The 72,089-nt window shown below is 38.6% G+C and overlaps 2 protein-coding genes across 4 annotated transcripts; both read left to right on the top strand.

Annotated features, from left to right (window-relative positions):
* The first annotated feature begins 7,437 nt into the window (after nucleotides 1-7,437).
* On the top strand, nucleotides 7,438-11,363 carry LOC142175472 (methylesterase 10-like). 2 transcript variants are annotated; one of them, XM_075242298.1, is made up of 3 exons: nucleotides 7,438-7,989; nucleotides 9,417-9,554; nucleotides 10,776-11,363. In XM_075242298.1, the coding sequence occupies exons 1-3, from the start codon at nucleotides 7,621-7,623 to the stop codon at nucleotides 11,055-11,057; spliced, it is 789 nt and encodes a 262-aa protein (XP_075098399.1). In that variant the 5' UTR covers nucleotides 7,438-7,620; the 3' UTR covers nucleotides 11,058-11,363. The 2 variants fall into 2 exon arrangements, with proteins under 2 accessions (XP_075098399.1, XP_075098400.1); XM_075242299.1 differs by lacking the exon at nucleotides 9,417-9,554 and having other exon boundaries at nucleotides 7,456-7,989.
* A 38,562-nt stretch (nucleotides 11,364-49,925) lies between these two features.
* On the top strand, nucleotides 49,926-53,798 carry LOC107830664 (methylesterase 10-like). 2 transcript variants are annotated; one of them, XM_075242285.1, is made up of 3 exons: nucleotides 49,926-50,476; nucleotides 51,904-52,041; nucleotides 53,263-53,798. In XM_075242285.1, the coding sequence occupies exons 1-3, from the start codon at nucleotides 50,108-50,110 to the stop codon at nucleotides 53,542-53,544; spliced, it is 789 nt and encodes a 262-aa protein (XP_075098386.1). In that variant the 5' UTR covers nucleotides 49,926-50,107; the 3' UTR covers nucleotides 53,545-53,798. The 2 variants fall into 2 exon arrangements, with proteins under 2 accessions (XP_075098386.1, XP_075098387.1); XM_075242286.1 differs by lacking the exon at nucleotides 51,904-52,041 and having other exon boundaries at nucleotides 49,944-50,476.
* Nucleotides 53,799-72,089: the final 18,291 nt, after the last annotated feature.

The following is a 72,089-nucleotide window of genomic DNA, read 5'->3' as shown; positions in this document are numbered from 1 at the left end:
CAGTGTGTCCTGCAGAGTTCTTAGGCTATGGTTACAGCTCCACTTGCTACCCCACCTGCTCAGCCAGCTAGAGGTGGAGGTCGGGGAGGTAGAGGTCGCCCAGGCCAGATACTATGCCCTTCCTGCCCATACCGAGGCTGTTGCCTCTGATTCTGTCATTATAGGTATTATACTGGTTTGTCACAGAGGTGCATCGGTTCTATTCAATCCAGGCTCCACTTACTCTTACGTGTCTTCTTATTTTGCTCCACATTTGGGTGTACCTCGGGATTCTTTGAGTTCCCCTATTTATATTTCTATTCTTGTGGGAGATTCTCATGTTGTGGACCACGTTCATCGGTCATGTTTGGTTGCTCTTAGTGGTTTTGAGACCAGAGCCGATTTATTGTTGCTCAACATAGTAGATTTTGATATTATCTTGGGCATGGACTAGTTGTCTCCCCATTATGCTATTCTTGATTGTCACGCCAAAACCATGACGCTGGCTATGCCAGGTGTACCGCGTGTTGAGTAGAGGGGTACTTTAGATCACACCCCCAGTAGAGTTATTTCTTTCCTTAAGGCTCAGCGAATGGTTGAGAAGGGGTATGACACATATCTAGCTTATGTGGGAGATATCAGTATTGATGCCCCTTCAGTTGATTCAGTCCCAGTAGTATGAGATTTTCCTGATGTGTTTCCAGCTGATCTTTCGGGCATGCCGCCCGATAGAGATATTGATTTTGGCATTGATCTGTTGCCGGTCACTCAACCCATTTCTATTCTTCTATATCGTATGGCCCTTCCTAAGTTGAAGAAGTTGAAGGATCAGTTACAAGAATTGCTTGATAAGGGTTTTATTTGGCCCAGTGTATCACTTTGGGGTGCTCCTGTCTTGTTTGTGAAGAAAAATAATGGTTATATGCGTATGCGTATTGATTATTGCCAGTTGAACAAAGTTACAGTAAAGAACCATTATCCTTTGCCTCGTATTGATAATCTGTTTGACCAGCTTCAGGGCGCACGAGTATTTTCTAAGATGACTTGCACTCAGGTTACCATCAATTGAAGATTCGGGAGCCAAATATCCCGAAGACTGCTTTTAGGACTCGATATGGTCATTACAAGTTCCTTGTTATGTCATTTGAGCTGACCAATGCCTCAACAGCCTTTATGCATTTGATGCACAATGTGTTCCGGCTATACCTTGACTCATTCATCATTGTCTTTATTAACGATATTCTGGTGTATTTCCAGAGTCGGGAAGATCATGAGCAGCACCTGAGGACAGTGCTTCAGATCTTGAGAGAAAAGAAGTAATATGCTAAGTTCTCGAAATGTGAGTTTTGGTTGGATTCCGTGGCATTCTTAGGCCATGTGGTTTCGAGTGAGGGTATTTGGGTGGATCGAAGAAAGTAGAGGTATTGCAGAGTTGGCCCAGATCATCCTCAGCTATAGAGATCCGTAGTTTTCTTGGTTTAGCGGGTTATTACCATCGTTTTATTGAGGGGTTTTCATCGATTGCAGCCCCTATGACCAGGTTGACCCAGAAGGGTGCTCCACTCTAGTGGATGGAGGAGTGTGAGGCGAGCTTTCAGAAGCTCAAGATAGCTTTGACTACAACCCCAGTTTTGATATTGCCTACAGGTTCGGGGTCTTATACTGTCAATTGTAAGCCTCAAGGATTGGCCTTGGAGTGGTGTTGATGCAGGATGGTAGGGTGATTGCCTATGCATCCAAATAGTTGAAGGTACACGAGAAGAATTATCCTGTCAATGACCTTGAGTTAGCTGCCATTGTTCACGCCTTGAAATCTGGCGTCATTATTTGTATGGTGTGCCTTGTGAGATTTATAGTGATCATCGGAGCTTGCAGCACCTGTTCAAGCAAAAGGATCTAAATTTGTGCCAGATGAGGTGGTTAGAGTTGCTGAAGGACTGTGATATCACTATTTTGTATCACTCTGGCAAGGCCAATGTGATGGCCGATGCCTTGAGTCGTCGGGCAGAGAGTTTGGGGAGTTTGGCTTATTTACCAGCAGCGGAGAGGCCCATGACGATGGATGTTCAGGCCTTAGCCAACTAGTTTGTGAGATTGGATCTTTCGGAGCCCAGTCGGGCTCTAGCTTGCGTGGTTTCTCGGTCTTGCTTATTTGATTGTATGAGGGAGCGCCAGTTTGATGACCCTCATTTTCTTGTCCTCAAGGACAAGGTTCAGCATGGTGATGCCAGAGATGTGACTATTGATGATGATGGGGTATTGAGGATGCAGGGTCAGATTTGTGTGCACAATGTTGATAGGCTTCGGGAATTGATTCTAAAGAAGGCCCATAGTTCGAGGTATTTCATTCATCTGGGCACTGCGAAGATGTATGAAGATTTGAGACAGCACTATTGGTGGAGGCGGATGAAGAAATATATAGTTGGATTTGTAGCTCGGTGCCTCAACTGTCAATAGGTGAAGTATGAGCACCAGAGACCGGATGAGTTGCTTCAGCAGATAGAGATTCTGGAGTGGAAGTGGGAGAGGATCACCATGGACTTTGTAGTTGGGCTCCCACGTACCTTGAGAAAGTTCGATGCTATTTGGGTGATTGTGGATCGGCTAACCAAGTCCGCGCATTTCATTCATGTGTGTACTAGTTATTCTTCGGAGCGGTTGGCGGAGATTTATATCCGGGAGATTGTTCGTCTGCATGGTATTCTAGTTTCCATCATATCAGATAGAGGTACTCAGTTCACATCACGGTTCTAGAGGGTCGTTCAGCATGAGTTGGGTAATCGGGTGGAATTGAGCACATCATTTCACCCTCAGACGAACAGACAGTCGGAGCATACTATTCGAATTCTTGAGGATATGCTCCGTGCGTGTGTGATTGAGTTTGGAGGGTCTTGGGATCAGTGCTTGCCATTGGCGGAATTTGCCTACAACAACAGCTATCAGTCCAGCATTCAGATGGCACCGTATAAGGCTTTATATGGTAGGCGGTGTAGATCTCCGGTGGGTTGGTTTGAGTCGAGTGAGGCTAATTATTGGACAGAGACTTGGTTCAGGATGCGTTGGAGAAGGTTAAGGTGATTCAGGATAGACTTCGTACAACCCAGTCCAGACAGAAGAGTTACTTGAAGTATTATTTACATTATGCAATTGAATTGAATATATTTGGGCTATTTGGAGTCGAGTACTCATGGCAAGAACATGGTTTCGGGTTGACTTTGAGCCGGTTTGAGGTAAGTGGCTTGCATAACCTTGTGTGGGGGATATTCCCTTTAGGTTTTCGTATTATTGATAATTGAAATGCCTTGTACGTGAGGTGACGAATGCGTACTTGTGCTAATTATTGAAAATCTAGTTTTCATTATGTAATTACTAGTATTCTTCATTTCCTGTTTATACCACTTGCAATTTAAGCATGTTGTTAGCTTAGGAAAGCATGTTTAATTGACTTAATTGCCTTACTTGCTCAAACTACCTTATTTAGATTACGTGCAGCATGCTAGGTTAGAAATACCTGTTTTACCTTGGTATGGAACTTAAATTGAATTATGTACTCTTCTGTTGTTGCTGTGTGTTTACTTTGGGACTATGAGACGGTATCCCGAGAGATCCCGCTATATGTTTACTTTGGGACTACGGAACAGTATTCCAGAAGATCCCCCTGCATATTTACATTGGAACTACGGGACTGTACCCGGTAGATTCCCCTTGTACTGAGTATTTTCATTTGAGACTACGGATTGGTATTTCGGGAGATTCCCTCGCATTATGAGTTGGACTACGGGATGGTATCCCGGGAGATCCACTGGATATTTATATTTGGAACTACAGGACGGTATCCTGGGAGATCCCCGGTTGTTATCTTTGTGCTGAGCTGTATTTCTTTCTATGTTTACTTGGCCTCTGTAGTAGTTGTTGTTGTCCTTTATATCATGTGCTACTTTTACTGTTGTAATTACTCATACTGCTCGTTCTACACTGTTGAACCTTATATTTTATTTAACCTCAGTAGGGCACTGACCTTTCTCGTTACTACCCGACCGAGGTTGGGCTTGGTGCTTACTGAGTACCGATATGATGTACTCATGCCCTTTCTGTGCATGTTTTTCATGTGCAGATCCAGGTACTTCCACTCAGACTTATCACGCTTGAGACGAGGCGCTTGTATAGACTCCGAGGTATATCTCCTGCGTTCGTAGACCAAAGAGTCTCTTTCTACTCTCCCCTTTTTGTATTAGCCCTTCTATACTTACGTTTCTTTGTTAGATATTCTGGATTTAGATGCTTGTAGACATTCAAAGGATTGTGATCATGAGATTCCGGGTTTTGAAAAATGTTATTAATTAGTTTTGATAGTTGTAATTGTGTATGTCGAGCGGCATTTTAAACAGTGTTTTATTTCACTATTTCGGTTTTTAAATTATTTCTTCTGCAATTGTTGTTTATATTCCGCATTGTTAGGCTTACCTAGTCTTAGAGATTAGGTGCCGTCACGATGGTTCACGGAGGGCGAACCCGGGTCGTGACACTCACTTTATACATATCAAGAGAAGATAATTTTTTTTCTTGTTATACCAACAATATTTATTACTCATTTCAATTTATTTTCTGAAATCCAATAAAATATGCATCAATTAATATGGGTATCATGGTAAATTATGCATTTCATTTATTATTTTTTAGGGGGCGTGAAAAGTCAAAATGTGCCAAGTAAAAGTGAATGAAGGGAGTATATTATTATGCATAAAAACTGTACTTAAATGCGAATCACTTTTGGGTGTGAACAATGGCAGAGCCAACACTTCGGCTATGGGTTCTGCCAAAGGAGTTCAAACTCTATATTTAACTTAAGCAATTCACTTAATATGTATAAATTCGTAATTTAAAATTCAATAACTTAAAAGAAATAGAATCCTAAATCTATAGATTTCAAATCCTAATTTTGCCTCGGAAGGTCAATGTGAATAAAAAGGTTTTACCGGCACTACATCAAATCATATTGAAGTTAATATATTATTATTGAGTGACAAAAAGTAAGAATGCCTGATAATAATTTATGCGAAGAAACATACTTCATCCGTTTTAATTTATGTGAACCCATTTCCTTTTTGGTCCGTGCAAAAAAAATGACCTCTTTCCTTATTTGGAAACAATTTACTTTTATACAATTATTTATAGCCACACAAAATATATGTGCCTCATTTTACACTACACGTTAAAAAGTCTTCTCTCTTTTCTTAAACTCCGTGCTCAGTCAAATGGGTTCACATAAATTGAAACAGAGGAAGTAGATTTTTTTTTTTTTTTTTTTTTTTTTTTTTTTTTTTTTGCGAAATGTGAAAGTAGCAATGATTGAGCAATGAGTGTGAATGACGCATGACCATACATTATAAATGACCCACAACTAACACATTGTATAATTATCACTTTTGACTAACATTTTTATCAACATTACTTGGTCGGGCCCTGCTTTGAATTGCTATGGAGTGGCTAGCAATAGGTCTGAGATTAAGAGATAGTGGGAAGAATTAAGGTGTTTATTTTAGACATATGGTGCTCTTAAACTGTGCCATTCAAATGATGGAGAAAAGTGGTGCCAAAATTAAAGAAAGTACATTGTGCATGTGATCGAAAGGAGTAAGATTGTTGTTTCAGATTGTTTGTCCAACGACGAGCGAGGGCGGAGTTAGAGGAGCAGAAGAGGATTCATTATTAAAAAATCACATGCCATATATGATTTTTTTTATGTATATATAGTACTTCCTCCGTTCTAATTTATGTGAACTTGTTTGATTGGGTATGGAGTTTAAGAAAAAAAATGAAGATTTTTGGAATTTTTGGTCCTAAACAAGTTCAAATGGGGCCCAGAGTATTTGTGTGGTTATAAAAACTTCTCATTAAGGATAGAGTTGTAAGTTTAAGTTAAATTATTACCAAATTTAGAAAGGGTTCATTCTTTTTGGAACGAACCAAAAAGGAAATACGTTTACATAAACTGTATGTTCTTAGTAAAATTCTTTCTCCACCACTTGACCACAAGAATATATTCCTTATTCCTGCATATGCTAGTAGTAATACTTATAATGATCGAAAACATGGTACCGGTAGCAAGAGTTATAAATAATTCAAAAGAAATACTCCTGTTGTTCCAATTTATATGGTGCAGTTACTATTTGGTAAGTCAAACGAGCTTTTTATTGTGATTTTTTATATGCCTTTAAATATCTTAAATTGTTAAGTTTCATAACTTATAATATATTTATGTAGTTTTTAAATATATAGATTTTATTTAAATTTTTTTAATATTCTAATCCGAATTCACACGAAAAATTAGATAGTTTAACTTCAAATCGTTGAGTGATCTTTAAAAAGGAAGTCGGCTTTCACTATCTTCCAATCTTCAAAGGACAGTGGAATCCCATTCAGCAGGTATTGGGTCAAAGAACTAGGAAATTCTTTTCATTCTTCTTTTGCTTTTTTGATCGTCTCACCTAAAATGGAAGGGAGGGAGTATAATAAAGAATGGAAAGCTCAAAGAAAATAAGAAGGACGAAATAAAGATTTATCAGTTATCTAAAAATCGTCATTACGGAGCCTAGTATCCATAATTATTTAAATACAACATTAAAAATAATATGAAAATTAAGCCTAAATTATACTAGGTTTGTTGTTGTATAGAATTTAAGCCTAACGTAAGGTTAGAATAATTAGAAAGCAAGGAGATTGCTTGGGAAGATTAGGTATCTTGATAGTTGATCTAAGAATTCGAGGTATATTTGGAAGTCTACTAGATTCTCAACCTTATCTCTCGTTTGGCTGGTATGAATTCATTACCGAGTACGTGTGTATAGGACCATTATTACTTTTATTGGCTTGGACGGTTGGACCACAAAGGAGAAGGGACGTTTGTTTTCATAGGACCATTAGTACTTTTATTGGCTTGGACGGATGGACCACAAAGGAGAAGGGACGTTTGTTTTCTAGTGAGCCTTGAGATGACTCGCCAACAACAATAACGGCTTCAACTATTTTTTTTTTTTAATTCTCCTCCCCTTTTATTCTTTTTTAATTCTCTTTGTTGGAGTTATTGCTCCTTTGGTGACTCAAACTCACAATTATCGGTTGTAGGTATGGGGTGCTGACCATCTGAACAATATAATCCCCTCTTGTCGCTTCTTCTACTTTACATGTCAAAGTTTGAATATGAATGAAGTTTTAAAAAAAGACTTGAAACTTGTGGCATAGGACAAGTCATAGATATTTTTTTGACTATAAATTATCTTATTACGAATAAAAATAAAAATTTAAAGTTGAACTGTTACCAATTATTAGCAAGCTTCCATTATTATTGGAGTGGACTAAAATAAATATTGCCACATAAAATGAAAGAGAGTATATTTCAGTCCAATAAGTTTGGGTGATTTGCTATATATATTCTCGCTTCTCCATTTAAGCTCAATTATAATTGTAATATTATAATAATATTAAAAGTTCTCTAACAACAATAAAATATTTCTACCTAATATAAATATTATCTTTATGCATTATGTCCTATCTTAAGTTAAGTCTATATTGTCTTGCTTTTAAGTAGCTTTTTCTGCTTCCCCTTACACTGCTAAACATTCCACAATAAGAAGTTGCAATATGGAGAAAATTGTGAAGAAGCATTTCGTTCTAGTTCATGGATTTTGCCTTGGCGCTTGGTGCTGGTACAAACTTGTCAACCTTTTGCAAAAAATTGATCACAAAGTTACTGCTTTAGACCTTGGTGCTTCTGGGATTAATATGAAACAACTCAAAGAAATTGTTTCAATAACTGATTACGTTCAGCCATTGATGGATTTTATGGTTTCTTTGCCTCATGATGAAAAGGTTATTTTGGTGGGACATAGTTATGGTGGCCTTTGCATTTCTCTTGCTATGGAAGCTTTCCCTCAGAAAATCTCAGCAGCAGTTTTCATCACTGCTTATATGCCCAATCATAAAGATCCACCTGCACTTCTTATTCAAGAGGTAATTTCCATTCATTTAGAGTTTAAATCCCGTGGTATTAAAACGTAAATACTAGTTTAGGAGGTTTAGGGTTTTATCCTTAGCGGAAGCAGATTTGCAGCAACCATGACTTGTGTTATCGGTCTCTGGAAATCCTCACGAAGCAAATCAATCCAATCATAGTTATGGTGGCCTTTGCATTTCTCTTGCGTTTTACGTGCTTTAATGTTAAATTAAACTTTATTTGAGCGTAATGGAGTCTATTTTATGTGTAGGTGCATCGAAAATGAAAATAGAACTAAAGGGATGCTTAAATATCGAAAGTGCGCTCGAGAACGGTGAAAAGGAGAAGCCGGGCAAAAGTTAGCTCGACCAGGCTTTAGCCTGGCGAGGCTAGCTTAAAACCAGGCCCAACCAGGCGTTAGCCTGGCGATGCCAACTTAAAGCCAGGCCTAGCCAGGCGTTAGCTAGCCTGACGACGCCAGCTTAAAGCCAGGCTGAGGCTGGCGTTATCCAGGTGACACCAGGCCTAAGGCTAGGCCAGTTCGAGTTTTAAGCTGGCGTCGCTAGGCTAATGCCTGGTTGGGCCAGGCTTTAAGCAGGCGTCGCCAGGCTAACGCCTGGTTGGACCTGGCTTTAAGCTGGCCTCGCCAGGCTAACGCATGGTCGATTTGGCTTTTGCGCGGCTTCTCCTTTTCATCGTTCTCGAGCGCACTTTCGACGTTTAAGCATCCCTTTAGCTCTATTTTCATTTCTAATGCGCCTACACATAAAATAGACTCCATTAAGCTCAAACAAAGTGTAATTTATCATTAAAACATGTAAAAAGCAAGGCACATAATGTGCTAAACCATGAATTATAGCCACACATCATGCATAAAACTCCTCTCAATTCTAGATGTTCTATTATGATGGAAACCTCTCCGTAAACACCATAATGGCATCTACATAGGTTAGCTCTAGGGTTTTACGTGAAGGAATAATTAATAGGTTTGCGGGCCATCTAGTACCTCTTACAGGCGGATCCGACCTAATAATAGTTTTTAATAAATTTTATACAATATAAAGGTTTTATACCATTAGATCACCTACAAATAATTTCAAATAACCTACAACAAGTGGAAGTAATATGAAAAATGAGACAGTAACTTATCACAACATATGTTAAAATACACTTCTTATTCAAGAGGTATTTTACATGTCTATCGTTTTGCAATCTATCATGTCAAAAGAAGGTTGTTATAGATAACCATATATGAGACTAATAATCAGAAAAAGTGAAACGAGTAATTTGTTACAACATTTAAAATACACTTCTTATTCAAGAGTTACTTTGCGTGTCTATCTTTTCTAGGGAAATTTCATGCAGATTCTTTTCTTGCTTTATAATTGATGAATGAAATATTGTTGCTTTTTGTTTTCGCCAAATTTTTGGGGTTACATTGCAGTTCTTTAGGAGGACTTCAATGGAGTCACTCATAGATTGTCATTTCACATTCGACCAAGGAGTGAAAAATCCACCAACATCAGCTATTTTTGGCTCACAATACATGCAAGCTAATCTTTACAATCATTGCCAAACAGAGGTTATTTTCTTAATTGTTTACTATATATGTACATGCATTTGCTTTTAAGGATTGAATGCATGTCCTCTTAACTAGATTTAACTTTTAAACTAAAATAGTGAAAAAAAATAATTACGCTATCAATAAATTTTTCTATAAAAGTTCCATTTATCATCCCGGCCCCAATCGAATTGGAAGTCAGCTTTATAAATCGTCACTATTTTCTTTTGAATTAACTCATATCATCATGTTATTTTAATTGATTTCGTAAAATTATTTTCCAGTATTAATGCACATATATTAAATCTATACGAGAATAACCTATCGATGACTATGATACATTGCAACAAAACACGTCGCTGTTATTACTCCTAGTAAGTACTGATAGAGGTGGAAATCTAACGACCGATACAAACCGCGTACGAAAAAGTTTTGAGAAATTGACATTCACTAATCACTTCACTATTCATACACAGGCAAAGAGAGACACCCCTCAAATGCTAAGAATTTATTAAAGCTGAATTTACTAATATGGACATACTCATGGCGTGGGCATATTGTAATTGCATGTATGCATCACACCGAGGCGAAGCTAGAGTGTCAGTTACGAGTTCGACCGAACCCAAATAGTCTTTTGGTTTAAATTCTATATTTATTTTGAAGTTTTTTTATATAAAAATTATTAATTAAAAATTCAGTAATTACTTAAAATGATTTAAATCTCGAACAATAAGCTGTAAATTCTGGTTCCACTTATGATCATATATATACTTTAATCAACCTATTAAATGATGATGTCTTAAACTAATAATAATGGTTAGGAAAATTAAACTGTTCTTTCTTTCCATAAAAAACCTATTACTCCTCCCATTTTATGTGACACAATTACTATTTAAAAAGTTAAAGAAGTTTTTCTTTGATTGTAATTTTTCATATACCTTTTAAATATTTTGAAGTATTAATTATTGTGTTATAATACTTTATATGTAGTGTCTAAATATACAAATTTTATTTCAAAAAATTTGAAGATTCTAAGTTCGAAATCACATAAAAAATTAGATATATTTGACCCTCGAATCATGTCAGTATCACATAAAGTGAGACCGAGAAAATAGCTGTTATAACTGTATTAAGAATATATGAAGGAGATATATATCAGTGTGATTTTTAAAATTTTAAGGGTTTCATGTAGCTAAAAAATTAAAATTTTCATGAGAGACGTGCTATATTTTGTCAACTCAGGACTTGGAATTGGCAAAAATGCTGATAAGACCAGGTAAGTTTTTCACAGAAGATATGTCAAAGGAAGGGCTGCTGACACAAGAGAAATATGGGTCGGTGAGAAGAGTTTACGTGTTGTGCCATGATGATCCAGTCATGGAAGAAGAATTCCAAATGTATAATATTCAGAAGAGCCCTCCTCATGAAGTCAAATATATTGCCAAAGCTGGCCATATGGTCATGATATCCCAACCTCTGAAGCTTTCTCTCTGTCTGCAGGAAATTGCTGACAATTATCATTGAATTTACTTTTTTTTTAAAATTACCCTTATAGTGAGTATAAAGTTTTAAATTTTTTTTTTTCAAAAAGTAAGTTCCAAAATTTAAATATATGTTGATCATATTTAATTAGCTCAATGGAAAAAAAATATCTGTCCTTCCTCATATAGGTCTTCAATGCCTTTATTGTAATTAATGTATATTGATTATATACAGTATTAATTTTCCTTATTGATAAAAAAAAGAAAATGAAAAAATAATAATTGTATTTTCTTGCTGATGATGCAGTATATTTTGAGAAAATTCTAATTGACTTTTTATCACTTTCCCTCAGAATATAATTGTATTTTCTTATCAAGAATTTTCATTTTTACTTGGACTTGTTTAATTTTATGTTAGATTTGCTATCTTTCACTTTATTAGGTAGAGTTAAGTTTTGTTCTACAAATTATTCCTTATGGGTATTAGACATAAAGAAGAAGAAAATTCAAACGGAAATAACACAAAGAAGAAGAAAGTGTGGCACTAATTTTAAATGATGGAATTAAATTGGTAATTCTGTCGCTATTTTCCGTATTTCTTTTCTCTTTCCCCTTTTTATCCTTTCTTCCTTTCTTTCTTGAATTCCAAAATAGAGTTGGCCCCTAATCCAACTAAAGCACTCATTTTCAAGGTATTATATCAAACTCTTGTTCCCCACTTTGTGTAACAACCCGATCGGTCGTTTTGTGTCACTCCATTGTCGCACCTCCTTTTTTCTGCGCCCGCAGGGCGCGTGGGTGAGTTTTCTCTAATTAAAGGACAGTCGAAACGGGATTTATTTAATTATTTCAGAGTCGCCACCTGAGAATTTTAAGGCGTCCCAAGTCACCAATTTTAATCCCTGAATCGAGGAGAATATGACTCTGTTTATTATTTTGCGAACCAGAAATCCTGAGTAAGGAATTCTATTAATCCGGAAGAAGGTGTTAGGCATTTCCGAATTCCGTGGTTCTAGCACGGTCGCTTAACTGTTTTTATTATTGGCTTAATTATCTTGATTTTACTAAATACGTTTTTATTGCATGATTTTACTACCGCTTTTTTACTTATTGTTTACAATTATATGGACGAATTACGCGTACGTATATTCGTATTATATACTTTTTATAATTACCGGGGATCATGCCACGCGTACGTGTACACAATAAAATTGTCCATGTTATAGTTTTTTATTCGAAATTTAAAATAAAATCAGGAACATCATCACCCTTTTTATTTAAATAATGAACTGCACACCTCGGGTTATATGAAATTATTTTAACATCCTTGGAAAAATCCTTTTCTTAAATATTCGCTCGAAATTGCGCGTACGCATAATCCGAATTTGGTTTTTAAAAAATAATCAGGGTACGCGAACGCATCCCTAATTGCGTAAAATTTTTGTAATAATATTATGGATTTTCCACAAAATTGTTTATTATATCTACACATTTTTTATATGAAATTCCTGTAAAATTCATATTTTAGGGGATGCCTTTAAATTCTTAAAAGAATTCACAATTTATTAAATATTTCCCGTTGACTATAATCTCCGAGTATTAATTATGTTCATCCCAAGACTATTCAAATTCAAAGTAAAATAAGAACATGATTAATACTATTCTTCACAAATACAACATATACATATACCAAAGGATGAATGCCATATGAAACTCACAAAAATAATTTATGAAGGGAAGAGGTATTTTTGAACAATTTTTATTTATTTTAATTAGTGCAAATTCTACTTTTATTTACCATTGATATAAAGTGTTGCGATTTGTTCTTATACATATCACCTCATTCTCACATGCTTGTTTTTGATCCAGAATTATAATTGCTCAGTTTATTTATAACGATAAATAATCAAATTGATGAGAAAAGAGTTATTATTCAAATTGATTCAATTCGAATTGTATTACATACAACATAGTTGTACGCCTAAACATTCATAATATTCTTAACATCATGACGAGCTATACCAACTCACTTTACTCATATGATTATACCTGTCATCATACCATATAATAACTTATACCAATCTAAACAAAATCATATTTGTTGCAAGATATACTACTAATGTAACTTCTTAATATTTCCATTCTACTTTACATTTAGCTAATGGTATTATGGGATGTAATCAATGGCCCATTTTTATGCCTTACTCCCTGTTTTGACAATTCACATATACCTATACCAATGAGATTTCGGAATGGCTAACATTATTACAAAGCTTTATATGAATTTCAAAATAAGACAATTAACTCATAGCTATCAAATTGAATTCACTACTAGTTAACTAACATGAAACAAAAAAATGAAATTTAAACTAATGAACTTAGACAATTGGAAACAGAATTGCAATTCAGGCTTCATGGATTTGTCATGTTGAATCTCTTTTCAACATAAAATTCAAAAGATAAGTACCTGGAAATGAAGGTAGAAGAAGTAAATTTCAGCAGTAGCAGCAGTAACAAAAATACTGGCAGAATATCAGTATTTCCACAGATTTGAGCAATAACAAGACCCGAGAAACCCAGATTCACAAGAGTAAAGCTTCTTAAAGAACTTCAGATTTTAAGACCAAATAGTATCAGTACACATACCCGGACAGATTCCAAAAAGAACAACAAAGTTTTGGATTTTTTCTTTTCTTTTCTATTTTTTCTGTTTCAGCTTCACTGTGTGTGTGTGTGTGTGCGAATACTTTCTTTTCTATTTCTTTTTCTAAAAGAGCTCCTAAATCAGATTTCTTCTCCTTTCAAAATCAGATTTTTCTTCTTAAAATCTTTCTGTTTTAAAATCTGCCTCTATCAGATTTTTCTCTTTCAAAATGTGCCCTCAAATCTGAATTTTTTTTTTCTTTCAAAAAAAAAATCTCTCTTATCAGATTTTTCTCTTTCAAAAATCTGCCTGAAAGCTCTCTTTTTTCCTTGTTTTTCGTTCTTCCCAGAGCTCTCCTAAAATCAGTCCTAATCCCCCTCTATTTATACAAGGTTGTCCTATACCCTTCTAGTGTTGCCAGGGCCCTTTTCTCCTTTAAAAAAAATCAGAAAAGTTCCATTAAACCTACTTTTGAATACTTTAAATCCTATTGAGTGCTATTATCCTGTTTTTCAGCAGCCCATTATCCCTTGTTCCCCATTAGTATCTTAAATTATAGCCATTAACATCCCACTTTCAGTCCACTATTCTATCACATTACCCTTACTGTTCTGTCCCAAAAACGTCCCAGAATTCCTACTGTAATTACTGTTATTACTGCCTTAAATTCAGAATCTAACAATACAGATTTTAAAATCTGTTTAAGCAATTATAACCAATCCTATGATTTGAGACAGTACATCACATTTATGCACAAGAGTTGAATTTAAATAGATGATTCTCAATTGAATACTGAACCTGAATAACACACACTAACATTACATAGAACATGCAGGATTATTTCAACTGAGATTCAAAACTGAACCAAAAAGCAAACAAATACAGGAGCATTGTCAATATACTGACAATGCCCTGAAACTCAATGCTCAGAAATCAACACATACACAGCATTCATTTGAATTTACTGGTTTATTAAACAAGAACCAACTGATTAACAATAACTAATTAACTGGTTATAGTAAAATAATCTACTCAAAACAGGTTGTCTCAGTCAACATTTTCAGAAGCAAGATTCACAATACAACTAATCGACGAACTTAATTGAGTCGATTACACACATTGTACATAATCACAATCAACAGAAACAATTCACATTTAGAATCAAGTAGACGGGTAGGGGACAGTATAACAAAATTTGACTAGAAAATTATGAAAAATTAAACAAAATAATGAAACGAACATAGAATACACGTAGAATGCACATAAGAAACAGAAATTACCTCTGAACCTTCAAATTCAACCGGACTCAACTCAATTTGGATTTGGACTTTGTTTGAAATCAAACAGACCTTAGTCGAAGTATTTTCTATTGAAAACACTTTGACTAAGGTCGATTAAACCTCAATCTTTCGTCTGAAGTGAACAAAATCCAAAAGTCTGGTATTTCTAGGGTTCTTGAAGTATCGATTTGGGACTTAACCATTTCTGGTCAGATTCGAGGGGGACCAAATACGACACAAGGGTGAGGGTAGCCTAGGGGTCATTTGGTGTCATTTTAGAACGGATCTGAGTTTGTTCTTGTTTTGGTCCGAATCTTCAAAAGAAGATTCAAGAAGCTCGGAACTGATTCGAGCCAAACAAACATCAGATCCATAACAAGGCATGCTAGGGGGTACTATGGTGTCAACTAGGGGTTGTTTGGTTTAGATCTACACTCGGCTCGAATCTTCAAATGAAGATTCGAGAACCTTCAAGAAGATTCGAGCCAAGTGGCTAGCATATCTGGATAGAGGATGTTCAGGGGGTTCTAGGGTGTTATTTTGGTGACCGGCGGCGTTGTTGCCGCCGGGTTTCAGGTGGTGGGATCCTAGGGCGGCTAGGGTTATGGGTGAGTTTCGGTAGGGACGATGAATAGGGAAGGAGGGGGGGGGGTTTGGCTAGGGGGCCGGGGTAAGGTTTTGGTCCTTATATAGGGGTGGGGTGGATTAATCTTGACCGTTGGATCAATGAGAATAGATGGCCAGGATTAGTTCACTTAGCCAAGCGGTGTCGTTTGGTTTACTGCTGGGGTCGGGCTGAATCGGGGCACTGGGTCGGGTAATGGATATGGGTTAAGGTTCGTGGGATCTCAGCCGTTGGTTGGCTTTGCTCCAATGATCCCTGATAAACTACAATCAAACGATGTCGTTTTGCCTCGTTTGATTTGGACCGGTGCCTGGGTTGCCTGAATTGGGCTGAAGGGGGAGTAATTTGGTTTTGGGCCTGGATTTTAATCCAGGTCCAATTTTTATTTTACAACTTATTTTATTTTATTCCATTTTATTATTAATTAATAAAATCCTAATCAAAAATTATAAAAACAAAATTATCATTACAATAATACTAATTATCTTTAAATAACCATTAACACGTAGATAAATCATTAATCACATAACGACACATTTAAAAATAGAACGAATGCATATTTTTTGTGATTTTATTTAAATTATCTTTCAAATGCATAATTAAATCCTATATGCATGCAACATGTATTTTATCTTAATTTTCATTTTTATTATGACAAAGTAAACATTTACGGACATAACACAAATATTTAACACCACGCAAATTCAAGAATTACACAGTAAAAGAAATTTATTTTATTTTTTGATTTATTTTGGAGTAGTTTTCGTAAGGCAAAAATTACGTGCTCACAGCTGCCCCTCTTTGTGCGGAAACTCGAAGAGTTTTGCCCGTTCAAATACTCCGTGGGAAGCATTTTTGAAAGATTTGACCGAACCTCTGCTTCAAAGGTTTCCTACATATCCTTGGCTATAAAGGAATCAGGTCAATGTAGTTCGGGAAGTTTTGGGTAGCTGGGACTACCGTGGGACTGTGATGTTACTGTTGCTTCGTGCTGTTTTTACTGCTTGCTGACCTCCTTATTACACCTTACTTCAAAGGTAATACAAAAACTAAACTAGATTATGGTACAGGAATTATAAAAAATCTTATCTAGATCATGCCCTTGCGTTTCTTGTTGTCTTGATATCTTGGTGACTCTTGGGCATTTGGCTTATTCCGTATTCTTTTTCATTATGTCCCGTATTTTCTTTTGGGACTCTTGTTGTTTCTTGCTGGGGATTTTGTTGGACTCCTCTGCTTTATTGATTCTAAATGTGCTCCTTTATCATATGAGCGGGCTTTTGATTTCAACACTTCAATTGTTTTCCCTCGTTCTCCAGGTGGGTGCCTTGACTGCTTCTTTTCTTTCTTCATCCTCGTTCTCCAGGTGGACGCCTGACTTCTTTTTAACTTCTTCATCCTCATTCTCCAGGTGGACGCCTGACTTCTTTTTAACTTCTTCATCCTCATCCTCCAGGTGGACGCCTGATTTCTTCAATTCTTCATTCTCATTCTCCAGGTGGACGCCTGACTTCTTTAATTCTTATCCTCGTTCTCCAGGTAGACGCCTGACTTCTTTAATTCTTATCCTCGTTCTCCAGGTGGACGCCTGTCTTTTCAATTCTTCATCCTCATTCTCCAGGTGGACGCCTGACTTCTTCAATTCTCATCCTCATTCTCCAGGTGGACGCCTGACTTCTTCAATTCTCATCCTCATTCTCCAGGTGGACGTCTGACTTCTTTAATTCTTCATCCTCATTCTCCAGGTGGACGCCTGACTTCTTTAATTATCATCGTTATTCTCCAGGTGGACGCCTGACTTCTTTAATTCTCATCCTCATTCTCCAGGTGGACGCCTGACTTCTTCAATTCTCATCCTCATTCTCCAGGTGGACGCCTAATTTCTTCAATTCTTCATCCTCATTCTCCAGGTGGACGCCTAACTTCTTTAATTCTTCATCCTCATTCTCTAGGTAGACGCCTGACTTCTTCAATTCTCATCCTCATTCTCCAGGTGGACGCCTGATTTCTTCAATTCTTCATCCTCGTTCTCCAGGTGGATGCCTGACTTCTTTAATTCTTATCCTCGTTCTCCAGGTGGACGCCTGACTTCTTTAATTCTTATCCTCGTTCTCCAGGTGGACGCCTGACTTCTTTAATTCTTATCCTCGTTCTCCAGGTGGACGCCTGACTTCTTTAATTCTTATCCTCGTTCTCCAGGTGGACGCCTGACTTCTTCAATTCTCATCCTCATTCTCTAGGTGGATGCCTGACTTCTTTAATTCTCATCCTCATTCTCCAAGTGGACGCCTGACTTCTTCAATTCTCATCCTCATTCTCCAGGTGGACGCCTGATTTCTTCAATTCTTCATCCTCATTCTCCAGGTGGACGCCTGACTTCTTCTTTTCTCATCCTCATTCTCCAGGTGGACGCCTGACTTCTTTAATTCTTCATCCTCATTCTCCAGGTGGACGCCTGACTTCTTCAATTCTCATCCTCATTCTCCAGGTGGACGCCTGACTTCTTTAATTCTCATCCTCATTCTCCAGGTGGACGCCTGACTTTCTTCAATTCTCATCCTCATTCTCCAGGTGGACGCCTGATTTCTTCAATTCTTCATCCTTATTCTCCAGGTGGACGCCTGACTTCTTTAATTCTTATCCTCGTTCTCCAGGTGGACGCCTGACTTCTTTAATTCTTATCCTCGTTCTCCAGGTGGACGCCTGACTTCTTTAATTCTTATCCTCGTTCTCCAGGTGGACGCCTGACTTTTCAATTCTTCATCCTCATTCTCCAGGTGGACGCCTGACTTCTTCAATTCTCATCCTCATTCTCCAGGTGGACGCCTGACTTCTTCAATTCTCATCCTCATTCTCCAGGTGGACGCCTGACTTCTTTAATTCTTCATCCTCATTCTCCAGGTGGACGCCTGACTTCTTTAATTCTCATCCTCATTCTCCAGGTGGACGCCTGACTTCTTCAATTCTCATCCTCATTCTCCAGGTGGACGCCTGATTTCTTCAATTCTTCATCCTCATTCTCCAGGTGGACGCCTGACTTCTTTAATTCTTATCCTCGTTCTCCAGGTGGACGCCTGACTTCTTTAATTCTTCATCCTCATTCTCCAGGTGGACGCCTGACTTCTTCAATTCTCATACTCATTCTCCAGGTGGACGCCTGACTTCTTTAATTCTCATCCTCATTCTCCAGGTGGACGCCTGATTTCTTCAATTCTTCATCCTCATTCTCCAGGTGATAGCCTGACTTCTTTAATTCTTATCCTCGTTCTCCAGGTGGACGCCTGACTTCTTTAATTCTTATCCTCGTTCTCCAGGTGGACGCCTGACTTCTTCTTTTCTACCACGTATTTCCTGACACAAATATTGTCTTTGCCCCTGTTTTAAATCAAAGAAAACTTTGTTAGTTTAAAGCAGGGTGGTTAACTGGGGTATTCTTGCCGATGGTGAGGCTTCTCTTCGTCTCTTTTTTATTGCCTTGGAATGGTTGAAAAAGACCGTTTTGTCCTTGTAATTGATCCTTGACTATAGGATTTCCCTCTGTATGTTTTCCTTCAAATCCTTTTAACTGTAATCATATGTCCCTTCTGACTTTGTTGATCCACTTTTTATTTCACTTTTCTTACACCCATATCTTTTTATCTCCCGCCTTTCATGGCCGTATTTTGCATCATGTAACCTTGAATCTTGGTAGTATACCTTGACATTCCTTCTTATTTGTTTGGAATAAAACTTATCTCAAAGCTTTAGAAAAGTAAGATTATTAGTGACGAAACACGCTGATTTCGACAATTATAGAATGAAAAGAAAAATCCAAGTTTGGATGACTGTTGGAGAAAGAATAAAAACTTATCTGATTGGAGTTACTTGGCACCAATGATCAGGGTATGCATTTCGGATTAATCAACCCAGTCTTTTAATCAATCTCCTTTCAATTGTCTCATTTTTGTTTTCCCCCAAAATTTCCGTAATCCAACTTCATTTTTCATTTCACAGACCTGTTGGACTTGCAATATCTCAAAGAGTTTTCACCGATAAACCTTCCTCATTTGTTCATTTCTCACTTCCTTTTCGCCCTATGGTGCCTACGAAGGTTTTCACCAATAAGACTCTCTCATTTTACTTTCTCTCAACTTCTGTCGCCTTATGGTGCCCGTGTGGGTTTTCACCTATAAGACTCTCTCATTTTTTCTTTCCTTTCTTGTTTGTACCAGAGTGTTATGAACCATCTTCATTTGCTTGACTCAGCATTTTTCTAAAATTGGTCGAAAGGTCTTTTTGGTATGTGGTGGGAAATGGAAAAAAAGTATTAAAAGCTAAATAGCTTTGATATGGGTTTAAAATTACAACTCTTGGAATCTCTTTTTTTTTTCTTATTTCCAATACAATTTTTTGCCCCAGTTTCTTGATTTGGGGTCTCTTGATGTTTCTTTTTGTGCACATTATATATATTGTGCACCCTATGACCGAGCCGTGAGGCGCCTACGTATCCTTCTTTGAGGAATCAGGTCAAACGTAGTTCACTAAATAATAGTGATTTTCTCTTTTATTATTATTATTATTATTATTATTATTATTATTGTTACTTCAATTTGATTTTCATCGATTCCAAGAGAGGGTAGGAACGAAACAAATATGGCTCAAAAGGGGAAGCAAAGGGTATAGTGTTTGGATAGCAGAATAAATTGCCTTTGTCATTCCAATCTTCGAAATAATGTTAAATACAAACATTCAAAAGTTATGCGTAATATCTCTTTACCGCGTCAGAATTGATCGCCATGTCCATGCATTTGCCTTCAATATCTGTTAAGCATAGTTCACCATTCAACAATACTCTGGTCACAATGAATGGTCCTTGCCAATTCGGGGCAAATTTGCCTTTCGCCTCAATCTGATGTGGAAGAACACGTTTCAGCACATGCTGACCCACTTCAAACTTCCGTGGAAGCACCTTTTTGTTGTATGCTCTTTCTATTCTTCTTTGATATAATTGACCATGACATACTGCGGCTAATCGTTTTTCATCAATCAAGTTTAACTGTTCCAGACGGGTTTTGACCCATTCATCATCATCAATCTTTGCTTCGGCGATGATTCGAAGGGAAGGAATCTCAACTTCTGCAGGAATTACTGCTTCAGTGCCATATACCAACAAATAAGGAGTTGCTCCTACTGAAGTGCGAACAGTAGTGCGATATCCCAATAATGCAAATGGTAATTTTTCATGCCATTGTTTTGAACCTTCTACCATTTTCCGAAGTATCTTCTTTATGTTTTTGTTGGCTGCCTCTACTGCTCTATTCGCCTTGGGCCGATATGGGGTAGAGTTGCGATGTGTAATCTTAAACTGTTGACATACTTCCTTCATTAAGTTGTTGTTAAGATTAGCACCGTTATCTGTGATGATCACCTTCGGGATTCCGAATCGACATATGATATTTGAGTGGACAAAATCGACCACAGCTTTCTTGGTCACTGATTTAAATGTTTTGGCCTCAACCCATTTGGTAAAATAATCAATGGCTACCAGAATGAACCTGTGCCCATTGGATGCTGCCGGCTCAATTGGTCCAATCACATCCATGCCCCAAGCAACGAAGGGCCATGGTGCCGACATTGTGTGCAATTCGGATGGTGGAGAATGAATCAAATCTCCGTGTATTTGGCATTGATGACACTTGCGCACAAAACTGATACAATCTCGCTCCATGGTAAGCCAATAGTAACCAGCACGGATGATCTTCTTTGCTAATACATATCCACTCATGTGGGGTCCGCAAACTCCCGAATGTATTTCAGACATGACACCTGTAGCTTGTCTGGCATCTATGCATCTTAATAATCCAAGATCTGGTGTTCTTTTATACAAAACTCCTCCGCTTAAGAAGAATCCATTTGCCAATCATCTAATGGTCCTCTTTTGATCTCCTGTGGCTTGTGCGGGATATATCCCCATCTTGATATACTACTTGATGTCGTGGAACCATGGTTCACCATCAAATTCTTCTTCGACCATATTGCAATAAGCGTGCTGATCGTGAACTTGAATATGTATCGGATCTACATAAACTTTGTCCGGATGATGCAACATTGATGCCAGGGTAGCCAATGCATCGGCAACCTCATTATGGATTCTTGGAATATGTTGGAACTCCACTGATTGAAACCGCTGACAAAGATCATGTAGACATTGTCGGTATGGTATGAGCTTCAAGTCTCGAGTTTCCCATTCTCCTTGAATTTGATGGACCAAAAGATCCGAATCTCCCATGACTAAGATTTCTTGGATACCCATATCTGCGGCTAGCCTTAACCCCAAAATGCAAGCTTCATATTCAGCCATATTATTGGTGCAATAAAATCGCAATTGAGCCGTAACAGGATAGTGATGCCCTGTTTCAGAAATGATTACGACTCCTATCCCGACTCCTTTCATGTTAGCGGCTCCATCAAAGAAAAGTTTCCAGCCAGGTTTTTCAATTCGCTCCACCTCGTCGATATGCATTGTTTCTTCATCAGGAAAATAGGTTTTCAACGGCTCGTATTCCTCATCGACCGGGTTTTCAGCTAAATGATCGGCTAGTGCTTGAGCCTTCATTGCAGTTCGAGTCACATAGATGATGTCAAATTCTGTGAGCAATATCTGCCACTTTGCAAGTCTTCCCGTTGGCATAGGCTTTTGAAAAATGTATTTCAATGGATCCAACCGAGAAATGAGGTAAGTAGTGTAGGATGACAAATAGTGTTTCAATTTTTGAGCTACCCATGTTAGGGCGCAACATGTCTTTTCTAGATGAGTATACTTAACCTCATAAGCTGTGAACTTCTTGCTGAGGTAGTAGATGGCCTGTTCCTTTTTGCCAGTGAGGTCATGTTGCCCCAATACACAACCAAATGAATTTTCCAAAACTGTTAAGTAAAGAATCAAAGGTCTTCCTGGCTCTGGCGGGACCAACACTGGTGGGTTCGACAAGTACCCTTTTATTTTATCGAACGCTTCTTGACACTCATCGGTCCATTTGACCGCAACATCCTTTTTCAACAATTTGAAAATTGGCTCACAAGTTGTTGTGAGCTGAGCAATAAACCTGCTGATATAATTTAACCTTCCCAACAAACTCATTACTTCAGTTTTGTTCCTGGGAGGTGGCAATTCTTGGATGGCTTTGATTTTTGATGGGTCTAGCTCGATGCCTCGTCGACTGACTATGAATCCTAGCAACTTTCCAGATGGAACTCCAAATGCGCATTTGGAAGGGTTAAGCTTGAGGTTGTACCTGCGAAGTCTTAAAAAGAACTTCCTCAAATCCCCAACGTGGTCGGCCTGATGTTTTGATTTTATGATCACATCGTCCACGTATACTTCAATCTCCTTGTGTATCATATCATGAAACACTGTGGTCATTGCTCTCATATAGGTTGCTCCGGCGTTCTTTAAACCGAATGGCATTACCCGGTAGCAATAAGTTCCCCATGGTGTGATGAATGCCGTCTTTTCTGCGTCTTCTTCATCCATTAGAATTTGATGATACCCGGCATAACAATCCACGAAAGATCCTATATCATGCTTGGCACAATTGTCGATCAAAATATGGATATTGGGTAATGGGAAATTATCCTTTGGACTTGCTTTGTTGAGATTGCAGTAGTCGACGCATACTCTAATTTTGTCGTCTTTCTTTGGTACAGGAACGATATTAGCCAACCAAACAGGATATCAAGTGACTCGAATGACTTTTGCTTCCAATTGTTTGGTGATTTCTTCCTTAATTCTCACACTCATGTCAGACTTGAATTGTCTCAGCCTTTGCTTGACAGGAGGCACCGTTGGATCGGTGGGCAATTTGTGAACCACTAAATCAGTGCTCAGGCCCGGCATGTCGTCATACGACCATGCAAAAACATCTTTGAACTCTACGAGTGCTTTAATTAACTCCTCTCAGATTTTTGTTTCGAGATGGACACTTATTTTAGTTTCCCGGACATTACTCGTGTCCCCTATATTGATGTCTTCGGTATCACTCAAGTTAGGTTTGATTTTTTCCTCAAAGTGAATTAACTCTTTACTAATCTCTTCAAAAACCTCATCTTCATCATATTCTGATTCATAATCATAATATATTTCTTGAATTATTACTTCGGAACCAGATTGATTTTTAAGACTGGGCTGAGGATTCCTCATGCATGCCATATCACTAGAGCCAGCGTAAAAAGAACTGTACAGAAAAAAAAAACTATCAGGAATGATAATAAAAAGGAAACTGCTTTTTATTGGATGATGAAAGATAACAAGGTTTGCACACTTCAAACAAACTGTAAGATAAGCTTTGGGATTACAACCCTGAAGTAACCCAAACAAACTTGAAAGAAAATCAAAATAAACTACCAAGACTCCTTTCGAATGGGGAGAGGAGTGGCTTTCCAATTATTAAGCTTTGTTTCTGGCCCAACGAATTGAACTTCTGTGTCGTTACACCCTTCTCCGCTTTCCAACATATTCACATCATCAAACAACTTCTCGAATCTTTCAATCAACTTCTCCTCAAGATTGACTCGGGATTTAGGAATTGTTGTTATCGGGCGATTTCTAGCACCGGTCTTGACAAAAGATTTTGACAGATGTGGGATTGGTTTTGGAAGATCCCATGCCTTATGTTTCAACTTTCTGGCCTTTATCACGTCATTTACGGTGGGTATGAACCCCAAACCGAATGTTCCCCAGTTCTCGGGGAGAGATACTGGTTGTATAATTCCTTGCAAAGATAAGCCCAGGCCTTTGCCGGGTATAAAACCATTCTTTAACATTTCATAAGCTATCATGACTGATGTAGAGGATATCTTTGGATTCGGAAGGTATTTCCCCTCTGGAATTTTCTCTACCGACACTGTGTCGGATACTTGGTATACCCATGGTCCCTGGTCATTTTCTGTTCCCTCGACCGGTACAATGGTACTGCTGCGAGCATTTAAACTTTCTTCCCCATGCACAACTATTTCTTGATGATCCCATTCAAACTTGACAACCTGATGTAGTGTTGACGGGACTGCTTTAGCAGCATGGATCCATGGTCGGCCCAACAACAAGTTGTAAGAGACAGTTATGTCCAACACTTGAAATTCCATTGTGAATTCAACTGGCCCTATTGTTAGTTCCAACACTATGTCGCCAAATGAATCTCTGCTTCCACCGTCAAACCCCCGTACGCAGATACTATTCTTCTGGATCCTCTCCTCTTTAATTTTTAATTTGCTTAAAGTGGAGAGAGGGCAGATATTTGCACTTGACCCATTGTCAACCAATACCCGGGTTACTACAGAGTTTTCACATTTCACGGTGAGGTAAAGAGCTCTGTTGTACTCAGTACCTTCCACAGGTAATTTATCATCAGCAAATGTAATTCTGTTTGTCTCAAAGATTCTGTTGGCTATTCTTCCTAAATGATTTACGGAGATCTTTTCAGGAACATGAGCCTCATTCAGGATTTTCATCAAAGCCAGACGGTGCTCCTTTGAATGAATCAGTAATGACAACAATGAAATTTGAGCGGGCGTCTTCTTTAATTGATCCACAACAGAATAATCATAGAGTTTCATTTTTCTTAAAAACTCTTCCGCCTCTTCTTCCGTCACAGCTCTCTTTATTGGTGTTGGATTGTTTTTAGTTTTTCTTAACTCTTCGGGCGTAAAACATCTTCCCGAACGAGTCAAGCCTTGCACCTCACACACTTCTTCCTTGACTTCTTTTCCTTTGTACATTACAGTCACCCGTTCGTAGTTCCATGGGATGGCTTTGTTGTTGATGACCGGCAGCTGGATTACAGGTGCGATAATAACCCGATCTGTACGGGCTCCTTCCACAAATACAATGGGTTTGTTAGCAACCCCTGGTACTATCACTTTCGGCCTTTCTTGTTTTGCGGCAACTTTGCTCGATGATCCCTCCTCGATTATCATAGATGGTCCATCACCATTTCTATTCTGCTTAGGTACCGGCTTCTCCTCTGTTAACTGCTTATCTGATTTGGCTTCATGAGACTTGATCATCATGACAGTTTGTGACGGCTTCTTTGTCTCCCCATCAGCTTGTATGATTTCTATCATATTAGCCTCTTGATGGGCTGGCATTAGATTTCTATTGATATTTGGGGCTTCGGGGGTTTGAACCTCGATTTTATTAGTATCAATCAGCTCTTGTATTGCATTTTTTAAATGCCAGCATTTCTCCGTATCATGGCCTGGTGCACCGGAGCAATATTCACAGCTAATGGTGTAATCCAGATTCTTTGGAGGAGGATTGGGTAGCTTGGATTGTATTGGTCTCAGCATGTCTAGCTGTCTCAGCCTGTGGAATAGACTAGTGTAAGACTCTCCCAATGGAGTGTAAGTTTTCTTTTTCTGTTCTCTTTCCCCCCTGAACGTTGTCCTTGGCCTGAAACCTGGTCCGGGATAGGCTCGTGGGTAAGTACTTGGTGTGGCAGGAGCACGCCAATTGGTGTGAACAGGTGGCTGATTGTATGCTTGAGCATGGTTAATGGAGAAATGAGGCTCCGAAGGGTGATAGTAGTGTTGGGATGAATCATGGTGGTAAGCTGATTGGCGAGGTCGTTGTTGATTATAGTAAAGCGGTGAACCTCTGGGTCCCGACCAAATTCCTGAATCAACTACCGCTGCTTCCTCCCTCTTCTTTCTTCCGATTCCTCCTACCCCGCCTTGAATAGCTTGAGTAGTTTCCTTAATTGCTAAATAGCTCATAATTTTATTTGTTTTGAGACCTTCTTCCACCATACCTCCCATCTTCACCACTTCGTTGAATGATTTTCCAACCGCTGAAACCAGATGGGCATAGTAAGTTGGCTCCAAGGCTTGGAGGAAGTAGTCTACCATTTCGCTCTCCTTCATAGGAGGATCCACTCTTGCTGCCTATTCTCTCCACCGAAAACCATACTCTCTGAAACTTTCATTGTGTTTCTTCTCAAATTTGTCAAAGATAATCGATCTGGTATGATTTCCAGATTGTATTGGAAATGGTATGCGAATGCCTGTGCCAGGTCATCCCAGGTGTACCATCTCCCATGGTCCTGGCGTGTATACCACTCCAAAGCTGATCCGCTTAAACTTTGACTGAAGTAAGCCATCAATAATTCATCCTTTCCCCCAGCTCCTCGCATCTTGCTACAGAAACCCCTTAAGTGGGCTACTGGGTCGCCGTGCCCGTTGTATAGGTCAAATTTGGGCATCTTGAAGCCAACTGGTAATTGTACATTGGGGAATAAGCACAAATATTTGTATGCTACACTGACTTGCCCACCTAATCCTCGCATGTCTCTGAACGATTGTTCTAAACTCTTGACCTTCCTGAACATCTCTTCTTGTTCAGCATTTTTGGCTGGCTTGTCAATTTCGGTTGGGAGATCAAAACGAGGAGCAGTTGAATTAATTTCGGAGGCTTTGAGGGTGGGTTCCGGGGGGTAATATTGGTTGTCCTGGGCCTGGAATGTAGGCTCACTAGGAGATTTGTGAAATGTAGCAGGGGGAGGTTCTACGAAAACAGGAGTCATAGGTGGAGGAAAGTATGGAACTGGTTTCGGAGGTGGAGACTGTGGTGTCTGAGAGGTAGTGCCTCGGTAGTGCTGGTAAATGGGGAAGTTTGGGGATAATTCAGTGGTAATATTATCCTGAGTTTGGGTCATTGATGGAGCAGGGTTATTTGGGTAAGATGGGGGTAACTGTCCTGTAGACCAGGCTTGGTACATCTCAGCCATTTGCTGCTTGAGTTTAAACATCTCTTCTTTCATTTTCCCGACATCCATCTCCTCTAGCTCCATACCTGTGTCAACATCTGGGACAGACATACTTTCGGGTATTGGTCCTTTTGATCTTGTGTGATAGTGATAATATGCCAGTATACTCTTTAGAGAAACTAACTGCTTGAATTCTGGAAATGAACAAACTTGTTAGTTTTGAGAGTTTAACACATATATAATCACACGTTGAGATGCAATGTTCCTAGACAAACAATCCCTTTCTATTATGCATTTGCTCGGCTGCTTGTGTTGTCCCAGCTTTCTTATTGTTATTCACTTTTATTTATTATATATGTCTTTTATCGTGGTGGTAGAATCTTATAGAGATTGCCTACGTATCATGCCATTACATGAATCAGACCTTGCGTAGTTCGGACTAAAGGCAATCACTTTTATTCATTATACAAAGATGGAATTACATTTGAAAACTTTTAAGAAAATGGTTTGAAACACACACACTTAAATCAAAATAAAAGATACAATTCTTAACATCTCACAACATGCCCCACTTTCCACTTTTGTTGTCAAATATTGGATTATCTGCTCAATGTGGGGCTTGACCTGGATGGCCTCCCAGCGTACGATACATCCTTTCCAACTCCATTGCTAGATGACGAGCAAAAGTGGGCGCATGCTCTGTAAACCTTTCATAATCCATTCCTTAGCAGTTTACATAAATTTGAGATGTGAAGACTGCCATGTCGTGGATTTGTGCCCTGAAACCTTGGAGACGTTGGTCTTGGTCTTGCAATTGCTGCTGACGAGTGGTGGCTATATCTCTGACACGGTTTTCACAATCTAGAGCTGATTCTAACAGAGCTCGGAGTCTGGCCTGCTCTAATCTTGCTTGCGCTCTTTCTCTGTCGAGGTCTGCTTCTTGATGTTCTCTGTTGCATCTTCTTGCCTCTTCTAGTTGTGCACGAAGCTGGTTTTCTGATCGTATCCAATGGACTTTTTCCTTCTTGAATTGTGCCCTGTCTTTTTGGATTGCCTATCTTGGCGTTCCTTATTAGACATGGCTTCTTCGTTTAATCGTTGGATCCTTTCTTTTGCTTTGCTCAACGTCCTTTCGTTTTCTGCAAGAATAGAATCATAATCTTGCATTCTTTCAAAAAGATTGGCGATGGTTTTTTGATCCTTCCAGCTCCTCTTTGGTGTTTCAGAAACTCTTTTTCTTTTTTTGGAATCGAGCATGAAGATTTTCATTCTCACAAGCTAGACTCTTCTTCTCGCCTTCGGCTTCTTGTGCTTGCAAATCTTTCTCCAAACTGAGGCTTCTCAGATTTTCTTTTAGGGCATGGATAGTTGCTTTGTACCCTTTTTCCTTTTCTCCCCAGATCAACCGCTCTTGGATTTTATCATTGAAGTTTTGAACATGGGGTCTTTTTGTTGGCCTTCTTAGCTCAGGCTCTGGTACATCATCCACGCGAGACCGTTTTTCAAACCACCTTGCATATCCAGGATTTATCTCACCCTTTGTAGTGTCTGGGACTTGAGTATCACTTTTTAAGTATCGACATCCATTCCACATCTGCTGAAGTAGAGCCTCGGGAATAGTGGCTTCTGGGTGTAATTCGATTACTTGCATACTCAAATCTTCATCATCAGGAACTACTTGATATCTCCCTAGTTGCCTTAAGACTCTTAGTGGCGCATACGGCTGAATGCTTCTCAATCCCAATAGTAGTAGATAACTATTTGAGGTTGACATGTGTATTACTTCCCTCATCGGGAGCCATCCCAAAGTCCATTCAATCTGATTTGCCGTTAAAGCCTTTAGATGAGATACCCATGCTTCTATTCCTTCTGGAGCCTGATAATTTTTTGTTCTTTCCTCATAGCTCTCGATGCAATTATCATTGTTTGACCCATACTGTATGATCTTGGGCTGTTGTTGGAGATGTTCCATCACCCACATTTGCAACAAAATTTTGCATCCTTCGAAGACCTTTGCTCCTGATTTACATAAAGTCAAAGCCCGATAAATGTCTGATAGAATGATGGGGACAAGGGTGTGATTTTCTTTGGTGGTGAGGATTTGCACAATTTTTGCGGTGCGAATATCAATTGTTCGCTCTTTGTTTGGGAAGATCACGATTCCTAGAAAAGCCACCATGAAGGCAAAGCGACGGTGAATCTGCCAGATGTCTTTGTTTTGTTTGTTAGTAAGGCCTTTCTCATGAATTTCGAACCCATCTGACTTTCCGAACCTTGAATACAAAAAGTTGAAGGAACAACATCCATTGATGACATTGCTTTTCCTGATTTGACTGCTGATGTTCAGAAGGCCGAAGAATCGAAGTACCGAAGGAGCCTTTGTGAATATCAGGCTTTGATTTCTTAGACTTCCGTCAAAACCAGCATATCCAGCTATTTCCTCTAATGTAGGAGTAAGCTCGAAGCCAGAGAAACAAAAGACATTGTGAGCAGGGTCCCAAAAAGTTACTAATGCCGCAATCAGATCATCACGGGGTTTAACCTTCATAATATCCGTGAGGTTTCCCAAATGTTTGACGACCCATTTTTGTCCGTCTTCGCCTAAATCATACCACCATATTTGAAGCTGCACGAGAAATTCTTCTGTACTCGTGGATGAGGGGCTTTGTGTGGTGCTCATTTTGTATCTGAAGTTTAATTTAATAAAGTTAAGACTCATTTTGAAAATAAAAAAAAACTATTTTCAAAATTTTATATTTTTGAAAATTTACACTAAAAAAATCATTTTATTTATTAAATATCTTAATTTCAAGATTTAAAAAAAACAACCCATTTTATTCCTCTCTTCTCACCATGATTTCGTTTAAGCTGGTCAACAAGCATGTTCGAGGCAAATGAATGCACAAGTAGCAAGTAGGATGCATCAGGATGGTCTTTTTGTTTCGGGTTCACCTGTCCTAGACAGACCCAACCCCTGTGTTGAGTCTCCAAGGCCAAATGTATATGATGCAAATATTCGTTCCTACTAGGGATCCGGTACATGGCTGAGTTATTCTAAGTGTAAAACCTGAGGTTGATTGTTCTAAACCTGGCTTACCCAAACGGACAGTTTGAGCCGAAGCGGGGGCAACGTACCGGGAGCACGAAAGTCTGCCCGGCCTAGTTACTTGTCCCAACTCCGTCTTATTTGGTATGACTTTAACAGAAAGGTGGGTCACGCGCACGTGTACACCATAAATTCAGAAGACTCAGAAAGAAGGGGGTTTCGTAGCAGTTGTATATATTCACAATTCAAATAATATTAAAGCGGTAAAAAGCAACATTTAGCATATTAACATATAAACAGTTGAAAATCATATAGTAAATAAAGCCAATTAACACAGATATTTTAAGCTCGAATTCTTTAAACCCTGAACCAATGGTTCTGGGTTACAGTTTACACTTTTATCCCCAGCAGAGTCGCCAGAGCTGTCGCACCTCCTTTTTACCGCGCCCGCGGGGCGCGTGGGGGAGTTTTCTCCAATTGAAGGACAGTCGAAACGGGATTTATTTAATTATTTCAGAGTCGCCACCTGGGAATTTTAAGGCGTCCCAAGTCACCAATTTTAATCCCTGAATCGAGGAGAATATGACTCTGTTTATTATTTTGCGAACCAGAAATCCTGAGTAAGGAATTCTATTAATCCGGAAGAAGGTGTTAGGCATTTCCGAATTCCGTGGTTCTAGCACAGTCGCTTAACTGTTTTTATTATTGGCTTAATTATCTTGATTTTACTAAATACGTTTTTATTGCATGATTTTACTACCGCTTTTTTACTTATTGTTTACAATTATATGGACGAATTACGCGTACGTATATTCGTATTATATACTTTTTATAATTACCGGGGATCATGCCACGCGTACGTGTACACAATAAAATTGTCCATGTTATAGTTTTTTATTCGAAATTTAAAATAAAATCAGGAACATCATCACCCTTTTTATTTAAATAATGAACTGCACACCTCGGGTTATATGAAATTATTTTAACATCCTTGGAAAAATCCTTTTCTTAAATATTCGCTCGAAATTGCGCGTACGCATAATCCGAATTTGGTTTTTAAAAAATAATCAGGGTACGCGAACGCATCCCTAATTGCGTAAAATTTTTGTAATAATATTATGGATTTTCCACAAAATTGTTTATTATATCTACACATTTTTTATATGAAATTCCTGTAAAATTCATATTTTAGGGGATGCCTTTAAATTCTTAAAAGAATTCACAATTTATTAAATATTGCCCGTTGACTATAATCTCCGAGTATTAATTATGTTCATCCCAAGACTATTCAAATTCAAAGTAAAATAAGAACATGATTAATACTATTCTTCACAAATACAACATATACATATACCAAAGGATGAATGCCATATGAAACTCACAAAAATAATTTATGAAGGGAAGAGGTATTTTTGAACAATTTTTATTTATTTTAATTAGTGCAAATTCTACTTTTATTTACCATTGATATAAAGTGTTGCGATTTGTTCTTATACATATCACCTCATTCTCACATGCTTGTTTTTGATCCAGAATTATAATTGCTCAGTTTATTTATAACGATAAATAATCAAATTGTTGAGAAAAGAGTTATTATTCAAATTGATTCAATTCGAATTGTATTACATACAACATAGTTGTACGCCTAAACATTCATAATATTCTTAACATCATGACGAGCTATACCAACTCACTTTACTCATATGATTATACATGTCATCATACCATATAATAACTTATACCAATCTAAACAAAATCATATTTGTTGCAAGATATACTACTAATGTAACTTCTTAATATTTCCATTCTACTTTACATTTAGCTAATGGTATTATGAGATGTAATCAATGACCCATTTTTATGCCTTACTCCCTGTTTTGACAATTCACATATACCTATACCAATGAGATTTCGGAATGACTAACATTATTACAAAGCTTTATATGAATTTCAAAATAAGACAATTAACTCATAGCTATCAAATTGAATTCACTACTAGTTAACTAACATGAAACAAAAAAATGAAATTTAAACTAATGAACTTAGACAATTGGAAACAGAATTGCAATTCAGGCTTCATGGATTTGTCATGTTGAATCTCTTTTCAACATAAAATTCAAAAGATAAGTACCTGGAAATGAAGGTAGAAGAAGTAAATTTCAGCAGTAGCAGAAGTAAACAAAATACTGGCAGAATATCAGTATTTCCACAGATTTGAGCAATAACAAGACCCGAGAAACCCAGATTCACAAGAGTAAAGCTTCTTAAAGAACTTCAGATTTTAAGACCAAATAGTATCAGTACACAGACCCGGACAGATTCCAAAAAGAACAACAAAGTTTCGGATTTTTTCTTTTCTTTTCTATTTTTTCTGTTTCAGCTTCACTATGTGTGTGTGTGTGCGAATACTTTCTTTTCTATTTCTTTTTCTAAAAGAGCTCCTAAATTAGATTTCTTCTCCTTTCAAAATCAGATTTTTCTTCTTAAAATCTTTCTGTTTTAAAATTTGCCTTTATCAGATTTTTCTCTTTCAAAATGTGCCCTCAAATCTGATTTTTTTTTTCTTTCAAAAAAAAATCTCTCTTATCAGATTTTTCTCTTTCAAAAATCTGCCTGAAAGCTCTCTTTTTTCCTTGTTTTTCTTTCTTCCCAGAGCTCTCCTAAAATCAGTCCCAATCCCCCTCTATTTATACAAGGTTGTCCTATACCCTTCTAGTGCTGCCAGGGCCCTTTTCTCCTTTAAAAAATCAGAAAAGTTCCATTAAAACTACTTTTGAATACTTTAAATCCTATTGAGTGCTATTATCCTGTTTTTCAGCAGCCCATTATCCCTTGTTCCCCATTAGTATCTTAAATTATAGCCATTAACATCCCACTTTCAGTCCACTATTCTATCACATTACCCTTACTGTTCTGTCCCAAAAATGTCCCAGAATTCCTACTGTAATTACTGTTATTACTGCCTTAAATTCAGAATCTAACAATACAGATTTTAAAATCTGTTTAAGCAATTATAACCAATCCTATGATTTGAGACAGTACATCACATTTATGCACAAGAGTTGAATTTAAATAGATGATTCTCAATTGAATACTGAACCTGAATAACACACACTAACATTACATAGAACATGCAGGATTATTTCAACTGAGATTCAAAACTGAACCAAAAAGCAAACAAATACAGGAGCATTGTCAATATACTGACAATGCCCTGAAACTCAATGCTCAGAAATCAACACATACACAACATTCATTTGAATTTACTGGTTTATTAAACAAGAACCAACTGATTAACAATAACTAATTAACTGGTTATAGCAAAATAATCTACTCAAAACAGGTTGTCTCAGTCAACATTTTCAGAAGCAAGATTCACAATACAACTAATCGACGAACTTAATCGAGTCGATTACACACATTGTACATAATCACAATCAACAGAAACAATTCACATTTAGAATCAAGTAGACGGGTAGGGGACAGTATAACAAAATTTGACTAGAAAATTATGAAAAATTAAACAAACTAATGAAACGAACATAGAATACACGTAGAATGCACATAAGAAACAGAAATTACCTCTGAACCTTCAAATTCAACCGGACTCAACTCAATTTGGATTTGGACTTTGTTTGAAATCAAACAGACCTTAGTCGAAGTATTTTCTATTGAAAATACTTTGACTAAGGTCGATTAAACCTCAATCTTTCGTCTGAAGTGAACAGAATCCAAAAGTCTGGTATTTCTAGGGTTCTTGAAGGTTCGATTTGGGACTTAACCATTTCTAGTCAAATTCGAGGAGGACCAAATACGACACAAGGGTGAGGGTAGCCTAGGGGTCATTTGGTGTCATTTTAGAACGGATCTGAGTTTGTTCTTGTTTGGTCCGAATCTTCAAAAGAAGATTTGAGAAGCTCGGAACTGATTCGAGCCAAATAAACATCAGATCCATAACAAGGCATGCTAGGGGGTACTATGGTGTCAACTAGGGGTTGTTTGGTTTAGATCTAAACTCGACTCGAATCTTCAAATGAAGATTCGAGAACCTTCAAGAAGATTCGAGCCAAGTGGCTAGCATATCTGGATAGAGGATGTTCAGGGGGTTCTAGGGTGTTATTTTGGTGACCGGCGGCGTTGTTGCCGCCGGGTTTCAGGTGGTGGGATCCTAGGGCGGCTAGGGTTATGGGTGAGTTTCGGTAGGGACGATGAATAGGGAAGGAGGGGGGGGGGTTTGGCTAGGGGGCCGGGGTAAGGTTTTGGTCCTTATATAGGGGTGGGGTGGATTAATCTTGACCGTTGGATCAATGAGAATAGATGGCCAGGATTAGTTCACTTAGCCAAGCGGTGTCGTTTGGTTTACTGCTGGGGTCGGGCTGAATCGGGGCACTGGGTCGGGTAATGGATATGGGTTAAGGTTCGTGGGATCTCAGCCGTTGGTTGGCTTTGATCCAACGATCCCTGATAAACTACAATCAAACGATGTCGTTTTGACTCGTTTGATTTGGACCGGTGCCTGGGTTGCCTGAATTGGGCTGAAGGGGGAGTAATTTGGTTTTGGGCCTGGATTTTAATCCAGGTCCAATTTTTATTTTACAACTTATTTTATTTTATTCCATTTTATTATTAATTAATAAAATCCTAATCAAAAATTATAAAAACAAAATTATCATTACAATAATACTAATTATCTTTAAATAACCATTAACACGTAGATAAATCATTAATCACATAACGACACATTTAAAAATAGAACGAATGCATATTTTTTGTGATTTTATTTAAATTATCTTTCAAATGCATAATTAAATCCTATATGCATGCAACATGTATTTTATCTTAATTTTCATTTTTATTATGACAAAGTAAACATTTACGGACATAACACAAATATTTAACACCACGCAAATCAAGAATTACACAGTAAAAGAAATTTATTTTATTTTTTGATTTATTTTGGAGTAGTTTTCGTAAGACAAAAATTACGTGCTCACACCCGTTACCCCTTTTTATGCTTCACACATGTGTGTTTATGATTTTATGACTTGCGGGGTTGATTAGTTTCATTTCGGGAAGCTTTCGGGTTGATTCAGATCCTTTGATTCTTGATTTAGAAGTTTAAATTAGAAACGTGGATGAAACTTTGACTTTTGTAAAAACAACTCTGGAACTGTGTTTTGATGGCTCCGATAGCTTCAGATCGTGATTTCGGACTTGGGCGTATGCCCGAAATTGATTTCGCAAGTCCGTAGGTTGATATATGTTATTTTGCCGAAATTTGGTAATTTGAAGTTGGAAAGTTTAACCGTAGGTTGACTTTGAACTATCAAGCTCGGAATGTGATTTTTGCAATTTGGAATAGGTCCGTTATAATATTTAGAACTTGTTTGCGAAATTTGATACCATTTGGGGTTGATTTGGTAGGATTAAGACGTTTAGTTGTAATTCTAGAGATTCTTGAACTTTACTTTGAAATTCATGCGTTTTAGAGTTCAATTCGTAGTTTTAGATGTTATTTTTGTGCTTTAATCGTTCGAGCGAGTTAGTATGATATTTTTAGACTTGTATGGATGTTTGTTTTGGAGCCCCGAGGGCTTCGATGAGGTTCAGACATGTATCAGAATGGTTTTGAACTAAAAATGTGTTACTGGTGCTCAACAAAAAGAAGAAGAAGAAGAAGAAGAAGAAAAGAAAAAGGGGATTGGGAGGGGGGTATGATTGTAAAGGTTACTGGTAATTGGATCAACATAATCAGGGAAGAGTAAATAGGATTAGGGTTTAAATTTAAAAAATGTTGACTTGGATATGTATGTGGCAATTTTTTTTGATCAGGTCCTAGAGGTTATACAAGTACAACCTATTGTTCCAGTTCAACCCGCGGCTGTTGATACCCAATTTTTTCCTATGCATTTTATATATGCAAAATACTTTCAAAATAGCATATATATGCATATATAAGTATGCCCAAGTATTTTAGTATTTTTTCCTAATTTTTAAAAGATTTTTTAAATCAATTTATTGCCCATTTTAGCAGTACAAAAACTAATAATTATTCCCAAAATTATTATTTTGGTGAATAATATATTTTATTCTCACAGTTATACCAAATATAGCTAAGATAATTTTTTGCATATTTTTTATAAATTTATTTAGCATTTTAAAACTAAATTGCATATAATTGCAATTTTAGCCTACTTTAAGATTTAATTGCGTTTATAATTACAAAAATTGATTTCAATATTTTTAATTTAATATTTATATATTATTAATTAATTTAGTACCTTTAATTTATTTCAGAAATCACTTTACTTATTTTTATAAAATCAAAAGAGGAAAAGCGGCTATTTAAACACTAGCCCTATTTCATTTCAATTATAGCTCAAATCAACCCCGCAATTAACCCAATTTCAAATCCCCAATTAACTGGCCCAATTTCAATTTAACCTGCCCGGCCTTCCCTTTTGATCTAGGCCGTTGATCATTTTGATCAACGACCACGATTTCCCTTTTCCTTTTTAATTCACAAACACCCCCAACCCTACTTCATTTCTCACCAACCTCCGCTTCTGAACTCTCAAACTCTCTCAAACACTCTCGAACCTTCCCTAACCCTAGCCCCCTCTCACCGTTTTCCACCTTAAACTCACCGGAATCCATGGCTTCTCAGGCCATGGGAGTCTTAAACACACCTCCCTTTGCTCTTGTACACTTGGTACTTGAAGATTCGGGGTCTAACCTCGAAGGTTCTCACTCATATCTTTGCCGGCTCGAGGTTTCACGGCCATCTTCGGCTTTGCTCTGGCATATCCTGCTCTTATGAGCCTGTTTCTGACTTCTCCAACTCAGATCAGAGACCTTTTTAAAGCCTTTCTCATTCTAGGGTTCTTCTGAAACCCTAACCCTTCGAGGTTTTCTCCGATTTTTCTTAGATTTGTTATATATCTATGCTCTACTTGAGTTTTCAAACCATTTCCCCAATTTCTTCTTTCAAAAATTATTTTTTAAGGTCTTTCTTTTCCGATCTAGGGTTTTCTAAAATGTTTAAGTGATTTCTGACTTTCTTTTTCCTTTATGTGTACTTGCTCCTACTGTGTTCTTGTATCCTTCCTTTTACCATGCTCTTGTATGACTATCTTACCGTGTTCTTCTATATGTGCTTTTCTGCTATAATTTTCTGAAGTTTTTGTGTTCTTCTACTGTATTTTCCTACTAAGTTCTTAAAGTTCTTTGTTTGCCTTCTACTGAGCCCTATTTAAGTTCCTTTTAGAAAACTCCTTAAGCATGTTTCTTCTACTATTCCTACCAGTATTTCCATTATGTTATGTGAATCTCTCTACTGTGTTTTTCTACCGCGTTCTTAAGTGTGCTTACTACTTTTCTTCTACTGAACTTTGTTTGAGTTCTCCTAAAAGATCCTCTTAAGCATGTTTCCTCTGCTATTCTTATTACTATTTTCCATTCTATCCTCTGAATCCTGCTACTATTTGCATGTTACTTTGCTATCATTTTCTCGCATGAGTTCTGAAAGAAGCATGTTATAAGCTTCAATTCTCTTCCGAAGCCTCTACACATGTCTCGACTTAACTTGCTTGCCCTCTCCTTTATGTTTTCTTGTTTTGTTCGAACTAGGGCTTTATTTCAAAGACCCCTTAGCTCCTTTCAGACTGGCTTTAAACCTCTGAATGAGTTTGGATATCTTTGTTTTCATACAATATTGAACCTTTTCTTTCTACTGATTTTACAAAGGCATGACAAGTTTCTTTCATGTTTAACGTGTCTGTATGCTTTTATATGTGATGAATCTTTCTTCAAAAAGGTTTTCAAACTTATGATTGATTCAGAATTCCTTTTTAATAGGTCTAATTGATTGTTTGCTAATTTTCCTTAAGTTAAAGTCTTTCCCATCTTTCCGACTTGGTTCATTTATACCAAATCTCGGACCTTGTGATTTACTGGCTATAAACTGGTTTCCTTTCCTTATTTGCACAAACCGTGCGCTGTCAATACCCTGTCCTTAAATAGACCTTTATGTATTTACCCCTTTTATGCTGGTTTGAAAAGGGTTTGATAAATCCATTTCCTTAATTAGTTTTGCCCGTTTGAAATCAGAATCCCTTAATTAGAGGGAAACCTTGTGTAATTGATTTTCAAACTATTTTCTTACCTATTTCTGCTTGCTTTCTACACCATAAAAGGGCACGACCCTTCTGCACTTTAACACACTCTCAATTTAACACTTTTATACTACTCAAGTATCATAGTTCTCTAATCACAGCATTCTGACTATTTGCTTGCACTTTGGCTTCACAAGATTACTGCTTTCTTTTCTTGTTTCCCTGAAACTGGTATGTTCTAGTTTGATTTTCAGCCTCATCCCAATGTGTTTGTTTTACAGCTTCTACACCCCTGTCTGCTTTACTGCCTATGTTTAATGTTAATTAGCATATGTTTCTACTGTGAATCCCTGCACCCCTGTCCCCTTCTATGTGTTTGAGTTGAAGTTCAGAATATGGCAATATCCAAGTTGTTGCTCATGTCTGGACTTGATCCCTTAGGGAATCCTAACTCCCAAACAATGTGGTTAACAGGCTGGTTGGGGTGTGCCGGCACTCCAATTGCTAGGTATGACCACTAGCTTGTCTTGGCTTTCCCCAAAATCCCCTCTCTGCACTTACACTCTCTCTTAGATTCTAAGTTATGCCCCCCTTCTATAAGCCTTGCTTTGGGATCTTGAGTTCCCTCTGAACTTGGACATTTGGGGGCTGGCCCTTCCACACTGCACTATGACTCATATTCTACAATATACTTGGGTGTGAGCATTGCCCGGAGTCCATTTGAGACTCTTAGGGAGCTTTGACACATCCCAAGTAAGAGAAAGGCTTTGGATATTTGATCTTTGGAGTTGGTTTATTTCATATTTCAGACCTGGAGTCTAAATTAGGCTCCCCTTGGTTGTACTTTAATTTCTGATGTAATTTGCTTTTTTTATTCATTCTGGGCTGTAATAATTTGTAATAACTTATGGGGTTTTAGTGAAAAGTGGAGGGTAAATGATGCATGCAAAAGGGGTAGGTATCAAGTTCATAGGTATTTATTATACTTCTGCAATCATGCCCTGCGTTCAATTCTGTGTTTTCATATAGAAATCCTATTTATAGGTTCTGCATTTTCATATAGAAATCCTGTTTATAGGTTTTGCATTTTCATATAGAAATCTTGTTTATAGTTTCTGCATTTTCATATAGAAATCACGTTTACAGGTCCTGCATTTTCATATAGAAACCATGTCTATAAATTTCTGCTTTTCTGTATTATCTAGAAAACATGTGTATAGGTTCTACATTTTATAACGCTGCATATCATATAAATAACCTGTCTATAGAACTTTTTGAATTCTGCATATGCATCTATCAATAGGAAAACGTGTTCACAGGTTTTAATAACAAACAATATTTTAGATACCATGCCTATAGGACTCCTGCATTTTTATTTCGACTATAAACGTTTTTTAAATCAATAACGCTTAGAAAGCATGCCTATAGGAGTAATCAACCGAATCTGAATCGTCTATCTCGCTTATAATTCTAAAAAAACAGTAGTAACGTTGCTTAATATTTGCAGAACTTATGTTCCTGCAATTAATAAGTCCTTTTCTTTAAAATTAGTATATTTCTATTATGCATGATATCATGCCTATAGGTTTCACCTAGGCAAGCTTTAGGGTAAAAGTTATAACTGCGCCAGTCTTTGGTAATTACAACCTGCGGGCAAGCCTAATTCGGATTTCTTATCTGAAAATATGTGATAAATCAGCCTATTTTAATGTTTTTTTAAGTTTAATTAAAACGATTACCAGTACATGCAAGACATGCTAAACAATATGTCTTTAAGTTGAGGAGGCCAGTTTGAGCCTTTAAATGTTATGTGTTTTCCCATATCTGCTCTATGTGTTTTGTTTGTCACCCTAGATTTTGTCCTTTAAACCATAAAATCCGAATCTCCCTTTCCTTTAGGACTAGTAGTCCCAAATGCCTCCAGGACTGATAGGATTGGGACGGGTAAGAGCATGCAACAAGTAACGAAACTATTCCGCATTTTAATACCTTAACAGGGTGGGAAATGGTTGATATGGATATGATGACTGGTGCGCTAATGCCACGTGTAACCCCTCTTCTGAGGAGTGATTATAGGGTATTGCATTGATGTGATCCATATTATTTGTAAACCTAGGACTCCCTTCCCTTTACTTGTGTATTTTATTACTTTTTCAGAATTTTCAAACTATTTCCTCAAAATTTTAGCTTTCTTTGTTTCTTCAAACATTAATTTATTTGTAGCCATAATGTGACAATACCTCATATTTGAAACATTTATTTTCTTACTTGTTACTTGTACTTAATGTCACAATTGTAGCATGGCCGGGAACCACACTATTGGATCCTGAGGGGTGCCTAACACCTTCCCCTCGGGATAGTTTCTAGCCCTTACCCAATCTCTGGTTTTCTAGATCAACTCCTTCCTAGTGTCCTAATGCACTTTAATCATTAGGTGGCGACTCTTCAATTCAAACCCAATTCCCAAAAAGGGAACGAGTTGTCCTCCCAAATGTCATAAACCTGATTTTGCGAGAAAAAGGGGGCGCGACAACATGGCGACTTTGCTGGGAAAATACTTTTAGGCTTTTACCATTTCAAGCTATTATTGTGACTTTACCTTTCTTCTGCGCTTTATTTGTTTAATACCTTTAAGCATTTAATTCCCTCTTCTACTGCAAAAACTAACTTGTCTCTTGTTTCTTTCACTGCTTTCCTTTATTGCACTCCTTTATTACTGTTTTAAATTATTGTAATTATCGCTTTATGAACAAATACGTGACAACTTGTTTTAATTATTGCATAAGCATGCTTTCAACATCATATTCCACTCGTGCCAAACAAATACCATGGCAACGCTTATAATGAGTGGTTGCGCTCTTCCAATATTATCACCCTTTAAATTCGACAAAGGCGTATTTGCGGTAAAACCAGTCGATCAACGTTGTAGTCGACGGTTCTGTGCCTTTCCTTCTTGAGTTGTCCGCTCAATGGTACCAGTCTAAAACCCCCATAGAAACCTTACTCTGTTTAATTGTGCATGCATCATGGTCAAACCTAGCCGAGTCAGTTATGTTGTCCGCATAATGACTCTTTAAGATAGCCTTATCCAAAGTCCACTAGGTTTCCCAAAAACCCAAACGGACACTATCACGTTTTGTGCATTCATTTGGAGAACTAAACTCTTTTATGCCAATTATTGGTATTTAATAGTCGAGTCTGGTGGGGGTAAAGGCCTAACCCTTTTGTCTTGCAGAAACATGAGGCACGAAGTCCCCAGATTTGGCATGGTCACAAACATCCACCCAAGGTTGCTAAGCTGGTGGGGGGATCTTCATTCCAGTGATCAGACTCTTGTCCGAAAATACCTAGGAAATCTACCTTCCCTTCTAGAGGTCCAACCCAACAACAAAATCACAAAAGCTGCTACTCAGTTCTGGGATTGTGATAGATCTGTGTTTCGCTTCGGAGAGATTGAGATGACACCCCTGCTAGAGAAAATAGGAGGAATGGCTGGTATACCATGGGAGACCCCGGGTTTGTTAATGCCAGAAAATCGCAAGGGTAGAGGTTTTCTCAAAATGATGGGCCTAAAGAAGAATCCAGACTTGACATGTTTGAAGGAGTCCTACATTCCCTTTGATTATTTGTACGAGAGGTACGGTCACAGCAAATCCTACCGTACTTATCCGGATGAGTTCGCCCTTACATCGTTGGGGCATATTCATCGAAGGGTCTTTGTCTTCATGTTCTGCTTCTTGGGGATGATAGTGTTTCCAATGAAGAAAGAAAGTATCCACACCAGGCTAGCCATGGTCACCAAAACTTTGATGGAGGGAATTAGGGGACAACTATTTAGCATAGTGCCCATGATCATCGCAGAGATATACCAAGCCCTGGAAAAGTGTCAACAAGGAGCCCCACACTTCGAGGTCTGCAACTTGCTACTCCAACTCTGGCTCATGGAGCATCTCCAAAGGGGTGAATATCGACAAGAGATTCAGCGTAGAGACTGGGACGATCATATAGCCTTCCATCAACAAAGGCAAATGAACTACATGCCCAACATGTTTGCTCAGCCAGAAGATGCCAAGGGATGAGTGGAGCTGTTTGAAAATCTGACTGAGGATCAAATACAATGGATGTTCGAGTGGTTCCCTACTGAAGAGTTCATCGCCTGATCCAGGGATGCACCATTTCTGATACTGATTGGTTTGGGAGGAACCTACCCTTATGTCGCTCTCCGAGTTGTGAGACAGGCTGGTAGAAAATAGGTTATACCAAGGGTCGACAAGATGAGTCACTTCCGGGCCGACTTCCAAGCTGATGACAGTCCTTATAAGTGCCAAGCTCAGCATATGTGGCATTGCAAGATCATCATGGGGAGAGATACAATTGAGCCAGACAGATACTATGCTGGCTGCACCCCATACTATTCAGGATGGCTGGAGGAAAATCACAATGGTCTGGGCCAACCTGGGTTTGTTCGAGGTCACAGAATCATCGATGAAAGGGCTGAAGCACAGGTCAAATACAACCAACTGTGCAAGAGGATTCGGGAGTGTGAAAGCGAGCACCGTGAGATTCAAGAAGCCCACCAAAAACTGATTGAAGAGTGATAAGACATGGCTGTCAGTCCCAACAAGCGATTAGGATACCTGGAATGAGGTTTAGTGGAGTTGGAAAGGAAGTTTCTCAAGAGGATCGAGGACTGCCAGAATTCTGAAAGAAAAGAGGGTGGACACCTGGCTAGAGCCTAGGTGTTGCTGGGACTTCGCGAGCAGGTGAAGCTGTTTGATGGAGCCAAAGATGCCGAGTCTGGGAAAGGTCCTTCTGGGGCCAAAGAAATTTACCTTTTCATTTTATGAATGTAATAAGGCCAATGGCCATTAGTGACCTTTTTATCTTTTGTTATTTAGTGTCGTTTTGGGATTCATCTTATTTTTATCAATAAAATGAGGCATTTAGCATTATAAGTTCTCCAAATCAACTTGTCTCTAGGTCTACCTTGGGCCCAACGAGGCTCCCAAATTAGGACACGACTTACATTCTTGCACTACGTGTTTAAATATCGCAACGTTTCTTTCCATAATCCTCACTGACTTGTTGCCTTTTTGTTTTTATTTTTTATTATTCCCCTCCCCAAGGTTAGTTCGTGCAATCTGGCATCATCATCATATTCCACAAGATCCAAGGGCCCTCTACCCACTCCTCCTCCTAGCCCCGTCAAAAATAGGAACAAAGTAAAGATGGAAGATTTGAACAACACAGAAAGAAAAACTCAACTGAATGGGTAGAGGTCACTCATGGTACTCTGGTTCCTAAGGAAAGTGCATCCCAGCTTGAACAAAAGCTGCTGAAATTCCAAGAAGAACTTGATCAGGTCAAGAACTTGGCGAGCTTATCATTTTCTCTCACCACCCCAGATGTCAATTTTTCTAACGCTCAGAACTCTACACCTCCACAAAATATCCCAAGACCACAAAACCATCTTGCTCCTCACCACTAATGCAACACCTCTCATACTTCTAACAATACTCCACTACTCATCCTAGAACCGGTGAACTCCACAAATGACCATTTTCACACTCATAACACCCCCATCTACGTGGAAACCATGCCGCACTCCGCCCAACCCATTTCAAGCACACCCGAGTCTGATGATAAAGACTCACTCATTAGGAGTCTGGCTGAAGAGCTTAAGAAGTTGACTAGCCGAATTCAGGGCGTCGAATGAAGCAAAGGAATTGGGGGGCTAAACTAGGAAGATCTCTGCATACAACCCGATGTTGAACTGCCCGAGGGGTACAAACCTCCGAAGTTCGAGATGTTTGATGGTACAGGAGATTCGAGAGGTCATTTGAGAACATACTGTGACAAGCTGGTCGGAGTAGGAAAGGACGAAATGATCCGCATGAAACTCTTCATGAGAAGTCTAAAAGGAGATGCTCTATCTTGGTACATAGCCAAGATCCGAAGAAATGGTCGAACTGGGTACGCATGGCGTCCGATTTCATGGACAAGTTTAGGTTCAACACAGAAAATGTGCCAGATGTGTTCTACATCAAGAACCTAAAGAAGAAACCCACCAAAACATTCCGCGAGTATGCCACTCGCTGGAGGTCAGAAGCTACAAAAGTCAGGCCTGCTCTAGAGGAAGAACAAATGAACAGGTTTTTCGTCCAAGCTCAAGACCCCCAGTACTATGAAAGGTTGATGCTGATTGAAATCCAGAAATTTTCCGACATCATCAAGCTAGGTAAGAGGATCGAGGAAGGCATCAAAAGTGGTATGGTCACAAACTTTGAGGCTTTGCAGGCTACCAACAAGGCTCTGCAGTCTGGTGGCATGACCAAGAAAAGGGACGTGAGTGCCGTGATGGTTGCATAGAGAACCAAGTCCCCTATCAAATACCAAACCTACCCGATGCCTCCACTCCCATATCAACCTACCTAAAATTACCAAGCACTCTCACCCTCTTACCAAACTCCATCACCTGCTTACCAATCACCTCCACCTCCCATATATCAGCCTACTTCACCCAGATATTCCCAACCCGCACATGTCTACCAAGCCTACAATACTCAACCCTCTCACTATCAATTACCTCCTACTCGCCAAAACATTCCTAGACCCCAACAAAATTTCGACCGCAGACCTCCCAAATAATATACCGCCATTGCCGAACCAATTGACCAGCTGTATGAAAGGCTCAAAGCTGTTGGTTATGTTACCCCCATCCCCACTATAACTCCTAAAAACCCTTCCCAATGGGTCAATCCTAATAAATCTTGTGCATACCATTCCGGCATGAAAGGGCATACCATTGATGAATGCCGCTCTCTGAAAGATAAAATCCAAGCACTGATTGATAACAAGATTATTGTGGCAAAGGAGCCCACTCCGAATGTCCACAATAACCCTCTATCAGACCACACGGGTGGAGGCGTTCACACGATTGAAATAGAGGACGACCGGGACCCTAAGGGGTCAATAGGTTTGATCAAAGAAGGCGACGATCCAAAGAAACCAACAGTCACCCTTAATCTGATTGTAGTCCAGATTCAGCCTTCTGGGGACGCTGAGGTGCACATGTCCATACCACTTGAGCTTGAAACACCATCCTCTACAAAGACGCCAACGCCGATCGAGGTCGAGTTTGGGTCCCCGGCAAATGTACCTGAACCATTTGAAGTTGCGGTCTTGCCTTCCAAAATACAGGCTCCGTTCGGAGTAAAGCTGCCCATTCCAGTAGCAATGTCGGCTATAAGGCCATTCCATACAAATGCCATACCTTGGGACTACACAGCCGAGGCAAGAAGGAAAGGGAAAGCCAAATCCGGAGAAGCAGTCGCGACATAGTGTATGACAAGAACCGGAAGAGTATACACCCCGGAACATTTGGCTGAATCAAGCAAGCAGGCCTCTGGATGGCCAACCATCACTGAAGCTGGGCCCGATGATCTCTGGAGAAAAATACAAGCAAAGGAGTACTCAGTTATCGATCAGTTGAACAAAACACCGGCACAGATCTCTATCCTAGCTTTGCTGCAAAGCTCCGATGCACATAGGAACGCCTTGTTGAAGGTGCTGAGTGAGGCATATGTACCGAGAAACATCACTGGAGGAGAAATGGCAAACATGGTAGGGCAGGTATTGGAGAGTCACAAGATCACTTTTCATGAAGATGAGTTGCCACAAGAAGGGTTGAGTCACAACAAGGCGTTGCACATCACTATGCAATGCGAGGATTATTTCAACACCACAATCCTGATTGACGGTGGGTACAACCTCAATATTTGTTCGTTGGTAACACTCAGAACATTGGGAAAGAGTCTGCATGAGATCAAGGACGGGGCCATCAATGTCAAAGCTTTCGATGGTTCCCAAAGGTCCACTATTGGGGAAATTAGCTTGTGTTTGCAGATAGGGCCTACTTGGTTTAATGTTGAATTTCAAGTAATAGATGTGCCGGCATCTTACAACTTGTTGTTGGGACGGCCGTGGATTCATGCCGCTGGGGCCGTAACATCAACACTACATTAGGCGGTGAAATTTGAGTGGAACCACCAGGAGGTGATCATTCACGGTGACGGTAGCAATCTCATATACAGTCGCCAAACAATCCCAGCGATTGGAAGAAGGAGAAAGATAGGCGGGGAAACCTATCACCACATCGAGCGAGTCAACGCCGTTGACAAAGACAAATGGTGGGACAACAAAATTGAAAGAATATTGAACTGGAGCGGATATGAGCCTGTCAAGGGACTTGGCAAGAACCTCCAAGGAATCGCCAAGCCGATCAAACTGAAGAAACATGGCACCACTTTCGGTCTGGGATACGAGTATACTTGGAAGGAATTCAACAATTGGTCCCCACCATGGCGCGACCCTTACTACCCACTGGAGCAGCCGATACCCTATTTACAATAGACTTCCCAGCCAGCCAATGTTATATATGGGCGGAAGAAGAGGAAGCACTGGCAGCAACGAGGGATTTATTCGTGGAAGATGATGACATGGATTGCTGTGTCATTTTCAAAGAGGAGGGGGAGGAAGGCCCTTCTATACGAGCCGTAAGCCGAGGAGCATGCCTCAACAATTGGACCATCAGAATCACCAGAGCCCGAAAAGCCTCAGGGTAGCAAGGTTGAACAAAGCATCATGCACTATCTTTTATTTTTACTAGTTGATTTTCCTTTCGCATTTTTGAATTTTCTCAATAAGATCTTCCAATGTTCAAAACAGTTATGAAATTTATCAAAGCATTTCGGTTTCCTTACAAATCTTACTCTTATTATTTTCTCTCATTACTTTACTTATACAGTATTACCATTACTTATCTTGATGAACCAATGGCTGTAACATGCAACGAGACAATGCAACAAACAGATACAGATTCGGAGGAAGATGACATACCGGAAGAGATTGTTAAAGAGGTTGAAAATTTTGAGAACAGACCTAAGTCCAACCTGGATGAGACCGAGATTGTTAACCTGGGAGATGCAGAGAACGTCAAAGAAATGAGAATCAGTGTCCACTTATCGCTATCAAAAAAGAAGGAATACATAGAATTTCTAAGGGAATATGAACACATATTCGCTTGGTCGTATGATGACATGAATGGTCTGAGTACATCTATTATGGCTCACAAACTACCAACTGATCCGACATGTCCACCTTTATACAATTATTTATAGCCACATAAAATATATGTGCCTCATTTTACACTACACGTTCAAAAGTCTTCTCTCTTTTCTTAAACTCCGTGCTCAGTCAAATGGGTTCACATAAATTGAAACAGAGGAAGTAGGTGATAAATAAGATTTTTTTTTTTTTTTGCGAAATGTGAAAGTAGCAATGATTGAGCAATGAGTGTGAATGACGCATGACCATACATTATAAATGACCCACAACTAACACATTGTATAATTATCACTTTTGACTAACATTTTTATCAACATTACTTGGTCGGGCCCTGCTTTGAATTGCTATGGAGTGGCTAGCAATAGGTCTGAGATTAAGAGATAGTGGGAAGAATTAAGGTGTTTATTTTAGACATATGGTGCTCTTAAACTGTGCCATTCAAATGATGGAGAAAAGTGGTGCCAAAATTAAAGAAAGTACATTGTGCATTTGATCGAAAGGAGTAAGATTGTCGTTTCAGATTGTTTGTTCCAACGACGAGCGAGGGCGGAGTTAGAGGAGCAGAAGAGGATTCATTATTAAAAAATCACATGCCATATATGATATTTTTTTTTATGTATATATAGTACTTCCTCCGTTCTAATTTATGTGAACTTGTTTGATTGAGTATGGAGTTTAAGAAAAAAAATGAAGACTTTTGGAATTTTTGGTCCTAAACAAGTTCAAATGGGGCCCAGAGTATTTGTGTGGTTATAAAAACTTCTCATTAAGGATAGAGTTGTAAGTTTAAGTTAAATTATTACCAAATTTAGAAAGGGTTCATTCTTTTTGGAACGAACCAAAAAGGAAATACGTTCATATAAACTATAAACTGTATGTTCTTAGTAAAATTCTTTCTCCGCCACTTAACCACAAGAATATATTCCTTATTCCTGCATATGCTAGTAGTAATACTTATAATGATCGAAAACATGGTACCGGTAGCAAGAGTTATAAATAATTCAAAAGAAATACTCCTGTTGTTCCAATTTATATGGTGCAGTTACTATTTGGTAAGTCAAACGAGCTTTTTATTGTGATTTTTTATATGCCTTTAAATATCTTAAATTGTTAAGTTTCATAACTTATAATATATTTATGTAGTTTTTAAATATATAGATTTTATTTAAATTTTTTTAATATTCTAATCCGAATTCACACGAAAAATTAGATAATTTAACTTCGAATCATTGAGTGATCTTTAAAAAGGAAGTCGGTCTTCACTATCTTCCAATCTTCAAAGGACAGTGGAATCCCATTCAGCAGGTATTGGGTCAAAGAACTAGGAAATTCTTTTCTTTCTTCTTTTGCTTTTTTGATCGTCTCACCTAAAATGGAAGGGAGGGAGTATAATAAAGAATGGAAAGCTCAAAGAAAATAAGAAGGACGAAATAAAGATTTATCAGTCATCTAAAAATCGTCATTACGGAGCCTAGTATCCATAATTATTTAAATATAACATTAAAAATCATATAAAAATTAAGCCTAAATTATACTAGGTTTGTTGTTGTATAGAATTTAAGCCTAACGTAAGGTTAGAATAATTAGAAAGCAAGGAGATTGCTTGGGAAGATTAGGTATCTTGATAGTTGATCTAAGAATTCGAGGTATATTTGGAAGTCTACTAGATTCTCAACCTTATCTCTCGTTTGGCTGGTATGAATTCATTACCGAGTACGTGTGTATAGGACCATTATTACTTTTATTGGCTTGGACGGTTGGACCACAAAGGAGAAGGGACGTTTGTTTTCATAGGACCATTAGTACTTTTATTGGCTTGGACGGATGGACCACAAAGGAGAAGGGACGTTTGTTTTCTAGTGAGCCTTGAGATGACTCGCCAACAACAATAACGGCTTCAACTATTTTTTTTTTTTAATTCTCCTCCCCTTTTATTCTTTTTTAATTCTCTTTGTTGGAGTTATTGCTCCTTTGGTGACTCAAACTCACAATTATCGGTTGTAGGTATGGGGTGCTGACCATCTGAACAATATAATCCCCTCTTGTCGCTTCTTCTACTTTACATGTCAAAGTTTGAATATGAATGAAGTTTTAAAAAAAGACTTGAAACTTGTGGCATAGGACAAGTCATAGATATTTTTTTGACTATAAATTATCTTATTACGAATAAAAATAAAAATTTAAAGTTGAACTGTTACCAATTATTAGCAAGCTTCCATTATTATTGGAGTGGACTAAAATAAATATTGCCACATAAAATGAAAGAGAGTATATTTCAGTCCAATAAGTTTGGGTGATTTGCTATATATATTCTCGCTTCTCCATTTAAGCTCAATTATAATTGTAATATTATAATAATATTAAAAGTTCTCTAACAACAATAAAATATTTCTACCTAATATAAATATTATCTTTATGCATTATGTCCTATCTTAAGTTAAGTCTATATTGTCTTGCTTTTAAGTAGCTTTTTCTGCTTCCCCTTACACTGCTAAACATTCCACAATAAGAAGTTGCAATATGGAGAAAATTGTGAAGAAGCATTTCGTTCTAGTTCATGGATTTTGCCTTGGCGCTTGGTGCTGGTACAAACTTGTCAACCTTTTGCAAAAAATTGATCACAAAGTTACTGCTTTAGACCTTGGTGCTTCTGGGATTAATATGAAACAACTCAAAGAAATTGTTTCAATAACTGATTACGTTCAGCCATTGATGGATTTTATGGTTTCTTTGCCTCATGATGAAAAGGTTATTTTGGTGGGACATAGTTATGGTGGCCTTTGCATTTCTCTTGCTATGGAAGCTTTCCCTCAGAAAATCTCAGCAGCAGTTTTCATCACTGCTTATATGCCCAATCATAAAGATCCACCTGCACTTCTTATTCAAGAGGTAATTTCCATTCATTTAGAGTTTAAATCCCGTGGTATTAAAACGTAAATACTAGTTTAGGAGATTTAGGGTTTTATCCTTAACGGAAGCAGATTTGCAGCAACCATGACTTGTGTTATCGGTCTCTGGAAATCCTCACGAAGCAAATCAATCCAATCATAGTTATGGTGGCCTTTGCATTTCTCTTGTGTTTTACGTGCTTTAATGTTAAATTAAACTTTATTTGAGCGTAATGGAGTCTATTTTATGTGTAGGTGCATCGAAAATGAAAATAGAACTAAAGGGATGCTTAAATATCGAAAGTGCGCTCGAGAACGGTGAAAAGGAGAAGCCGGGCAAAAGTTAGCTCGACCAGGCTTTAGCCTGGCGAGGCTAGCTTAAAACCAGGCCCAACCAGGCGTTAGCCTGGCGATGCCAACTTAAAGCCAGGCCTAGCCAGGCGTTAGCTAGCCTGACGACGCCAGCTTAAAGCCAGGCTGAGGCTGGCGTTATCCAGGTGACACCAGGCCTAAGGCTAGGCCAGTTCGAGTTTTAAGCTGGCGTCGCTAGGCTAATGCCTGGTTGGGCCAGGCTTTAAGCAGGCGTCGCCAGGCTAACGCCTGGTTGGACCTGGCTTTAAGCTGGCCTCGCCAGGCTAACGCATGGTCGATTTGGCTTTTGCGCGGCTTCTCCTTTTCATCGTTCTCGAGCGCACTTTCGACGTTTAAGCATCCCTTTAGCTCTATTTTCATTTCTAATGCGCCTACACATAAAATAGACTCCATTAAGCTCAAACAAAGTGTAATTTATCATTAAAACATGTAAAAAGCAAGGCACATAATGTGCTAAACCATGAATTATAGCCACACATCATGCATAAAACTCCTCTCAATTCTAGATGTTCTATTATGATGGAAACCTCTCCGTAAACACCATAATGGCATCTACATAGGTTAGCTCTAGGGTTTTACGTGAAGGAATAATTAATAGGTTTGCGGGCCATCTAGTACCTCTTACAGGCGGATCCGACCTAATAATAGTTTTTAATAAATTTTATACAATATAAAGGTTTTATACCATTAGATCACCTACAAATAATTTCAAATAACCTACAACAAGTGGAAGTAATATGAAAAATGAGACAGTAACTTATCACAACATATGTTAAAATACACTTCTTATTCAAGAGGTATTTTACATGTCTATCGTTTTGCAATCTATCATGTCAAAAGAAGGTTGTTATAGATAACCATATATGAGACTAATAATCAGAAAAAGTGAAACGAGTAATTTGTTACAACATTTAAAATACACTTCTTATTCAAGAGTTACTTTGCGTGTCTATCTTTTCTAGGGAAATTTCATGCAGATTCTTTTCTTGCTTTATAATTGATGAATGAAATATTGTTGCTTTTTGTTTTCGCCAAATTTTTGGGGTTACATTGCAGTTCTTTAGGAGGACTTCAATGGAGTCACTCATAGATTGTCATTTCACATTCGACCAAGGAGTGAAAAATCCACCAACATCAGCTATTTTTGGCTCACAATACATGCAAGCTAATCTTTACAATCATTGCCAAACAGAGGTTATTTTCTTAATTGTTTACTATATATGTACATGCATTTGCTTTTAAGGATTGAATGCATGTCCTCTTAACTAGATTTAACTTTTAAACTAAAATAGTGAAAAAAAATAATTACGCTATCAATAAATTTTTCTATAAAAGTTCCATTTATCATCCCGGCCCCAATCGAATTGGAAGTCAGCTTTATAAATCGTCACTATTTTCTTTTGAATTAACTCATATCATCATGTTATTTTAATTGATTTCGTAAAATTATTTTCCAGTATTAATGCACATATATTAAATCTATACGAGAATAACCTATCGATGACTATGATACATTGCAACAAAACACGTCGCTGTTATTACTCCTAGTAAGTACTGATAGAGGTGGAAATCTAACGACCGATACAAACCGCGTACGAAAAAGTTTTGAGAAATTGACATTCACTAATCACTTCACTATTCATACACAGGCAAAGAGAGACACCCCTCAAATGCTAAGAATTTATTAAAGCTGAATTTACTAATATGGACATACTCATGGCGTGGGCATATTGTAATTGCATGTATGCATCACACCGAGGCGAAGCTAGAGTGTCAGTTACGAGTTCGACCGAACCCAAATAGTCTTTTGGTTTAAATTCTATATTTATTTTGAAGTTTTTTTATATAAAAATTATTAATTAAAAATTCAGTAATTACTTAAAATGATTTAAATCTCGAACAATAAGCTGTAAATTCTGGTTTCACTTATGATCATATATATACTTTAATCAACCTATTAAATGATGATGTCTTAAACTAATAATAATGGTTAGAAAAATTAAACTGTTCTTTCTTTCCATAAAAAACATATTACTCCTCCCATTTTATGTGACACAATTACTATTTAAAAAGTTAAAGAAGTTTTTCTTCGATTGTAATTTTTCATATACCTTTTAAATATTTTGAAGTATTAATTATTGTGTTATAATACTTTATATGTAGTGTCTAAATATACAAATTTTATTTCAAAAAATTTGAAGATTCTATGTTCGAAATCACATAAAAAATTAGATATATTTGACCCTCGAATCATGTCAGTATCACATAAAGTGAGACCGAGAAAATAGCTGTTATAACTGTATTAAGAATATATGAAGGAGATATATATCAGTGTGATTTTTAAAATTTTAAGGGTTTCATGTAGCTAAAAAATTAAAATTTTCATGAGAGACGTGCTATATTTTGTCAACTCAGGACTTGGAATTGGCAAAAATGCTGATAAGACCAGGTAAGTTTTTCACAGAAGATATGTCAAAGGAAGGGCTGCTGACACAAGAGAAATATGGGTCGGTGAGAAGAGTTTACGTGTTGTGCCATGATGATCCAGTCATGGAAGAAGAATTCCAAATGTATAATATTCAGAAGAGCCCTCCTCATGAAGTCAAATATATTGCCAAAGCTGGCCATATGGTCATGATATCCCAACCTCTGAAGCTTTCTCTCTGTCTGCAGGAAATTGCTGACAATTATCATTGAATTTACTTTTTTTTTAAAATTACCCTTATAGTGAGTATAAAGTTTTAAATTTTTTTTTTTCAAAAAGTAAGTTCCAAAATTTAAATAAATGTTGATCATATTTAATTAGCTCAATGGAAAAAAAATATCTGTCCTTCCTCATATAGGTCTTCAATGCCTTTATTGTAATTAAAGTATATTGATTATATAGAGTATTAATTTTCCTTATTGCTAAAAAAAGAAAATGAGAAAATAATATAATTGTATTTTCTTGCTGATGATGCAGTATATTTTGAGAAAATTCTAATTGACTTTTTATCACTTTCCCTCAGAATATAATTGTATTTTCTTATCAAGAATTTTCATTTTTACTTGGACTTGTTTAATTTTATGTTAGATTTGCTATCTTTCACTTTATTAGGTAGAGTTAAGTTTTGTTCTACAAATTATTCCTTATGGGTATTAGACATAAAGAAGAAGAAAATTCAAACGGAAATAACACAAAGAAGAAGAAAGTGTGGCACTAATTTTAAATGATGGAATTAAATTGGTAATTCTGTCGCTATTTTCCGTATTTCTTTTCTCTTTCCCCTTTTTATCCTTTCTTCCTTTCTTTCTTGAATTCCAAAATAGAGTTGGCCCCTAATCCAACTAAAGCACTCATTTTCAAGGTATTATATCAAACTCTTGTTCCCCACTTTGTGTAACAATCCGATCGATCGTTTTGTGTAATTGCATCCCGTTACCCCTTTTTATGCTTCACACATGTGTGTTTATGATTTTATGACTTGCGGGGTTGATTAGTTTCATTTCGGGAAGCTTTCGGGTTGATTCAGATCCTTTGATTCTTGATTTAGAAGTTTAAATTAGAAACGTGGATGAAACTTTGACTTTTGTAAAAACAACTCTGGAACTGTGTTTTGATGGCTCCGATAGCTTCGGATCGTGATTTCGGACTTGGGCGTATGCCCGAAATTGATTTCGCAAGTCCGTAGGTTGATTTATGTTATTTTGCCGAAATTTGGTAATTTGAAGTTGGAAAGTTTAACCGTAGGTTGACTTTGAACTATCAAGCTCGGAATGTGATTTTTGCAATTTGGAATAGGTCCGTTATAATATTTAGAACTTGTTTGCGAAATTTGATACCATTTGGGGTTGATTTGGTAGGATTAAGACGTTTAGTTGTAATTCTAGAGATTCTTGAACTTTACTTTGAAATTCATGCGTTTTAGAGTTCAATTCATAGTTTTAGATGTTATTTTTGTGCTTTAATCGTTCGAGCGAGTTAGTATGATATTTTTAGACTTGTGTGGATGTTTGTTTTGGAGCCCCGAGGGCTTCGATGAGGTTCGGACATGTATCAGAATGGTTTTGAACTAAAAATGTGTTACTGATGCTCAGTTATCGCAATTGCGAGCATCAGCCTCGCAATTACGAAGGTGACAGTGTGAGCTCAGATGTCGCTATTGCGACTTCCCCTTCTCATTTGCAAAGTCAGTGGGATTTGGACTAAGTTCGCAATTGCGAACATTTGTTCGCTTTTGTGATGTTTCCAGCTTCATAATTGCGAAACCTTTTCTCGCAAAGCGATGATGACTTAGGCTGTCAGGGTTCGCAAATGCGAGCCCTGGTCCGCAATTGTGAGGGTTCATATTGTGTCGCAAATGCGACGTCTGCAGCTGTTACAAAGGACTGGGAGACAAGATTTTTGAAAACATTCTCTCATTTTTTTAACCGTAGACTCGGTAAGAGGCAATTTGGAGAGGAAAATTTCACTTACAAACTTTGGGTAAGTGATTGTGATCTATTTTTAATCATATTCCATTAACATATCTTAGATTTTAACATCAAAGTCATGTGAATCAAAGTGAAAATTTGTGGAACTTTGTCAAGTTTTTGAAAAATAAGAAATTGAATTTTCAGAATCGATTTGGACTCGAATTTTTAAAATAATTACCTATATGAACTCGTGGGATCATGGGTAGTCAAAATCTACCATTGGGCCTAAGTTTTTATAGGGCGGGCCCCCGGTTGACTTTTTGGAAAAAGTGTAAAGATCTTAGCTTTATCTATTTTAATTGATTTCCCTAGCTTTGTTTGTTGAAATTAAGTCGATTTTGGTTAGATCTGAGCTGTGTAGAGGCAAATTTTAGGGGAAAAGCTATTTCCGAGGGTTAAATTAGCCTAGTTGAGGTAAGTATCTTGCCTAACTTTGTATGGAAAAACTACCCCTTAGTATTGGTATTGATTGATTCATTTGTGCTATATAAAAGCTGTGTATGTAAGGTGATGAGTGGGTACACGGGTTGTACGTGGTATTTGACCGATTTAAGCTACTTAGACTCTTTCCATGCTTTAATTAAATTGTCATATCATGTTCTAATTCATCATGGTCGATCTATTCTTACTTGTGTTAATCTATCCTTACATGACTTAAAATGATTTCGTTAAAACTTGTTCTACACCTTAATTAATAAATTGATCTCATGCCTTAGTTGAACTTGTTGCCTCTTTTATTGTTACATACTATCCCTTTATTGTTGATTATCGTTATTGTTCATGTTATCTCTTTCATTGTTGATTTCTATTATTTGAAGTCATTGTTATACATTACCTCTTTTATTGAAAGTTAGTCTTGTCTAATATCGTGGTTATACATTATCTCTCTCATTGTTGAGTTATTGGGTTTTGAAGTTGTGAAAGTTGTTCACACGTTAAGGCAAAATTGTTGTTGTTGAGACATCTTTCTTTATGAGCATTTTACATTCATTGTTGTTATTGATATTCTTGTACACGTTATGGGGAAGCCATGGGCTATCGTTGTAGAAATATTGATATTGTTGATTGTTGGGAAGTTATGACATATATGGGCACTTGTGGTGTGAGTTGTTATTGTGATGTGAAATTGGCGCACATACGATGGTATAAGGCTTGGTATTAATATGCATGCAGTGGTATAAGGTGGGACTTATGTGCGTGTTACTTGTAGGGGAACTATGTGAAGCCACGCGACGTCATAAGGTGGGCTAAAGTTTGGGGTGGGTGACACACTTTTACAAGGATGTTATGTTATGAGATATGGCTTAGATGTTGCTCTAAGAATTCCTACCTAGTGTTATAAAACCAAAATAGAAATTACTTAAAACACTTCTACATTGAATAGAAAGTATAGAGAGAAGAAATGGGTGATGGGTTAAGAAGAAGAAGAAGAAGAAGAAGAAGAAGAAGAAGAAGAAGAAGAAGAAGAAGAAAAGAAAAAGGGGATTGGGAGGGGGGTATGATTGTAAAGGTTACTGGTAATTGGATCAACATAATCAGGGAAGAGTAAATAGGATTAGGGTTTAAATTTAAAAAATGTTGACTTGGATATGTATGTGGCAATATTTTTTGATCAGGTCCTAGAGGTTATACAAGTACAACCTATTGTTCCAGTTCAACCCGCGGCTGTTGATACCCAATTTTTTCCTATGCATTTTATATATGCAAAATACTTTCAAAATAGCATATATATGCATATATAAGTATGCCCAAGTATTTTAGTATTTTTTTCTAATTTTTAAAAGATTTTTTAAATCAATTTATTGCCCATTTTAGCAGTACAAAAACTAATAATTATTCCCAAAATCATCATTTTGGTGAATAATTTATTTTATTCTCACATTTATACCAAAATATAGCTAAGATAATATTTTGCATATTTTTTATAAATTTATTTAGCATTTTAAAACTAAATTGCATATAATTACAATTTTAGCCTACTTTAAGATTTAATTGCGTTTATAATTACAAAAATTGATTCTAATATTTTTAATTTAATATTTATATATTATTAATTAATTTAGTACCTTTAATTTGTTTCAGAAATCACTTTACTTATTTTTATAAAATCAAAAGAGGAAAAGCAGCTATTTAAACACTAGCCCTATTTCATTTCAATTATAGCTCAAATCAACCCCGCAATTAACCCAATTTCAAATCCCCAATTAACTGGCCCAATTTCAATTTAACCCGCCCGACCTTCCCTTTTGATCCAGGCCGTTGATCATTTTGATCAACGACCACGATTTCCCCTTTCCTTTTTAATTCACAAACACCCCCCAACCCTACTTCATTTCTCACCAACCTCCGCCTCTGAACTCTCAAACTCTCTCAAACACTCTCGAACCTTCCCTAAACCTAGCCCCCTCTCACCGTCTTCCACCTTAAACTCACCGGAATCCATGGCTTTTCAGGCCATGGGAGTCTTAAACTCACCTCCCTTTGCTCTTGTACACTTGGTACTTGAAGATTCGGGGTCTAACCTCGAAGGTTCTCACTCAGATCTCTGCCGGCTCGAGGTTTCACGGTCATCTCCGGCTTTGCTCTGGCGTATCCTGCTCTTATGAGCCTGTTTCTGACTTCTCCAACTCAGATCAGAGACCTTTTTAAAGCCTTTCTCATTCTAGGTTCTTCTGAAACCCTAACCCTTCGAGGTTTTCTCCGATTTTTCTTAGATCTGTTATATATCTATGCTATACTTGAGTTTTCAAACCATTTCCCCAATTTCTTCTTTCAAAAATTATTTTTTTAAGGTCTTTCTTTTCCGATCTAGGGTTTTCTAAAATGTTTAAGTGATTTCTGACTTTCTTTTTCCTTTATGTGTACTTGCTCCTACTGTGTTCTTGTATCATTCCTTTTACCATGCTCTTGTATGACTATCTTACCGTGTTCTTCTATATGTGCTTTTCTGCTATAATTTTCTGAAGTTTTTGTGTTCTTCTACTGTATTTTCCTACTAAGTTCTTAAAGTTCTTTGTTTGCCTTCTACTGAGCCCTATTTAAGTTCCTTTTAGAAAACTCCTTAAGCATGTTTCTTCTACTATTCCTACCAGTATTTCCATTATGTTATGTGAATCTCTCTACTGTATTTTTCTACCGCGTTCTTAAGTGTGCTTACTACTTTTCTTCTACTGAACTTTGTTTGAGTTCTCCTAAAAGAGCCTCTTAAGCATGTTTCCTCTGCTATTCTTATTAGTATTTTCCATTCTATCCTTTGAATCCTGCTACTGTTTGCATATTACTTTGCTATCATGTTCTCTCATGAGTTCTGAAAGAAGCATGTTAGAAGCTTCAATTCTCTTCTGAAACCTCTACACATGTCTCGACTTAACTTGCTTGCCCTCTCCTTTATGTTTTCTGGTTTGTTCGAACTAGGGCTTTATTTCAAAGACCCCTTAGCTCCTTTCAGACTGGTTTTAAACCTCTGAATGAGTTTGGATATCTTTGTTTTCATACAATATTGAACCTTTTCTTTCTACTGATTTTACAAAAGCATGACAAGTTTCTTTCATGTTTAACGTGTCTGTATGCTTTTATATGTGATGAATCTTTCTTCAAAAAGGTTTTCAAACTTATGATTGATTCAGAATTCCTTTTTAATAGGTCTAATTGATTGTTTGCTGATTTTCCTTAAGTTAAAGTCTTTCCCATCTTTCCGACTTGGTTCATTCATACCAAATCTCGGACCTTGTGATTTACTGGTTATAAACTGATTTCCTTTCCTTATTTGCACAAACCGTGCGCTGTCAATACCCTGTCCTTAAATAGACCTTTATGTATTTACCCCTTTTATGCTGGTTTGAAAAGGGTTTGATAAATCCATTTCCTTAATTAGTTTTGCCCGTTTGAAATCAGAATCCCTTAATTAGAGGGAAACCTTGTGTAATTGATTTTCAAACTATTTTCTTACCTATTTCTGCTTGCTTTCTACACCATAAAAGGGCACGACCCTTCTGCACTTTAACACACTCTCAATTTAACACTTTTATACTACTCAAGTATCATAGTTCTCTAATCATAACATTCTGACTATTTGCTTGCACTTTGGCTTCACAAGATTACTGCTTTCTTTTCTTGTTTCCCTGAAACTGGTATGTTCTAGTTTGATTTTCAGCCTCATCCCAATGTGTTTGTTTTACAGCTTCTACACCCCTGTCTGCTTTACTGCCTATGTTTAATGTTAATTAGCATATGTTTCTACTGTGAATCCCTGCACCCCTATCCCCTTCTATGTGTTTGAGTTGAAGTTCAGAATATGGCAATATCCAAGTTGTTGCTCATGTCTGGACTTGATCCCTTAGGGGATCCTAACTCCCAAACAATGTGGCTAACAGGCTGGTTGGGGTGTGCCGGCACTCCAATTGCTAGGTATGACCACTAGCTTGTCTTGGCTTTCCCCAAAATCCCCTCTTTGCACTTACACTCTCTCTTAGATTCTAAGTTATGCCCCCTTCTATGAGCCTTGCTTTGGGACCTTGAGTTCCCTCTGAACTTGGACATTTGGAGGCTGGCCCTTCCACACTGAACTATGACTCATATTCTACAATATACTTGGGTATGAATGCATGCAAAAGGGGTAGGTATCAAGTTCATAGGTATTTATTATACTTCTGCAATCATGCCCTGCGTTCAATTCTGTGTTTTCATATAGAAATCCTATTTATAGGTTCTGCATTTTCATATAGAAATCATGTTTATAGGTTTTGCATTTTCATATAGAAATCTTGTTTATAGTTTCTGCATTTTCATATAGAAATCACGTTTACAGGTCCTGTATTTTCATATAGAAACCATGTCTATAAATTTCTGCATTTCTGTATTATCTAGAAAACATGTGTATAGGTTCTACATTTCATAACGCTGAATATCATATAGATAACCTGTCTATAGAACTTTTTGAATTCTGCATATGCATCTATCACTAGGCAAACGTGTTCATAGGTTTTAATAACAAACAACATTTTAGATACCATGCCTATAGGACTCCTGCATTTTTATTTCGACTATAAATGTTTTTTAAATCAATAACGCTTAGAAAGCATGCCTATAGGAGTAATCAACCGAATCTGAATCGTCTATCTCGCTTATAATTCTAAAAAAACAGTAGTAACATTGCTTAATATTTGCAGAACTTATGTTCCTGCAATTAATAAGTCCTTTTCTTTAAAATTAGTATATTTCTATTATGCATAGATATCATGCCTATAGGTTTCACCTAGGCAAGCTTTAGGGTAAAAGCTATAACTGCGCCAGTCTTTGGTAATTACAACCTGCGGGCAAGCCTAATTCGGATTTCTTATCTGAAAATATGTGATAAATCAGCCTGCTTTAATGTTTTTTTAAGTTTAATTCAAACCATAACCAGTACATGCAAGACATGCTAAACAATCTGTCTTTAAGTTGATGAGGCCTGTTTGAGCCTTTAAATGTTATGTGTTTTCCCATATCTGTTCTATGTGTTTTGTTTGTCACCCTAGATTTTGTCCTTTAAACCATAAAATCCCAATCTCCCTTTCCTTTAGGACTAGTAGTCCCAAATGCCTCCGGGACTGATAGGATTGGGACGGGTAAGAGCATGCAACAAGTAACGAAACTATTCCGCATTTTAATACCTTAACAGGGTGGGAAATGGTAGATATGGATATGATGACCGGTGCGCTAATACCACGTGTAACCCCTATTCTGAGGAGTGATTATCGGGTATTGCATTGATGTGATCCATATTATTTGTAAACCTAGGACTCCCTTCCCTTTACTCGTGTATTTTATTACTTTTTCAGAATTTTCAAACTATTTCCTCAAAATTTCAGCTTTCTTTGTTTCTTCAAACATTAATTTATTTGCAGCCATAATGTGACAATACCTCATATTTGAAACATTTATTTTCTTACTTGTTACTTGTACTTAATGTCACAATTGTAGCATGGCCGGGAACAATACTAGTGGATCCTGAGGGGTGCCTAACACCTTCCCCTCGGGATAGTTTCTAGCCCTTACCCAATCTCTGGTTTTCTAGATCAATTCCTTCCCAGTGTCCTAATGCACTTTAATCATTAGGTGGCGACTCTTCAATTCAAACCCAATTCCCAAAAAGGGAACGAGTTGTCCTCCCAAATGTCATAAACCTGATTTTGCGAGAAAAAGGGGGCGCGACAACATGACGACTTTGCTGGGAAAATACTTTTAGGCTTTTACCATTTCAAGCTATTATTGTGACTTTACCTTTCTTCTGCTCTTTTTTGTTTAATACCTTTAAGCATTTAATTCCCTCTTCTACTGCAAAAACTAACTTGTCTCTTGTTTCTTTCCCTTGTTTCTTTCACTGCTTTCCTTTATTGCACTCCTTTATTACTGTTTTAAATTATTGTAATTATCGCTTTATGAATGTGCAAATACGTGACAACTTGTTTTAATTATTGCATAAGCATGCTTTCAACATCATATTCCACTCGTGCCAAATAAATACCATGACAACGCTTATAATGAGTGGTTGCGCTTTTCCAATATTATCACCCTTTAAATTCGACAAAGGCGTATTTGCGGTAAAACCAGTCGATCAACGTTGTAGTCGACGGTTCTGTGCCTTTCCTTCTTGAGTTGTCCGCTCAATGGTACCAGTCTAAAACCCCCATAGAAACCTTACTCTGTTTAATTGTGCATGCATCATGGTCAAACCTAGCCGAGTCAGTTATGTTGTCCGCATAATGACTCTTAAGATAGCCTTATCCAAAGTCCACTAGGTTTCCCAAAAACCCAAACGGACACTATCACGTTTTGTGCATTCATTTGGAGAACTAAACTCTTTTATGCCAATTATTGGTATTTAATAGTCGAGTATGGTGGGGGTAAAGTCCTAACCCTTTTGTCTTGCAGAAACATGAGGCACGTAGTCCCCAGATTTTGCATGGTCACAAACATCCACCCAAGGTTGCTAAGCTGGTGGGGGGATCTTCATTCCAGTGATCAGACTCTTGTCCGAAAATACCTAGGAAATCTACCTTCCCTTCTAGAGGTCCAACCCAACAACAAAATCACAAAAGCTGCTACTCTGTTCTGGGATTGTGATAGATCTGTGTTTCGCTTCGGAGAGATTGAGATGACACCCCTCCTAGAGGAAATAGGAGGAATGGCTGGTATACCATGGGAGACCCCGGGTTTGTTAATGCCAGAAAATCGCAAGGGTAGAGGTTTTCTCAAAATGATGGGCCTAAAGAAGAATCCAGACTTGACATGTTTGAAGGAGTCCTACATTCCCTTTGATTACTTGTATGAGAGGTACGGTCACAGCAAATCCTACCGTACATATCCGGATGAGTTCACCCTTACATCGTTGGGGCATATTTACCGAAGGGTCTTTGTCTTCATGTTCTGCTTCTTGGGGATGATAGTGTTTCCAATGAAGAAAGAAAGGATCCACACCAGGCTAGCCATCACTACTAAAAAATCAGATTTTAGCGAGGAACAAAATCTGTAGCTAAACAGAAAAATCCGTCGCTAATCTCATTTAGCGATAGATTAGCGACGGATTATTAAAAGATTCTGCTAGCTACGAGCATTTTAGCGACAAATTAGCGACGACGTTCGTAGCTAATTCCAGTTTTTTTGTAGTGCATGGTCACCAAAACTTTGGTGGAGGGAATTGGGGGACAACTATTTAGCATAGTGCCCATGATCATCGCAGATATATACCAAGCTCTGGAAAAGTGTCAACAAGGAGCCCCACACTTCGAGGTCTGCAACTTGCTACTCCAACTCTGGCTCATGGAGCATCTCCAAAGGGGTGAATATCGGCAAGAGATTCAGCGTAGAGACTGGGACGATCATATAGCCTTCTATCAACCAAGGCAAATGAACTATATGCCCAACATGTTTGCTCAGCCAGAAGATGCCAAGGGATGAGTGGAGCTGTTTGAAAATCTGACTGAGGATCAAATACAATGGATGTTCGAGTGGTTCTCTACTGAAGAGTTCATCGCCTGATCCAGGGATGCACCGTTTCTGATACTGATTGGTTTGGGAGGAATCTACCCTTATGTCCCTCTCCGGGTTATGAGACAGGCTGGTAGGAAATAGGTTATACCAAGGGTCGACAAGATGAGTCACTTCCGGGCCGACTTCCAAGCTGATGATAGTCCTTATAAGTGCCAAGCTCAGCATATGTGGCATTGCAAGATCATCATGGGGAGAGATACAATCGAGCCAGACAGATACTATGCTGGCTGCACCCCATACTATTCAGGATGGCTGAAGGAAAATCACAATGGTCTGGGCCAACCTGGGTTTGTTCGAGGTCACAGAATCATCGATGAAAGGGCTAAAGCACAGGTCAAATACAACCAACTGTGCAAGAGGATTCGGGAGTGTGAAAGCGAGCACCGTGAGATTCAAGAAGCCCACCAAAAACTGATTGAAGAGTGATAAGACATGGCTGTCAGTCCCAACAAGCGATTAGGAAACCTGGAACGAGGTTTAGTGGAGTTGGAAAGGAAGTTTCTCAAGAGGATCGAGGACTGCCAGAATTCTGAAAGAAATGAGGGTGGACACTTGGCCAGAGCCTAGGTGTTGCTGGGACTTCGCGAGCAGGTGAAGCTATTTGATGGAGCCAAAGATGCCGAGTCTGGGAAAGGTCCTTCTGTGGCCAAAGAAATTTACCTTTTCGTTTTATGAATGTAATAAGGCCAATGGCCATTAGTGACCTTTTTATCTTTTGTTATTTAGTGTCGTTTTGGGATTCGTCTTATTTTTATCAATAAAATGAGGCATTTAGCATTATAAGTTCTCCAAATTAACTTGTCTCTAGGCCTACCTTGGGCCCAACGAGGCTCCCAAATTAGGACACGACTTACATTCTTGCACTACGTGTTTAAATATCGCAACCTTTCTTTCCATAATCCTTACTGACTTGTTGCCTTTTTGTTTTTATTTTTTATTATTCCCCTCCCCAAGGTTAGTTCGTGCAATCTGGCATCATCATCATATTCCACAAGATCCAAGGGCCCTCTACCCACTCCTCCTCCTAGCCCCGTCAAAAATAGGAACAAAGGAAAGATGGAAGATTTGAATAACACCAGAAAGAAAAACTCAACTGAATGGGTAGAGGTCACTCATGGTACTCTGGTTCCTAAGGAAAGTGCATCCCAGCTTGAACAAAAGCTGCTGAAATTCCAAGAAGAACTTGATCAGGTCCAGAACTTGGCGAGCTTATCATTTTCCCTCACCACCCCAGATGTCAATTTTTCTAACGCTCAGAACTCTACACCTCCACAAAATATCCCAAGACCACAAAACCATCCCGCTCCTCACCACTACTGCAACATCTGTCATACTTCTAACAATACTCCACTGCTCATCCTAGAACCGGTGAACTCTACAAATAACCATTTTCACACTCATAACACCCCCATCTACGTGGAAACCATGCCGCACTCTACCCAACCCATTTCAAGCACACCCGAGTCTGATGATAAAGACTCACTCATTAGGAGTCTGGCTGAAGAGCTTAAGAAGTTGACTAGCCGAATTCAGGGCGTCGAATGAAGCAAAGGAATTGAGGGGCTAAACTATGAAGATCTCTGCATACAACCCGATATTGAACTGCCCGAGGGGTACAAACCTCCAAAGTTCGAGATGTTTGATGGTACAGGAGATTCGAGAGGTCATTTGAGAACATACTGTGACAAGCTGGTCGGAGTAGGAAAGGACGAAAGGATCCGCATGAAACTCTTCATGAGGAGTCTAAAAGGAGATGCTCTGTCTTAGTACATAGCCAAGATCCGAAGAAATGGTCGAACTGGGTACGCGTGGCATCCGATTTCATGGAAAAGTTTAGGTTCAACACAGAAAATGTGCCAGATGTGTTCTACATCCAGAACCTAAAGAAGAAACCCACCGAAACATTCCGCGAGTATGCCACTCGCTGGAGGTCAGAAGCTACCAAAGTCAGGCCTGCTCTAGAGGAAGAACAAATGAACAGGTTTTTCGTCCAAGCTCAAGACCCCCAGTACTATGAATGGTTGATGCTGATTGAAATACAAAAAATTTTCCGACATCATCAAGCTAGGTAAGAGGATCGAGGAAGGCATCAATAGTGGTATGGTCACAAACTTTGAGGCTTTGCAGGCTACCAACAAGGCTCTGCAGTCTGGTGGCATGACTAAGAAAAGGGACGTGAGTGCCGTGATGGTTGCATAGAGAACCAAGTCCATTATCAAATACCAAACTTACCCGATGCCTCCACTCCCATATCAACCTACCTCAAATTACCAAGCACCCTCACCCTCTTACCAAACTCCATCACCTACTTACCAATCACCTCCACCTCCCATATATCAGCCTACTTCACCCAGATATTCCCAACCCGCACATGTCTACCAAGCCTACAATACTCAACCCTCTCACTATCAATCACCTCCCACTCGCCAAAACTTTCCTAGACCCCGACCAAATTTCCACCGCAGACCTCCCAAATAATATACCGCCATTGCCGAACCAATTGACCAGTTGTATGAAAGGCTCAAAGCTGCTGGTTATGTTACCCCCATCCCCACTATAACTCCTAATAAATCCTGTGCGTACCATTCCGGCATAAAAGGGCATACCATTGATGAATGCCGCTCTCTAAAAGATAAAATCCAAGCACTAATTGATAACAAGATTATTGTGGCAAAGGAGCCCACTCAGAATGTCCACAATAACCCTCTACCAGACCACACGGGTGGAGGCGTTCACATGATTGAAATAGAGGACGACCGGGACCCCAAGGGGTCAATAGGTTTGATCACAGAAGGCGACGATCCAAAGAAACCAACAGTCACCCTTAATCCGATTGTAGTCCAGATTCAGCCTTCTGGGGATGCTGAGGTGCACATGTCCATACCACTTGAGCTTGAAATCCCATCCTCTGCAAAGACGCCAGCGCCGATCGAGGTCGAGTTTGGGTCCCCGGCAAATGTACCTGAACCATTTGAAGTTGCGGTCTTGCCTTCCATAATACAGGCTCCGTTCGGAGTAAAGCTGCCCATTCCAGTAGCAATGTCGGCTATAAGGCCATTCCATACAAATTCCATACCTTGGGACTACACAGCCGAGGCAAGAAGGAAAGGGAAAGCCAAATCCGGAGAAGCAGTCGCGACATAGGGTATGACAAGAACCGGCAGAGTATACACCCCAGAACATTTGGCTTAATCAAGCAAGCAGGCCTCTGGATGGCCAACCATCACTGAAGCTGGGCCCGATGATCTCTGGAGAAAAATACAAGTAAAGGAGTACTCAGTTATCGATCAGTTGAACAAAACACCGGCACAGATCTCTATCCTAGCTTTGCTGCAAAGCTCCGATGCATATAGGAACGCCTTGTTGAAGGTGCTGAGTGAGGCATATGTACCGAGCAACATCACTGGAGGAGAAATGACAAACATGGTAGGGCAGGTATTGGACAGTCACAAGATCACTTTTCATGAAGATGAGTTGCCACAGGAAGGGTTGAGTCACAACAAGGCGTTGCACATCACTATGCAATGCGAGGATAATTTCAACACCAGAATCCTGATTGACGGTGGGTAAACCTCAATATTTGTTCATTGGTAACACTCATAACATTGGGAAAGAGTCTGCATGAGATCAAGGACGGGGCCGTCAATGTCAAAGCTTTCGATGGTTCCCAAAGGTCCACTATTGGGGAAATTAGCTTGTGTTTGCAGATAGGGCCTACTTGGTTTAATGTTGAATTTCAAGTAATAGATGTGCCGACATCTTACAACTTGTTGTTGGGACGGCCGTGGATTCATACCGCTGGGGCCGTAGCATCAACACTACATTAGGCGGTGAAATTTGAGTGGAACTACCAGGAGGTGATCATTCACGGTGATGGTAGCAATCTCATATACAATCGCCAAACAATCCCAGCGATTGGAAGAAGGAGAAAGATAGGCGGGGAAACCTATCACCACATCGAGCGAGTCAACGCCGTTGACAAAGACAAATGGTGGGACAACAAAATTGAAAGAATATTGAACTGGAGCGGATATGAGCCTGTCAAGGGACTTGGCAAGAACCTCCAAGGAATCGCCAAGCCGATCAAACTGAAGAAACATGGCACCACTTTCGGTCTGGGATACGAGTATACTTGGAAGGAATTCAACAACTGGTCCCCACCATGGCGCGACCCTTACTACCCACTGGAGCAGCCGATACCCTATTTAGAATAGACTTCCCAGCTAGCCGATGTTATATATGGGCGGAAGAAGAGGAAGCACTGGCAGCAACGAGGGATTTATTCATGGAGGATGATGACATGGATTGCTGTGTCATTTTCAAAGAGGAGGGGGAGGAAGGCCCTTCTATACGACCCGTAAGCCGAGGAGCATGCCTCAATAATTGGACCATCAGAATCACCAGAGTCCGAAAAGCCTCAGGGTAGCAAGGTTGAACAAAGCATCATGCACTATCTTTTATTTTTACTAGTTGATTTTCCTTTCGCATTTTTGAATTTTCTCAATAAGATCTTCCAATGTTCAAAACAGTTATGAAATTTATCAAAGCATTTCGGTTTCCTTACAAATCTTACTCTTATTATTTTCTCTCATTACTTTACTTATACAATATTACCATTACCTATCTTGATGAACCAATGGCTGTAACATGCAACGAGACAATGCAACAAACGGATACAGATTCGGAGGAAGATGACATACCGGAAGAGATTGTTAAACAACAACAACAACAACAACGACCCAGTATAATCCCACAAGTGGGGTCTGGGGAGGGTAATATGTACGCAGACCTTACCTCTACCCCGAAGGGTAGAGAGGTTGTTTCCGAAAGAGATTGTTAAAGAGGTTGAAAATTTTAAGAACAGACCTAAGTCCAACCTGGATGAGACCGAGATTGTTAACCTGGGAGATGGAGAGAACGTCAAAGAAATGAGAATCAGTGTCCACTTATCACCATAAAAAAAGAAGGAATACATAGAATTTCTAAGGGAATATGAACACATATTCGCTTGGTCGTATGATGACATGAATGGTCTGAGTACATCTATTATGGCTCACAAACTACCAATTGATCCAACATGTCCACCGGTAAAGCAGAAGCTCAGAAAGTTCAAGCCTGACATGAGTTTGAAAATCAAGGAAGAAGTCACTAAGAAGTCAAAGCTAAGGTTCTCAGGGTAGTAGAATATCCGACATGGTTAGCCAACATCGTGCCAGTGCCGAAGAAGGACAAGAAGGTCAGAGTCTGTGTCGACTACCGGGATCTCAACCGGGCCAGTCCAACAGACGACTTCCCCTGCCAAACATACACATCCTGATTGACCATTGAGCTAAGCACGAGTTACGTCATTCGTGGATTGTTTTGTTGGATATCATCAGATCTGGATGGATGAAGAAGACACTGAGAAAATGACTTTCAATACGTCGTAGGGAATGTACTGTTACAAGATGATGTCGTTCGGGTTAAAGAATGCTGGGGCCACCTACATGAGGGCCATGACTACCATTTTCCATGATATGATACATAAAGAGATCGAAGTGTATGTAGATGATGTCATCATCAAATCCAAGAAAGCCACTGATCACATGGAAGATTTGAGGAGGTTCTTCAATAGACTGAGAAGGTACAACTTGAAGCTGAATCCCGCGAAATGTGCATTTGGGGTTCCTGCCGGAAAACTACTTGGGTTCATTGTGAGTCGCCGAGGAATAGAACTGGATCCATCAAAGGTCAAAGCTATTCAAGAATTGCCACCGCCAAAGAACAAGAAATAAGTAATGAGTTTCTTGGGGAGACTCAACTACATCAGCCGGTTCATAGCTCAATCTACTGTCATCTGTGAGCCAATCTTTAAGATGTTGAAGAAGGACGCCGCTACAAAATGGACTGATGACTGCCAGAGGGCCTTCGACAGAATCAAGGAATACCTGTCCACACCGCCAGTTTTGGTCCCGCCCGAGCCGGGTAGACCCCTATTACTCTACCTTGTAGTGCTAGATAGAGAGTTCGGTTGTGTTGTTGGGCAACATGATGAAACGGGGAGGAAGGAGCAGGCTATCTACTATCTTAGCAAGAAATTCACCCCTTACGAGGCTCGGTATTCTCTGTTAGAACGCACCTATTATGCTCTGACTTGGGTAGCTCAGAAGTTGAGGCACTATTTCTATGCCTATACCACGTATCTCATATCAAGGATGGATCCGTTGAAGTACATCTTTTAGAAGCCCATGCCCACTGGCAAGCTAGCCAAGTGGCAAGTCCTGCTAAATGAATTCGACATTATCTATGTAACTCAGAAAGCAATTAAGGGACAGGCTTTGGCAGATCATCTTGCCAAGAATCTCATGGATGGAGAATACGAATCCTTAAAGACGTATTTTCCTGATGAAGAGATATCATTCATAAGAGAAGACATTGTAGAATCCTATGACGGTTGGAGAATGTTTTTCAATGGAGCAGCAAATTTCAAAGGAGTTGGCATAGGAGCAGTCCTAGTGTCAGAAATCGGTCAGCATTATCTGGTGTCTACCAAACTCAGATTCCCTTGTACCAACAACATGGCTGAGTACAAGGCCTGCATCTTAGGATTCAAGATGGCCATTGACATGAACATTAAAGAGTTGCTAGTGATCGGGGATTCAGACTTTCTTATACATCAGGTCCGAGAAGAATGGGCGACCAAAAACTCTAAGATACTCCCTTATCTGCATCACGTACAGGACTTGAGAAAGAGGTTCACAAAGACAGAGTTCCAGCATGTTCCTAGAGTCCAAAATGAGTTTGTCGATGCATTGGCTACCCTATCATCCATGATACAACATCCAGATAAGAATTTCATTGACCCTATTCCAATAAAGATCTACGATCAGCCAGCTTACTGTGCTCACATCGAAGAAGAAGTGGATGGAAAACCTTGGTTTCATGATATCAAGGAATACTTGGCGAAAAGAGAATACCCAGAGCTCGCAAACACTATTCAGAAGCGCATGCTGCGGAGGTTATCCAACAATTTCTTTCAAAACGAAGGAATCCTGTATAGGAGGACTCCTGATTTGGGATTACTAAGGTGTGTCGACGCAAAGGAAACATCTAAATTGCTAGAATAAATCCATGCTGGGACCTGCGGGCCACATATGAATGGCTTTGTCTTAGCCAAGAAGATACTCCGATCTGGTTATTTTTGGATGACTATGGAAACGGACTGCATCCAGTATGTTCGGAAGTGCCACCGCTGTCAGATACATGCAGATATGATAAAGGTGCCTCCAAATGAGTTTAATGCAACAAGCTCACCATGGCCGTTCGCCGCTTGGGGAATGGATGTTATCGGACTAATCGAACCTGCCACATCAAATGGGCACAGGTTCATCCTAGTGGCAACTGATTATTTCACCAAATGGGCTGAAGCAGCATCATACAAGGCAGTGACTAAGAAAGTCGTAGCAGACTTCGTCCGCGACTGTATTGTTTGTCGGTTCGGAATTCTAGAATCAATCATTACTAATAATGGTTCCAATCTCAATAGTGGCTTGATGAAAGTCATGTATGAAACCTTCAGGATCAAACACAAGAATTCTACAGCCTACAAACCTCAGATGAACGGAGCCGTAGAGGCCGCCAATAAGAATATCAAGAAGATACTAAGGAAAATGATAGAGAAGCATAAGCAGTGGCACGAGAAGTTATCACTTGCTTTATTGGGGTATCACACCACAGTCCGCACATCAATCGGGGCAACCCCCTATATGTTGGTTTACAGTACAAAGACTGTTATTCCCGCTGAGGTAGAAATTCCTTCCCTAATGATCATACATGAAGCTGAACTCCACAATGCAGAATGGGTGAAAAGTTGTTACGAACAGCTAGCTCTTATAGATGGAAAGAGAATGAATGCAGTTTGCCACGGTCAGCTTTATCAGAACAGAATGGCCAGAGCCTTCAACAAAAGAGTCAAGCCAAGATAATTCGCACCGGGGCAACTGGTGCTAAAGAAGATTTTCCCACATTAGGAAGAGGCCAAAGGGAAGTTCTCTCCCAACTGGTAGGGTTCGTACATGGTCCATCGGGTTCTAACAGGAGGAGCCCTCATACTTGTAGAAATGGACGAAGAAGTTTGGCCGAAGCCGATCATTCAGATGCAGTGAAGTGATACTATATGTTACCTTTATGCTTTCCTTTATGATGTAATTTGAACTACGCCTGACCCGATTCCCGTTTAAGAGGGGATACGTAGGCAGCCCTATGGGTTCGGTCACAATTCAATAAAATTTTCATTTCCCCCGCAATTGGAAACTGGGGTAGAATTTTGAGGAGGACCCTCAAATTTCCGAAGTGATTTCAGCCATTTGCCGCAAGCAGCCGTCAGAAGTAGCAGCCCAGTAAACTGGGGCAGAATTTTGAGGAGGACCATCAAAATTCCCGAGCAAGAGAAGTTGCAATGTCTTAAACCACGTCGCAGTCATAGGTTCATCTAAGGAAAATTATTCTTGATTATGTATTTATGTTATATTTTTACTAAATCATGCATATCTGTTTCCAAAGTTGCTTCGTTTAGAAATGCTACCCCAATGATATGCACAGTATCACCGGAAAGAGCCGAGTAGGTCAAGTAGAGCCAGCGGGAATACGAACTAACCTCCCCCCTTTACAAAACTCACGATTTTCTTTGGATGCATGCACTTGAGTTGCAAAATCATCAAATATACTATACACTCACAAGACTCACATTACTCAAAAATACTACTATCAGAACCGTT

The sequence above is a fragment of the Nicotiana tabacum genome, chromosome 21, assembly GCF_000715075.1.
Source record: "Nicotiana tabacum cultivar K326 chromosome 21, ASM71507v2, whole genome shotgun sequence".
Taxonomy (NCBI): Eukaryota; Viridiplantae; Streptophyta; class Magnoliopsida; order Solanales; family Solanaceae; genus Nicotiana; species Nicotiana tabacum.
The sequence above is the reverse complement of the archived record's forward strand: the minus strand, read 5'-3'. Positions and strand labels throughout refer to the sequence as shown.

Excerpts from the sequence above, each read along its gene's own strand:
- LOC142175472 (XM_075242298.1), top strand. The coding sequence starts at position 7,621 with ATGGAGAAAATTGTGAAGAAGCATTTCGTTCTAGTTCATGGATTTTGC. Across the intron at positions 7,990-9,416 it reads CTGCACTTCTTATTCAAGAG|TTCTTTAGGAGGACTTCAAT; the intron begins GTAATTTCCATT and ends GTTACATTGCAG. Across the intron at positions 9,555-10,775 it reads ACAATCATTGCCAAACAGAG|GACTTGGAATTGGCAAAAAT; the intron begins GTTATTTTCTTA and ends TTGTCAACTCAG.
- LOC107830664 (XM_075242285.1), top strand. The coding sequence starts at position 50,108 with ATGGAGAAAATTGTGAAGAAGCATTTCGTTCTAGTTCATGGATTTTGC. Across the intron at positions 50,477-51,903 it reads CTGCACTTCTTATTCAAGAG|TTCTTTAGGAGGACTTCAAT; the intron begins GTAATTTCCATT and ends GTTACATTGCAG. Across the intron at positions 52,042-53,262 it reads ACAATCATTGCCAAACAGAG|GACTTGGAATTGGCAAAAAT; the intron begins GTTATTTTCTTA and ends TTGTCAACTCAG.